The sequence below is a fragment of the Schistocerca cancellata genome, chromosome 6 (genome assembly GCF_023864275.1).
Source record: "Schistocerca cancellata isolate TAMUIC-IGC-003103 chromosome 6, iqSchCanc2.1, whole genome shotgun sequence".
Taxonomy (NCBI): Eukaryota; Metazoa; Arthropoda; class Insecta; order Orthoptera; family Acrididae; genus Schistocerca; species Schistocerca cancellata.
In genome coordinates this window covers 83,068,699-83,140,787 of record NC_064631.1, presented here as the reverse complement: position 1 = coordinate 83,140,787, position 72,089 = coordinate 83,068,699, and positions in this window count along the sequence as shown.

The following is a 72,089-nucleotide window of genomic DNA, read 5'->3' as shown; positions in this document are numbered from 1 at the left end:
GGTGTTGGCCCTGTGTGCCTCGGTCGTATGCAGTCCTGATTGTGGCGCTCACCTGCACGGCGCCAAACACGCATACGACCATCATTGGCACCAAGGCAGAAGCGACTCTCATCGCTGAAGACGACACGTCTCCATTCGTCCCTCCATTCACGCCTGTCGCGACACCACTGGAGGCGGGCTGCACGATGTTGGGGCGTGAGCGGAAGACGGCCTAACGGTGTGCGGGACCGTAGCCCAGCTTCATGGAGACGGTTGCGAATGGTCTTCGCCGATACCCCAGGAGCAACAGTGTCCCTAATTTGCTGGGAAGTGGCGGTGCGGTCCCCTACGGCACTGCGTAGGATCCTACATCTTGGCGTGCATCCGTGCGTCGCTGCGCCTGGTCCCAGGTCGACGGGCACGTGCACCTTCCGCCGACCACTGGCGACAACATCGATGTACTGTGGAGACCTCACGCCCCACGTGTTGAGCAATTCGGCGGTATGTCCACCCGGCCTCCCGCATGCCCACTATACGCCCTCGCTCAAAGTGCGTCAACTGCACATACGGTTCACGTCCACGCTGTCGCGGCATGCTACCAGTGTTAAGGACTGCGATGGAGCTCCGTATGCCACGGCAAACTGGCTGACACTGACGGCGGCGGTGCACAAATGCTGCGCAGCTAGCGCCATTCGACGGCCAACACCGCGGTTCCTGGTGTGTCCGCTGTGCCGTGCGTGTGATCATTGCTTGTACAGCCCTCTCGCAGTGTCCGGAGCAAGTATGGTGGGTCTGACACACCGGTGTCAATGTGTTCTTTTTTCCATTTCCAGGAGTGTATATATCGTAACGGGAAAGTGAATATGTCACCTGATTTACTTCAGCAGATTTAACCATAAAAGTATGTACACTGTGCAATGCATAGGGATGACACTCAATCGACGATATTAACATACCGAATCTATATACTACGTGTTAATGAGTGGTAAAACAAGCGGCTGGTGAGAACAGTGTGTTTGGAAGCAAGTGCAATGGGCGTGCCACAGGTGCCAACGGAAAGCTTTTAAAGGCATCCCGCGGTGAGAATCAACGAATGGGCCAGGTTACTCAGCCAGGAGGGAAAGTAGTGGGCCACCGTAGTGGTACAGAGAGAAGGCTTAGAAATCTGTGTTGCGGACTCCCAAACGGATAAGAATAAACCAGTGATGCAGTTGATCACGTGAACAGCACGTGGTATGCTCACGTTGGACGCATGCAACTTTTAGGCATCTGGAGTGGCCACAAAATGTCCGATTGGCGGAAACGAACTAGAAATGTGTAAAGTGCTGGTATTTCGATTCAGTTTAATGGTAGGACTTTTGCGATTGGCAGAGAGAGAGTTTCGACAAAATAGGAGGTATGCTGCTATTGGTCGGAAAAAGCTGTGATGTGGAGCATGAAAAGACCAAGGAAGGGGACAGTTTCGCTAAGAGAAAGACAAGACAGAATATTTCGGGGACTCTCCCCTGAACTGGCGTCAAGTGCAGAAGGGGACACATAATGCTCTGCGCGACTCAGAGGGGTGTGAACACTGCATTCACTGCAGCTGACATTTAGCTAGATATTAGCTGCAGCGTCGTTGAGCTCCAACAGCTGAGAAACGAACCAGCCACTTGGTTAATTTTTCTTGCGAGAACTGAAAGGGCATTGTAATGTGCACGCTGCCCCAGCCATGCACGTGCATGTCGCCATATTTCAAGACTAGGGATGAGAGTGCATGTTTCCTCGCCTAATGAGAAACATCAAAGGTTTTGATTAGCTTTTACAGGAATTTCAGAGTATTAGAGCAGCCATGCAGACGACAGCTCGCCGCAGCTAAGGTAAATACCGCGAGCAGAGGTGTAAACTTGTTGGTTCACCAGCTTCCGTCCACTGTGAACTCGAGCAACCTTGAGTAATCGTTTGCTCAGCTTGTCACAAAAAATAACCATCCTCTGTAGACTTGTTTGCTATCCTATGTAGTACCGAAATTAGAACCGCAATCGGATGATTTGTCTTAGTATTGTGTAAAAGTATAGTATAAAAGGAGTACATGAAGAGTTGTCTCAGATGAAGAAAGAAAGAAAATATCTGAAAGAATGAAGAAATATTGGGCAGACAGAAGAGCAAAACACCTTTCATATAAGAATAGCCTCTAATAATTATATTACCTAAATATATTAAGTTATTTTCGAACCAAATTGTATCCATTTGTAACAACTTGTTTAGAACTTTGTATTTCTGACTACAGTGGTCCAATGAAGGCCATAAAATAAATAATGAAATTGGCCAACTTCATGACGTAGTAGTAAGAAGAATTTTGTAAAGAAACTTCTAGTTAATACTTGATGTTGTTGTGTGTAGAGCTATTTCGATAACCCTGGATGAGATGTGTTATCCTGACAACTGTCCTAAGATTGTCACATCACAAACTGTTTAATTCGTGTATATCTTTTAAAAAAATCAGCATTAAAACCGATTTGTTTACAGATTAACCACCATTATGCTCTGTTGTAGGATAATGATCCACTCCTTACCCCATTCATTTATTCTATAGGCGCTAACGCACTCAAAGAGTGTTTCTACTGAAAGAGAAAACGAGTGAAGTGTAAGAGCGCTGTTACTTTCTTACCGACAGCTGCATCATCTACGAATAGCCTAAAGAACTTCTGAGCCCTCTACTGTGTTAGATTTTCAGCAACTCCACTTAGTAAGGAACATGCAAACAGGGAAGGAGAAAGGGAATACAAACGTTTAAAAATTGATATTGACAGGAAGTGCATCATTTCTAAAAAGGAATGGATAGAAGAAAAATTTAAGAATTTAGAAGCAAATTTCCCTTGGGGAACACACATACCACGTACATGAATATTAAATGGGCCTTTAGGAACAGAGGAACCGGATGTATGAGTATCACGAGCTCAGATGGTAAACCAGTCTAACCAAAGATGGGAAAGCTGGAAAGGTGAAAGAAGTATAAGGAGTGCCTATACAAGTGAGATGAAAGCAATTATATAGAAAGGGAAGAGGATATAGATGAAGATGTGACTGGAGATACGATACTGTGAGAAGAAATTGACAAAGCTCTGTAAGTTCTGTGAGGCAACAAGCCCCTGGGAATAGACAATATTTCGTCAGAACTACTAACAGATTTGGCAGAACGAGCCATAACAAAACTTTTCCAACTGGTGTGCAAGATGGATGAGGTGGGCGAAATACCCTCAGACTTCAAGAAGGATGTAGTGATTCCAATTCCAAACAAAGCAGTTGTACACAGATGTGAAAATTACATATCAGTTTAATAAGTCATAGTTGCAAAATATTATCACGATTTTTTTAGAGCAGAATGAAAAGAACTGCTAGAAGCTGACCTCGGGGGAGGTCAGTTCGGATTTCGAAGAAATGTCTTAGAAGACGTATTAAGGAAAGGCAGTATTACATTTATTGGAATTGTAGACTCAGAGATAAGTTTTGACAATGTTGACTGGAATATTTTCTTTGAAATTCTGAAGGGTGCAAGGGTAAAATAAAGGGTCGTACAGAAACGAGGGCAGAGCGGTTCTACGCATTTCAGTCCGGAACAGCACTGCTGCTATGGTCGCAGGTTCGAATCCTGCCTAAGGCATGGATGTATGTGATGTCCTTAGGTTAAAGTAGTTCTAAGTATAGGGGACTGATGACGTCAGATGTTAAGTCCCATAGTGCTTAGAGCCATTGGAACCATTTGAACAGAAACCACATGGGAGTTAGTAGAGTTAAGGTGCATGAAAGTGAGGCGCGGTTGAAAAGGGAGTGAGACAGGGTTGTAGTTTATGCCGATTCAATTCGGAATGAACATTGAACAAGCAGTAAAGGGAAACTAATGAAAAATTTGGAATATGAATTTGAAGTTCAGGGAGAAGAAAGAAAAACTTTGGGGTGAACCAATGACACTGTAATTCCATCAGAGATAGCAGGGGCTTGAAAGAGCAGTTGCACCGAATGGGCAATGTCATGTAAGGTGGATATAAGATGAACATAAAAGAAAGCAAATCAGGCGAAGATGAGGGAATCAGATTAGGAAACGAGACACTTAAAGCAGTAGAGGCGTTTTGCTATCTGGGCAGTAAAATAACTGATTGCAATAGCAATGGCAAGAAAAGCATTTCTGAAGAAGAGAAATTCAATAAAATTGAATATACATTTAGGTGTTAGGAAGTCTTTTCTGAAAGTGTTTGTCTGGAGTGTAGTCATATATGGAAGTGAAACATGGACGATAAACAGTTTAGATAAAAAGAGAATAGAAACTTTCAAAATGAGGGATAAGAGAATAATGCTGAAGATAAGATGTGTCGATCACGTAACTAACGATATAGTGCTGAATAGAATTGGGAAGACCAAAAGTTCGTGTCACAACTTGAACAAGAGAAGGGATCGGTACAAAGAACACGTTCTGAGACCTCAAGGGATCACCGGTTTGGTATTGGAGGGAAGTGTGTCGAGTAAAAATCGTAGAGGGAGACCAAGAGATGAAGATTAAGAAAGCTGCAGGTTGCAGTTGTTATTCTAAGATGAAGAGGCTCGCAGAGGATAGAGTAACATGGACAGCTGAATCTAACCAGTCTTTGCACTAAAGGTCACAACAAAAACACAGATATATGTTTGGTGGAAGGCGTTATAAGTCATGACAGTACCCTTCACCTTGATGAGACACTGAACCAGACCATTACTTCAATTTCTTCAAGAAGTAATAACCTTACGCTTTAATGTCACGTACATCGACAAATTTTATCGCTCTCACTACTGTATGTTAATCCGCTGGCCCGCAATTTGTCAGAAGGCGTGCTCACAGTAACACCGTGTGTATCCATCTATGCACCACAGGTGCAGCAATATCGACAGTGGTCATTACACTATTCGCGTGCTGTGGGGAAACGCACTGTGTCATCTCTGATGGGAGCGACGTCCCAAAATATTGTCATCCGAATAAGTGATCACCCGACTGATTAATTTGGTGGACAGATGAGGTGCCGTAATTCATTCATAGGTTGTTGTGTAAATTAATTATAACGTAATATGTATTGACTTAGTCGTATTAAAGACATTAGGTGACATTAAAGCATTTCACTGTACGTTGTGTGTGCTCATCATTTTCAGACGGAAAGACCACAGCAGCAAAAATTTGTGTTTGCTACAGAGAAATGTATTTTGATAATAGTGATTTGTTCTCAGGTTGGAATACGGTACAGCTTGCGCTGTCTTACGTGTGATTTCTACGGTATCACCCGGAATCTATAGCCTGGAAAGCAATTTATTTCAGTTGCCTGTACAAACCAGTTAGAAACAAATCATAAGTAATTAATTCCTAGTAACCATAAACAGACAAAACCTCGTCTAAAACAGGGAAGAAATACCACTAAGCAAATGGTTTTTCTCTTGATCGGGGCAAATGTAAAGAGTCGTAACCCGACCGTTGTTAATGCAAAGCCAAATGCTGATTGCAGGAGAAAGATTTTGGAATCCTGTGCTTTGTCGGGCAGCAACCTCGTTTAAAATGCACAGTGTAGTTTTCATGAGTCGTTTACAAAGGACTGATGCATTTGGAAACCGAAATAATACACTGTCATTGAGGAAGGACTTATACCGGAAATATATCCATATCAAAAGTTGTACAGTAGTTTAAAAGAATTCATTATGGCACAGTTTGGCAACAACACTAAACGATTTCGTTTCCTGAAGGTGTAGTCCAGTCAAATGGTGCACCAAAATACCAAAAAACAGAAAGTTTTGTAGAAGTATCTTTACAGACTTTACATGACATCCACGTCTTGTTAAAAAAAACGAAAAGGTATATCTCCCTTCCCTCCCGTCAAAGCATGTAATGTTCTCAGAATCGGTTTTACTCTTATTGTAATTCGTTTTGGCGTTCTCGAAATTTTATCAAGATTTATTTTTTGCTCTCCATAGAGATTCTCAGACATTCAGAGTTCTTTACCCGGTAGGTTGCGATGTATTGCGCATTTCGCTAGTTTTTTGACTTACACTAAGCTGTACACCGAGCCCTTTCAGCAGATGGAACTCGGCATTACACTAAAAGTCAGAATGTCTTCGTAACTCCCCTAAAGAACACGGGCGGAAATGCTGGTATTGCTAAAATCATTTTCCCATAGCTGACACGATTTTAGAACACTGTTGAACCTATAGTATAAACTGAACTTTGCTGAGTCCCGATACAGCTGGCTTTGTTTCGAAAGAACCTTACGACTGGAAACAATTCAGGCGTTAAAACACTTCGATGCATTTGGAACGCTTTTAACCTTGCGATATTATTGGATTTCAGACATTTTGCATATGAGAAAAGACAGCCATCGAGCTGCAGTTTGTAATGATACTAAGCATGACAACGCGAGTGTAAAGAAACAAAATCTGTTTATAACGTGCGCCTATACCAAGACGCGCGGCCAGCGTTTAAAAGGTACTTTTAAACACTATGACTCACTGGGCGCAGATATTTAAAATCATTGCCGCAGCGCTTGATAACAAGAAGCTGCGAAACAGAAGAAAGAACAATTTATCATTTGTTAGGAAAGTTCTAGAGTCTTTATAGTTAGTTGTACTTCTGGTCGCCGATATGTTAACATGTACTTCATTACCTTTGATGTTTGGCTGCCGACTTGTTAAAACGTGTTGTGTAGCACCGCTACAAGTTATATTTCATTTAGTGTGGAAAACCACGTTATCATCAAGAAAGAAAACGCTTTTGTAAACCTAGTGACGATAAAAAATACTTACGCGCACGCCAGAACATTTAATTTTTACAAAATATCACACATACAAAAGCAGCGATTGTTGGACTGCTCCATGTATGAGAAAAACATAAAAATGTAAGTTTTGTATTCATTGTAAATTTGTTAATGTTTATAGTTTAACGCCTTTCTTCTTTGAGAATATATTGATGCTTCACTGTACAGAAAATCTATGCTTATTCTTTTCTTTAAATTATCCACAAATAATGTTTATGTTTAAATGAACTTTGTTACAGGTTCGCTCTTTATCGCGGTGTCTCGATTGTATTTGGGAGACCATTAACGTGTTCAATTTCCGATCTGACAACCTTTTTTACAAAATTTCACTGTTTTGCATTCATTTCCTATTTTTTTTTTATTATTCAAATAGGTCCCTTAGGTAATTTCATTGAAGAGTCTGATTGCGTGAAAGCAATCCGGGTTAAGAGGTCATTTGAGAAACTATTTTCACGCAATCAATCCGTACGTCTCCTAAACACAATCGAGAACCGACGCATCGTCGATCATTCATTAATTTTTCCCTCTTTCCAAGTCGTACCAAGAAACGGCCAAGGAGAACTGCCGTGAGTACGCAATCTAGTGTTAAAAGGTTGCATTCTTTATCTTGTCGGCAAACATTGCCATGAATTATCATCATCAATGTTATATTTGGTTAAGTGTGAAAAGCCAAAAAAAAACCTTTTAACGCTAGATGTGGCGCCCGAACAGGGACTCGACTAAAAAACTAATTTGTTCTTTTTATTTTCATGCTACCATCTGGAGAAAATTGGAAGCCAAAACCAGTGATAAAAGAAGGACGCATATGCAGAAAATCGCAGCAAGAATCCACAACAGCAATAAATAGCAGCGCGCAAGACAACTAATGTGAGTACGATTTTTCATTACGTTTGAAGCTTTGCGTACCGAGCATTCAGTCGGCTCGTGACATTCACTCTCTACGCTTTTTTCCTTTTCCTCAAGCAATTTAATTTCCAAATTTATGTTTCCTTTTGCTATTAGATCCGCCTCTATCACATCATTTCGCTTACAATAGTTAGAAATAGTTAGCAAGAATTTCCATTGTTGTGCATTTTAGTAAATCACAATGGCCACCAGTTTCAGTGCTCTATAAGTATTTTTCATTTATTTTATCTCTCTCGTTGCCATATTGGCATTTTCGTGTGTCAGAGTTTCAATTGTTTACAACGCGCAAGCAATATCTGAGAAATCAAGACGCAAAATCCTTGGCGCACCTGACAAGTGAAAATCATAATTAAAAAAAAAAAGTTTCTTTTCTAGCTCGTGCAGTGTAACTACTTTAAATTTACGATGGCCGATGAGCAACCAAGGCAACTTGACCGCGCGCGGGTGTAAACAAACCTGAATCTCGTAGTGAGGGAACAACACAGGACGAAGCGACACGTGAGCTGTCGGCGCCACAGACCGCGTCGCAGTCACGTGAATGCTCGCTGTCAGATATACTAAAATTGTTTGCTGATGTGAAAACCAGTTTTGAAGCAAACATGGGTAATCTTGGAACGCAAATCAGTCAGCCAACAAACCAAAGTGACAATCTTGGAACGCAAATCAGTCAGTTAACAAACCAAAGTGACAATCTTGGAACGCAAATCAGTCAGTTAGCAAATCAAAGTGACAGCAGGTTCAGCAGTTTAGAATCAAGGACAGAGGACATCCAAGCACAAATCAAAAATTCGAATGACACCATGGAGGAAAATATTAAAGCCATTACCACTGCTTACGCAAGCGAGCTAAACGCAAGCGTACACGAAAAAAATTGATAGTGTTCTTTCGATGGTGGAATCCGCCGAGACCAATATTGGTAGCAAGTTCATAGATATGCAGGCCCAAATAGATGTGTGTAAATCAACTGCGAGTGACTCTTTGAAACATTACAGTGATGTTTCAAAGAGAGTAAGCCAATTGACAGAAAGTGTCAACCACGCTGGCGAACGGGTCGAAGACCTTGCTCAGCAAATATCCGATGTCAATATTGACAAAAAGATCGCAGATGTCAACACCGGTATAAGCAATACACTTAATAGGGAATTTGAAGAGTGGATGGAATCCAAAGAACAGTACATTGTCAACAAGGTACACGCTGAACTAAAGGGTACGGTTAAATCTGCTACAGCAGAAATCTTAACTGCTCCCGGTACTTCTGGTGACACTTTAACCAGTGAATTAGGTGAAATCAGACGAGCATTTAGCCACGATCTTCCGGGATGGAAACGTCAGCTAAGCAATGATATAGATCAACTAAAACGACAAGTTACGGAATTGCAAGGTGACAATCAAAGTGAGTATTCGCTACCGCCAGAACACGATAATCGGCAATATCCTACTCGTTGAACTAATGCGAGACGAGAGTGTGCTAAAACACAGAGCTTTTCAGCCTTTTATACCTGAAAAACGAAACATAGATCCAATGGTGTTTCTAAAATCATTCACAGGCGCTTTTCCAGAATCATGGAACGACAGGCAGCGGATACAGTTCATCTTAGACTATGTACACGGTGAAGGATCAATTTGGGGTACAGAAATAATAAACAAATGTCACACCTATGCAGATTTTGAAAAGCATTTTTTGAATAAATTCTGGAGTTCAGGTATACAACAAAGACTCCGAAAAGAGGTTTACAACGCCGAACCTTTCAACACCAAAGGAGGAGGTTTGACACGTTATTTTGAAAAATATCTACGTAAAATTCAGTATTGGGACACGTCCATTTCAACCAAAGATGTAATCATGATCTTAAAGTCAAAACTTCCTGTGTCAATAAGAGAAAAACTAGTTAATGTGAGTGAAGAAGACCTAGAAGCCTTTCTTTCTGTTCTTGACAATTGGGATATGATCTATGAGGATGTGCGTGCGAGCGCGCGGAATAATTGTAATAATGGACCGCCCGATCCGCAGCAGCACATAACAAATTGCGTCAATGGAATGTCGCAGCAACATAACACGGGACAACCAAACGCTCAGCCTTACGGCAATCATAACAGTTTCAACCGCCGTAATGGAAAACAGTATAACAAACATCCACACCAGAATAGATACAATCCGATTTATCAAAACACACAGCAACAATACGGTAATTCACCGATAAATCACAACGGTAATTACCAGTACCAGAACAACAAGACGAATAATGGAAATCGTCACAAGGGAAAGAAATAGAACAATTACAACAGACCACAACAGTACAGTCAGCCGAGTCACTTCACTCCCTCTCAGCAAATAAATTTTTCACAGCCGAAAAATGCGACATTTTCTCACCAACCCAACCAACAGTTCAGGAACAATAGTCAGGACAATTCGTCGGATGCTTTTCCTGACACCGCCGGTTATAATAGCCAAGGAAATCCGACTATTTTTTACACACAGGCGAACCAAGCACCAAACGCGATGTCAAATAACACGCAATCAACAGATGCACAAGTCGTATGGGATACGAACGCAAATTTTCGACCTGGTAGGTCGCAAAATACTAGTCAAGTAAAAAATAACTGACATTTCAGCTCCACCCCAGTCGGAAAACCATTAGCAGCTTCTTTGGGCCTCCACGGGGAAGCTGCGGAACCAATAAGCTCTCATATCTTTAACCACTCATGCCAACCTTAGAAAAAAGGCGCATGACAAACACATTAGCAAAGTCTTATCGTATCGTATAAATGAACGAGTGCTATTAAAGACCCACTTCAAACCATCTTCGATTCATCATAAGAATCGCAAGTGGCAGCACTTGTATGAAGGACCATATATTATCTTAAGAAAGCCGCACATTGGTTGCTATGTATTAGCCGACCCTGTATCTGGACGAATAAAAGAATTGTTTCATCACGCAGACTTGAAGAAATACCGAGTCAACCATTGAAAATATCTGTTAAGTTAAGCTGCTAAAATAAAATATACACACCCTATAAGTTGTCATACTATGTGTGAAGTACCAACGTATGTAAGAGTAGTGCACAGGACTAACACCCTGTCGACCTGCCACAACAAGATAAGTAATTTATATGAGCACCTTAAGTAAAACACATTTATTGTAGGAGAGCAAGATTTGCCTTAGATGTAAGTTAGTTTTAAGTTAATTGAGCCATGAACGGCCACAGCCGAAAGAGCTGACAAATATTATAGTAGGGACGTGCTAAATGCCACCTGCTACCACTAGTTTTAAGTATAGCAAAGCTCTCTCCTCTTGAATGAAATAAATTAAAATGATCGTTCAGACCAGAATGATTGCTCGTAGGTAAAAAAAAATAAAAAAATAAAAAAAAATTATCAAGGTCGCTTACTCTAATGAGGTAAATGTTATGTTATGCATAAGGAGTGTGTGACAACAAATTTTATGACACCACCTATGAAACGCAGCAGGCAAAAAGCAGCAGCTTAGCATATAAGAATCAAGTAAGTCAATAACGATCCAGGTAGCAGGAAAGAAGTGCGCAACTCAATTATTTTATTATAATACGGAGAAAACCGTATACGCTCATAACAATTTTACGGCACAGTGCAGCTGAAATACTTACAAAGATCATTTATAAGTAAACTAATTTAGTACTAGAAATATCTATTTCAGGTCCTCGAGATACGACGATTTTTTTTTTAGAAAACAATTTTACGACACATGGAACAGAAGATAGTTAACAGACACAGTTCACTGCTAATGCATGGTTTAAGTAATTTTAGACATGCATAGAAAATTGTTTAGAGAGCTGGATCAGACGACACTGAAACTACTGTATCGATTTAATTATACTATTTGTCATGAAAAACTAAGGTGATAATAATTTATGTTAAGTTCATCATATCATACGTCATTAACACTGTGTCTTCAAATCTCTTCACTCCATAAAAGTCTTTTGTGTTTTCCTCTAACGAGTATCCTTACCATCCTGCCTTATCCAGTAGAGAAGTGAATTTTACGAGCTGGTTGCATGATTGATACATACAGGCTATACGAATGGATAGTCGTGACACATTGGTTGTCGACGGGCTATGCTTATTCTCCGCAAATTGCGAGTTCAATTAAGATTTGTTATGTGCAATTGCACGACAGGGAACACCAAGCTTCCCAATTTCCCAATGGTAGTTTGAACACGAACTGTTCATCACGTAAACGAAGCCACGTTGGCTATGTCTTCAAACTAACGACGTAATAGAGAGAAAATAAAAGAGCTGAACTTGAGAAAAGAGTAACTATTGTAAAGAGAAAAGAATAACAAGATTTCGAACAAAGTGTAAACCTAAAGGGCCTTGGAAGCACAAACTACGAACAAGAGACACGCTTTCCGTCAGGCCTTGTAGTCACAAAGACTAAATATTTCTTTGTAAATAATTTTTAGACATGATATGTATACTAAATGTTAACTGTACTTTGTAGTAATAATGCAGTCAGTAATAAATGGTCACGTATATGCTGCTGCGTGTGAACCGACTATAGACAAGTAATTAATGGACACGTATAAAAGTGATGCGTGTGAACCTTAACATGACGACCAAATAAATGTGAACACGAATTAATAATAACGTGTGAACTGAAAAGGTGATAACTCCAAGGACAGGTGTGAAATACCGCGTGTGAAGTAATGTTATAAGTACTTGTACCACGATGTAGAAAGCCGAAGAGTGAAAGTGAATAAGTGTTGTACTTACCACAAACGGTACTGTACACCTTTCCACGGTCACATTCTTCCAAACAGCTGCGGGAGTCGCCGCATCTGGCTGCTTCCGTAATCCATAGTCGATGAAAAACTGTGTAAAAACTCACACCACAGCTAGTAGACACCAAACGCTCTGCTTCTTGCAGAATACTGCTGCTAGCGTTGTGGAACTGTCAAGTTATTATCACGTGGTTGTGACCAACGGACGTAACACTGTGCACGCCGAGCGCTCAACAATCAATTTTTCTTTGCACAACGAGCGGGGATGCCAAATGTGTTTGAAATGCATTCAAAATAAAATATGATAAAGCAATGAATTAATCACTCATGTACCTTGTGAAATTATAAAGACACTAATCGGAAGAGTCTTAAGCTCGATTTTGACAATTGCTGCCGAATTTACTGACCAGGCCGAGTAATGACGAAAACGTGTCGAATCAAATAAAACCAGAAAAATAGATAAATATGAGAACTAAGCATTCCTAAGAGAATGAGACCATGTGTACATAAACAATTGTTATCCTTACCTAATCCAATTTTCTTTTAGACTAAGTTATTAGTAAGTAAGCACATTCTAATACAGATTTTTTTTCTGTATTTTTCATGTACGAAAACATAAATGGAAGCACGGACCCGTGTCAAGTGAAATGGAGACCGCCACCATACGGCTCAACATGTTGCAGAACCAATCTTCCAGTTCCTGACCCACGACGTATTTCCAACGCAACATCACACCCCGACAACTACTCCAACTTCCACAGTGAAAGTGATGCCCTACTTTTCCTCCACTGTGAAAGTGTAATCAATTTCCCCACTCAAGTGCAGTGCTATCATTTATACCCGAAGTTCTACCACTCCAAGTGTAGTGAAACATTTTTTTTTTTTTTTTTGCAGGTCATGAAAGCCACAAATACGTAAAGTGCTGCGTATTTACTGCAAGAAATCTTCGACGAAACAACGACAAAAATATTCTTGTAATATGTCATTGTAAAACAAGAATGTCAATTTTTTGTAACATATTTTTTTCCACAAGTGCACACAGCACCCAGACTTCCTACGAAGTAAAGTAATTTATTTCTTTGTTATTTTTTAATATTTATTATGCCATGTATAATGTATCTATGTATGAGTATCTTTATCTTAATTTCATCATCTTTTACTGAGAAATGAACATTTGTTATCCCTGTACAATACATTAGAAAGAGCACAGTTCAATTGTCATGTAGTTACCGTATGGACAAATTACAATCAATTTCAGTCGTACGAATATACTTACCTGATACTCTGTATGTTAACCACTTTGCCGAATGTAGTGTGTAAAATCTATTGTAAAGAATTTTTGCAAGTAAAACTAACTTGTTTCACGAAAGCAATAATATCACGACTACGCGTGAGTCGCGATGATCCTGACGGAGTCATCGCTCCTCACGCGGGAAGCAATGCGATATTATTGGATTTCAGACATTTTGCATATGAGAAAAGACAGCCATCGAGCTGCAGTTTGTAATGATACTAAGCATGACAACGCGAGTGTAAAGAAACGAAATCTGTTTATAACGTGCGCCTATACCAAGACGCGCGGCCAGCGTTTAAAAGGTACTTTTAAACACTATGACTCACTGGGCGCAGATATTTAAAATCATTGCCGCAGCGCTTGATAGCAAGAAGCTGCGAAACAGAAGAAAGAACAATTTATCATTTGTTAGGAAAATTCTAGAGTCTTTATAGTTAGTTGTACTTCTGGTCGCCGATATGTTAACATGTACTTCATTACCTTTGATGTTTGGCTGCCGACTTGTTAAGACGTGTTGTGTAGCACCGCTACAAGTTATATTTCATTTAGTGTGAAAAACCACGTTATCATCAAGAAAGAAAACGCTTTTGTAAACCTAGTGACGATAAAAAATACTTACGCGCACGCCAGGACATTTAATTTTTACAAAATATCACACATACAAAAGCAGCGATTGTTGGACTGCTCCATGTATGAGAAAAACATAAAAATGTAAGTTTTGTATTCATTGTAAATTTGTTAATGTTTATAGTTTAACGCCTTTCTTCTTTGAGAATATATTGATGCTTCACTGTACAGAAAATCTATGCTTATTCTTTTCTTTAAATTAACCACAAATAATGTTTATGTTTAAATGAACTTTGTTACAGGTTCGCTCTTTATCGCGGTGTCTCGATTGTATTTGGGAGACCATTAACGTGTTCAATTTCCGATCTGACAACCTTTTTTACAAAATTTCAATGTTTTGCTTTCATTTCCAATTTTTTTTTTATTATTCAAATAGGTCCCTTAGGTAATTTCATTGAAGAGTCTGATTGCGTGAAAGCAATCCGGGTTAAGAGGTCATTTGAGAAACTATTTTCACGCAATCAATCCGTACGTCTCCTAAACACAATCGAGAACCGACGCATCGTCGATCATTCATTAATTTTTCCCTCTTTCCAAGTCGTACCAAGAAACGGCCAAGGAGAACTGCCGTGAGTACGCAATCTAGTGTTATAAGGTTGCATTCTTTATCTTGTCGGCAAACATTGCCATGAATTATCATCATCAATGTTATATTTGGTTAAGTGTGAAAAGCCAAAAAAAAACCTTTTAACGCTAGAACCTATGAAGACGTGTGTCTATCTCGTGGGTCGCTGGTCATAGGATCCCATAGCACTTTACGTGCGTTTACACGATAGCATAGGATAAGTGCTTTGGGAAGCTGAGAAAGATATTCTTGCAGAGTAACTTGATCTGACTCTTTGGTTAGGATCGGATACATGGAAATTATAGGTGTCGTATATGGTTTGTAGACCCTGATGGTGAGTGCTTGTGAGATCGTCTGCAATCAAAGAGGAAAGAGGTGATGTCACTCTTTCACATACTTCTATGGCCACTTCTTCCTTACCTCTATGCTAATTTAAGTCAGTCCTTCTATGGACAAGTTTTCACGTTATGTTGAAATACTGATTCACTATACAGGTAAGTAGAAATTCAAACGACCTATTGTTAAGTTGAATCGATCTCATAAATTAATTATTGCTGCCCACTTAGATTTCTGTCATGTTGAGCATATTGTGGTGTAAGGGGACTATGCGAGAGGTTTCCTTTTTCACTCAGACATTGCCTATCTCATAATTAATCATGCTGTCTTCAGATTGTCGACGCACTGTAACAAATTTTTAGACTTAAATACATTTTTCATTGTTTCATTTACCAAGCGCTTCTCAAGAAGACGACAAAGTGTGGACGAGACTATTTGTGATAGTTTATTTAGCTGTTCCACGCGGGAACTAGTGGATTAAAGAGTTTGCTCCTCTATTACAGCTGCGAAAGGAATCGAAGATAGGAATATTTTACTCCATGCCTATCAATGGAACAAAAATGCGTGGGATTTGCAATAAACAGTGCACCACATTCTTTCCCGGCCAATATCGGTTGGAAACATGGAGACTTGTGGAACATCGTTAAATATTCCGGCGTCAGCTCCAACAGCTTCAAAAGTTCCGATAGGTGTCGGCACTAGCGTAACCTTCAAAATGGCGTCTGTAACAAAGGTGAGTTTGGCTGGCTTCTGGAGGAAAACCATAGAATCACTGTTATTTATAGGACCTTGCAGACTGTCTACGGAGACCTGCTAATGATCAAAAGCACAGCGAGTGGTTGTGCAAGGGATCTGTCATCATCACAAAAAGGTTGTGCAAATCAGTTCGTTCCGTTGTAACGTGCGGCACCCTCATTGGGGATGACCGACGTTTCACAATCAAAATCCTCGCTGCTCAAGTGGACGTCTCTGTTGGTAGCGCTGACGCACTCGTCGTCCAGTTGGGCTACTCAGGGCTAAGTGCCCGCCTGAAAGACACGTGGTCTAGGGGTAGCGTCTTTGATTTTTATCAGTCTGCTTTCGGCAGGGCAACAGAGCGGACGCGTACGTGTTGACTTCGTGCGGCGCGCGAGCTCGCCTTGTTTACTTTCTGACGGCCGTTGCTTAAGTGCCGGCTTACTTTGTACGATCCATGGCGAACCGTTACCGTAAATCAACACTCCGATTTACTTTCTGCAACGATTATGCCCGACCCAAAGCGCTCGAGGTGGAGCGTTTTCTGCGAGAGGAAGTGAAGATCCCGGCGACCGATATTATCGGCATACATTTGTCCATCGTGAGCAGCACGGTCTATGTGAAAATCATTAACGACGCGGCGTGCGAACGCATACTACGTGAGACCAAACAGGGGCTCCGCTTCTGTCACGCTGATGGGAATGTGGGGGAGGTAACCGTCGACCACGCAGGCTTAGGTATGCGAACGATACGCATTTTCGAATTGCCATTCGAACTGCCAGCTGAGGAAGTCGTCGCGGCACTACGCCCATACGGCACAGTCCACGGCCACACTGCGGAGAAGTGGACACAGTTTCGGACGTATCCTGTCCTAAATGGGGTCCGACAGGTCACCATAGATCTCCGAAGCCACGTCCCGTCCTACTTACAGATCGGCGGATGCCGTGCCATAATTATATACGATGGCCAGCCTCGGACCTGTTCCGGGTGCGGCAAAGAAGGCCACCTTAGATCCGAATGCCTACAACGGCGTATTACGCAACTTCCAGCTGCCGAACAACCACCCATGTCGCAACCTACAGTGCTACCGGTGACCTATGCCGCTGCTCTGGCTTCTCCTACCACTTTGCAACGTCACCCGGTCACCACAAACGACGCCACCAACGAGCCCGACCAGACACCGACGGAGAGCGCCTCGGACGACCCGCCGCCTCCGCCGGCCATTGACGCCGCTCCGAAGATGCCGGCGCAACCAGCCGCTGACCCTGATCTCGGAAACACGATGGAGATCGACTCGCTCATCGTTCCTACAGCAGCCTTTCTGCCAGAACGACGCGACTCCCTTCCGTCGTCGGACACGGAGGGTCGCACAAGGAAACAACGTTCCCCGAAACGTCGCAAGCGAAGACGTCGCACCGTTTCCGGCCAAGAGGAGATGTTACAAGTCGAGGAGGACGTAACCGTCGACCAGCCCGAGGCCTCCGAACCCGCTACTGCTGCCGAAGACGTAATGAGCGCGGAGACATCTATCGGTGAGCCTGCGCCCCGTTCTGACGCTGAACTAAATCATGGACGTCCCACAGGCGACACTACACCACGCACAATTACAACATCTTCTGCAGACAAAATGGACGATACACCAGCTTCCGCTTCCACGGCGTGGCACGAGGAGGAGGTCACGGAGCAGGAGCCGTTACGGGACCCTGCGCCGTCACGGCCGCACCACTAATCATACTCTCCCCAGACTCCCCTGCGGGCCAGCAGGATAACGTTCCGCTGCGACGCCCACACCCTTGCGCGGACGGCGGAGTGGACCAGCCTCCAGCAATCCGACACCAGGCCTACCGGATAGCAACCATCAACACCAACAACATCCGTTCCAGGGTGAAAATCCGCCTTATGCAGGAGATGTTCTGGGCTTCGGATATTGATTTCGCCCTTCTGCAGGAAGTTCACTTGGCTAATCTCCCGGATATCAATGGCTATACCGCCCACGCCTCCGCGGGTGATCCTATGGGCCGCGGGGTGGCCATCTACGTCCGCCACGGGATTTCTGTGACCGATGTCGCCTTCCTTCCATCAGCTCGGGGGATGGCACTCACTGCCATGGGGACACGCATCATTAATGTCTACGCTCCCTCAGGCACCGACCGACGGCATGAAAGAGCCCAGTTTTATTCCGAGGAAATCGCTCCCCTGTTTTTAGGGCGTTATGACCATTGCCTACTAGGAGGTGACTTTAACTGCGTTCTGCATCCCAAAGATCAGATCCCCCACTATACTACATGCCAGGAGCTACGTATCGTGGTGCGAGACCTCCTGCTTCACGATACCTGGGAAGTACAACACGGCGACCTTTCTGGCCATACCTTTCTTACAAGTCATTCCGCAAGCCGACTAGATAGGATATATGTCTCGCACACTCTTAGATCTGCGATACGGGGCGCCGAACGCTGGCCGCTGGCCTTTTCCGACCATTGCGGTTACATCTGTACGGTCCTCCTTCCGCCGCAATCAGTATGGCGCAGCCGTGCGCCATGGAAACTCAATACCTCACACTTGCATGACCTGGCGTGTCGTCAACAAGTCACTGAAACGTGGACAGCCTGCGAACGACGCCTTCCCCACTACCACTCGACATTGACATGGTGGTTGGACTGCGCCAAACCAGCGATCCGGAGGACACTGATGAGATACGGGAAGGACATGGCCGACTGGCATCGCACCACTGTTGACTTCTATTACGCGATTCTCCGAGATCTGGATGCTCAACCGCCAACCCCGGACAACCAGTTGGAACGGCAAAGAACTAAGGCGAAGATCATTGCGCTGGCACGCCGGAAACTGCAAGGGGTCGTGATCCGGACGCGGCGCCACGATCGCGCGGATTTAGAAATTCCATCCATGCATGACATAGTGTCCGACAAACGAAGGCGTCGTCGGCAGATCATCAGCACTCTGACCACGCCTCATGGAACGCAGGTGACCACTCAGAATGACATCGTCCGCACATTCGTCGAGCACTACCGTCGTACTTATAGTGATGACGACGCTGAAACTGCAGCAGACGACTCCATTTTGAATTACGTCACGCGCACCCTCCCCCACACGGAGGCGGATGCTTTGACAGTGGCGGTCACGCTAGACGAAGTCAACAACGCAATCGCCAAGGGGGCAGTCAACAGATCGCCCGGCATTGACGGCTTACCGATTGAGTTTTACCGTACCTTTCGGGACCTCATGGCCCCACGGTGGACGACGATGTATCAAGAACTGATAACATCTGACCAAGCAATCCCACCCGCCTTTGCTGAGGGCATCATTATACCAGTCCACAAACCAGCCCGTGGTTCGATGGTCACGAGTTACAGACCGCTCACCCTCCTCAATGCCGATTACAAGATTTTCGCGCGCTTACTGGCAATGCGGCTCCGAACTACACTCCCTCATATCCTCTCGCCAGAGCAAACGACGCCTGGCGGACAGATTAACATACAGACTGCCACAGGGGAATGCCGCGACTTAATTGCGATAGCGGCGGCCTGCAGGCTCCGGGCAGCGGTCGTCGCTATAGACTTCGACAGCGCCTTCGATAAAGTGCGTCATCGTTTCCTGTTTTCGGTGGCAGCCCGAATGGGCATCCCCCCTCCGTTTCTCGACGTCATCCGGCGTCTTTACAACAGTGCCAGTTCACGTGTCCAAGTCAATGGACGTATAGCAGGGCCGGTACCTATCTGCCGTTCGATACGGCAGGGGTGCCCCCTCTCTACCCTCCTGTATGCTATTGCCCTTGAGCCCCTTATTGGAGGCTTGACGACCAAGCTCTCTGGCCTCACCCTACGCCAACACACTTTTCGCTGTCGGGCATATGCTGATGACCTCCTCCTCCTCATTCGCTCCGGCTCTGAGATTCGGGATGTCCTCGAATTGATTACCCGTTATGGGGCTGCCGCTGGCAGTGCCATGAATATCGCCAAATCTTCTGCAATGCACATTGGACGAGGCCTCCAGGAGGGTGAAGTTGCACCACTGCCGCTTGTGATGACTTTCCGGTACCTGGGCATTACCTTTACCCCCACGGTCACACGCATGGCGGCAACGAATTTCCGTCGCCTGTTACACGTCATCCGCAACGACGTCCGCCAGAACCTCTTGCGCCGCCAGGACACACTTCAACGGGTTGCGTTTATTAATCTTTATGTGGCATCAAAATTGGTTCACATCGCGCAAGTTCTCCCTCTGCCAACTGCAATTGGGCGCAACCTTCAGGCGGCTTTTGGCTATTATCTCACGGCTGGTTCACTGTTCAAAGTCCGTTATGAGACACTTACCCTGCCCTCACGGTATGGTGGCGTCGGGGTCGTCAATGTCCGTATGCGAGCTGCAGCCTTGTACATGAGTACCATGAGAAAACAGTGGATAGGCCAGGGTACATCTCTAACACGCAGCTTGCTTGAGGTCCTCCTACCTGCTTCCACCTCACCACCGGTGTCTGTCGGCCATATCGTGCCTCATTTTTCCCATATTTCGACCTTTTTCGTCGACTACAGTTACATACATACCAGTCTCCCAGGTACACGCCCACCTCGGACTAAGGATTTTTACAGCCTGTTGCTGCGCTGTGTTCCCCGGAATGTGATGGAGACCAAACACCCCTCCATCCAGTGGCCCATAGTGTGGACTACCGTCCACCAGCCCTTCCTCCCTACGAACGTCCGGGCACTGTGGTATCACATAGTAAACAGGAAATTTGCCACGAAGCAGCGCCTGCACAACATTGGCTTGTCAGAATCCCCTCTTTGTCTCCTTTGCCAGCAACTGGACACTGATGAACACCGTCTGACATGCGCCTCATCGCGAGATGTATGGCGCTTCGTGCAGCAAATCATTGCCTGCTATCTCCGGGTGCCACCAGACACAGTCGAGCCTCGAATGTTTCTATACCCAGAGGATCGACATTTTCCCGCCGCCAAATGTCATGCTATTACGTGGGTCAAAGGGTGGGCGGTCGCTTATCTCTTTCATGAGGGACCTAAATCCCGCCTCGACTTCTGGACCTATTTACGAACGGCCCATGCAGCTCTCGAAAACACGCCACGTTACCGAACATTATTTGCTAACTATCTTCGAGCGGTCTTTGTTAGACCTCCACTGAGTTGGGGGGTGCCTGGCACAGAGGGCACCCACCCCTCCTCCCCCGGCGGTGTCTGAGTTTCAACCGCCGACGATCTATTCTACTTCTGACCTCCGCGGATGGGAGAGCGCGTCGCAGATTGCGCGGATTTTATTTCTTTTTGCTTTTCCTTTTTTTCTTTCTTTTTCTTTACCCAGAATTTATATTTCATTTTCTCTTTCGCATATGTGTTCCCATAATTTCATGCCCCCCGAGCCCCCACCGGTCCATCAAAAAAAAAAAAAAAAAAAAAAAAAAAAAAAAAAAAAAAAAAAAAAAAAAAAAAAAAAAAAGGGGTAGCGTCTTTGATTTTTAATCAAAGCGTCTTCAGTCCCAGGTTCGATCCCCGCCACTGCTTACATTTTGATAAATAATCAGCATTGGCGGCCGAAGACTTCCGGCATAAGAAGTCAGCCTCGTTCTGCCAACGCCTTGTCAGAGAGGGCGGAGGAGTGGATAGATGTTTAGGGTCCTCTCTTGTCCTAGGGGAGGGAAATTGCCCATAAAGGCGGAAGAATCAGCATTGATCAACGACATGAGGATGCAGAAGGCAATAGAAACCACTGCATTAAAGACACGTAACGTGTATCCACAGGACATGTGGCCTGTAATTGAAGAAGTGTCATGATTATATCTCCATTAGAGAAATAATCCGGAATAGTCCCCCATTTGGATCTCCGGGATGGGACTGCCAAGGGGGAGGTTACCATGAGAAAAAGATTCAATAATCAACGAAAGGATAACGTTCTACGAGTCGGGGTGTGGAATGTCAGAAGCTTGAACGTGGTAGGGAAACTGGAAAATCTGAAAAGGGAAATGCAAAGGCTCAATCTAGATATAGTAGCGGTCAGTGAAGTGAAGTGGAAGAAAGACAGGGATTTCTGGTCAGATGAGTATCGGGTAATATCAACAGCAGCAATGAATAATCAACGAAAGGATAACGTTCTACGAGTCGGGGTGTGGAATGTCAGAAGCTTGAACGTGGTAGGGAAACTAGAAAATCTGAAAAGGGAAATGCAAAGGCTCAATCTAGATATAGTAGGGGTCAGTGGAGTGAAGTGGAATGAAGAAAAGGATTTATGGTCAGATGAGTATCGGGTAATATCAACAGCAGCAGAAAATGGTATAACAGGTGTAGGATTCGTTATGAATAGGAAGGTAGGGCAGAGGGAGTGTTACTGTGAACTGTTCAATGACCGGGTTGTTCTAATCAGAATCGACAGCAGACCAACACCGACAACGATACTTCAGGTATACATGCCGACGCCGCAAGCTGAAGATGAACAGATAGAGAAAGTGTATGAGGATATTGAAAGGGGAATGCAGTATGTAAAGGGGGACGAAAATCTAATAGTCATGGGCGAGTGGAATGCAGTTGTAGGGGAAGGAGTAGAACCAAAGGTTACAGGAGAATGTGGGCTTGGGACAATGCATGAAAGAGGAGAAAGTCTAATTGAGTTCTGTAACAAGATTCAGCTAATAATATCGAATACCCTGTTCAAGAATCTCAAGAGGAGGAGGTATACTGGGAGAAGGCCGGGAGATACGGGAAGATTTCAATTCGATTACATCATGGTCAGACAGAGATTCCGAAATCAGATACTGGATTGTAAGGCGTACCCAGGAGCAGATATAGACTCAGATCACAATATAATAGTAATGAAGAGTAGGCTGAAGTTCAAGACATTAGTCAGGAAGAATCAATACGCAATGAAGTGGGATGCGGAAGTACTAAGGAATTACGAGATCCGTTTGAAGTTCTCTAACGCTATAGATACAGCAATAAGGAATAGCGCAGTAGGCAGTACAGTTGAAGAGGAATGGACATCTCTAAAAAGGGCCATCACAGAAGTTGGGAAGGAAAACATAGGTTCAAAGAAGGTAGCTCCGAAGTAGCCATGGGTAACAGAAGAAATACTTCAGTTGATTGATGAAAGGAGGAAGTACCAACACGTTCTGGGAAAATCATGAATACAGAAATACAAGTCGCTGAGGAATGAAATAAATAGGAAGTGCAGGGAAGCTAAGACGAAATGGCTGCAGGAAAAATGTGAAGACATCGAAAAAGATGTGATTGTCGGAAGGACAGACTCAGCATACAGGAAAGTCAAAACAACCTTTGGTGACATTAAAAGCAACGGTGGTAACATTAAGAGTGCTACGGGAATTCCACTGTTAAATGCAGAGGAAAGAGCAGATAGGTGGAAAGAATACTTTGAAAACCTCTATGAGGGTGAAGATTTGTCTGATGTGATAGAAGAAGAAACAGGAGTCGATTTAGAAGAGATAGGGGATCCAGTATTAGAATTGGAATTTAAAAGAGCTTTGGAGGACTTACGGTCAAATGAGGCAGAGGGGATAGATAACATTACATCAGAATTTCTAAAATCATTAGGGGAAGTGGCAACAAAACGACTATTCACGTTGATGTGTAGATTACATGAGTCTGGCGATGTACCATCTGTCTTTCGGAGAAGCATCACCCACACAATTCCGAAGACGGCAAGAGCTGACGAGTGCGAGAATTATCGCACAATCAGCTTAACAGCTCATGCATCGAAGCTGCTTACTGTAGTGTTGGTAGAAGAGCTAACACCGTGTTGCTAGAGGAGGCCGAAATGCACGCTATAAGCTCACGCAGGATGGCGTGAGGTCTGGAACAGTTAAAGGAGATGAGTCTACTGATTAAAGTACGTAGTTGATGTAATACTTAACTTTAATCCATAATGGGTGTACATCGGTCTGATGGTTCATGCTTCATTAGATACATAGCAAAGGATAAATGGCGCCTTGCTAGGTCGTAGCAAATGACGTAGCTGAAGGCTATGCTAACTATCGTCTCGGCAAATGAGAGCGTATTTGTCAGTGTAGCTTCGCTAGCAATGTCGTCCGTACAACTGGGGTGAGTGCTAGGACGTCTCACTACACCTGCCGTGTGGCGCCGCTCGGTCTGCAATCACTGACAGTGGCGACACGCGGGTCCGACGTATACTAGCGGACCGCGGCCGATTTAAAAGCTACCACCTAGCAAGTGTTGTGTCTGGCGGTGACACCATACTTACAAGAATAATATAAGGAAGAATGGAAAAGAAAATTGAGAATGCACTAGGTGACGATCAGTTTGGCTTTAGGAAAAGTAAAGGGACGAGAGAGGCAATTCTGACGTTACGGGTAATAATGGAAGCAAGGCTAAAGAAAACTCAAGACACTTTCATAGGATTTGTCGACCTGGAAAAAGCGTTCGACAATATAAAATGGTGCAAGCTGTTCCAGATTCTGAAAAAAGTAAGAGTAAGCTATAGGGAGAGACGGGTCATATACAATATGTACAATAACCAAGAGGGAATAATAAGAGTGGACGATCAAGAACGAAGTGCTCGTAATAAGAATGGTGTACGAAAAGGCTGTAGCCTTTCGCCCCTAGTCTTCAATCTGTACATCGAGGAAGCAATGAAGGAAATAAAAGTAAGGTTCAGGAGTGGAATTAAAATACAAGGTGAAAGTTTATCAATGATACGATTCGCTGATGACATTGCTATCCTGAGTGAAAGTGAAGAAGAATTAAATGATCTGCTGAACGGAATGAACAGTCTAATGAGCACACAGTATGGTTTGAGAGTAAATCGGAGAAAGACGAAGGTAATGAGAAGTAGTAGAAATGAGAACAGCGAGAAACTTAGCATCAGGATTGATGGTCACGAAGTCAATGAAGTTAAGGAATTCCGGTACCTAGGCAGTAAGATAACTAATGACGGACGGAGCAAGGAGGACATCAAAAGCAGACCCGCTATGGAGAAAAAGACATTTCTGGCCGAGAGAAGTCTACTAATATCAAATACCGGACTTAATTTGAGGAAGAAATTTATGAGGATTTACGTCAGGAGTACAGCATTGTATGGTAGTGAAACATGGACTATGGGAAAACCGGAACAGAAGAGAATCGAAGCATTTGAGATGTGGTGCTATAGACGAATGTTGAAAATTAGGTGGACCGATAGGGTAAGGATTGAGGAGGTTCTACGCAGAATCGGAGAGGAAAGGAATATGTGGAATACACTGATAAGGAGAAGGGACAGGATGATAGGGCATCTGCTTAGACATGAGGGAATGACTTCCATGGTACTAGAGTGAGCTGTAGAGGACAAAAACTGTAGAGGAAGACGGAGATTGGAATACATCAAGCAAATAATTGAGGACGTAGGTTGCAAGTGCTACTCTGAGATGAAGAGGTTAGCACAGGAAAGGAATTCGTGGCGGGCCGCATCAAACCAGTCAGTAGACTGATGACCAAAATAAAAACAGACAACCACAAAGAACAACGAAGGACCATGTGTGTGGAACGGCTTGCACGTTACGATCCTGATCGTGACGAAAGGCCTCACACAAGTCTGCATAACCGAAAGGATCACGCGAAAGTTCATTCTCCTCATCCACCCTACAACCTGGGTTTCATACCTTCCGACTTCCATCTGTTTGGCACTCTGCGAGAAGTACAACGTGGATGTAGGGAAATTATTGATGCAGCAAAACGTAGGCTCCGACGTCGACCAGCAGAGTGGTACCACTTGGGCATAAAGGCCCTTAAGTAGAGTGGCGTAAGGCGGCTCCAGTGAACGGAGATAATGTTGAAAAATAGGGTTTTGTTGCCAAAAGAGTGGGCAACAACGTGATGTATTGCAGTTCTTAATAAAACTTATTTTCACGATACAAATATGTTGCAGTACTTATTGAATGACGCTCGTAGAATAACAACGATAAACGCCCTTCGTAGTACAGGGAGGGGCAAATGAAAGTGGCTCAAAGGAGTGGTTTCGATTGGACGTGAATGCATACTTACAACCACTCCCAGCGACGCCAGCAGCAACTGTACACCCGCCAAGTGAACCAAGCCGATTCAGAGCATAGTGCGGCGTGTGTCAGCGGTACCTATTGTTTTCACAGTGGAGCAGCAGGTGATCGTTAAGGAAAGTTACATGATAACAAAGTTCTGGAGAGAGTGTTGTCAGTTGTTTGCTGAGACGTTCAATGGTGTCAAAGTGCCAGCAAGGAGAGCCATGCAATGCTTAGTCCGAAAATGGCGCACAGAGGATTTCTTTCGAGCAAGACATTCTAAATCACGCCCGCACCCCAGAAAATGTGGCTGCATTTCATCAGGCAATGCTTCAGGATTCTACCAAATCAATCTGACGCATACCGAAAGAGACTGCCATATCACGACGATAATGTAGACGAATACTCCATCTGGACCTGCACATACATCACATCTGATTGTCGGTTGTTATGGATTAAAACCAGCCAATGCTCGTAAGTGCCTCCAGTCTTACGAGTGGCCATTCGCTGCGATAACAATGAATTGCTTCGACACGGATCTATTCCTTATGTCTGATGAAGCCTGGTTTAACCTGTGTCGCTACGTAAGTAGTAGGGAAAAGTTCATTCTACAATATTTTTTATGCAGTTGGATACATTAAGGGGAAGCATGCTTTCAGGTAAAATTACTGCTCTCCCCCTTCCCTGACCCTATTGTTCTGCTCCGTGTCACCATTGAACCTATTGTTCTTCTACACCACTATCGATTTTTTAATTCACCACCCTTCTGGGAAATACCCCAGCCTTTAAGTGTGCTATTAAATTGATTGACTAATTAATTAAATCGATATACCTCTTTTTGTGTTTTTGTGACTGAGACAGTTTTTTTTTCGTTTCCTTGTGTCATGCTGGGGCACCGGGGTCAAAATCTGTACTGCTTCGATACCATGACACAACGTTTGGCCTCCACCCTCTTCTAGGTAAAAAAATATTGATTACTGCGTATAATATCTCACTGACTATTTTGCGAAATATTTAAACATAGGGGAGGGCTTTTGATCTCAGATAGGGCGCTCCAAAAATTTAATCCATGTAGTCTGATTTCGTCACTGGTAACATTAGACTGCTCGGCTGCAAATGTAGGTGAAAAATCCTTCTGAAGCAACTGACTGACCAAAATTCGACCCAGAAATATTGCTAAAGTCAATAAATTTCTGTAGTGTTCATCACTATTCTGAAACGCTGAGTGGGCTTAGTTTATCTGCTTCTTGAGTGAGGGATGTTAAGGCATTTATTTTTTTATTTTCCCAACTTCTTGAAGCGTAGTTCTACAACGGGAAACCCACACTTGTTTCTAAGCACAGGCCGAAAAATCAGAACCATTACATGTCGGGATTCGTGACATATTTCTAAACCCGCAACAGATGTCTAAAATATTCTCCTAGATTTTGTAGCACTGTCCCGCAGACAAGAGAAATTGCTGTAATTTTCAAAAATGATTCAAATGGCTCTGAGAACTATTGGACTTAACATCTGAGGTCATCAGTCCCCTAGAACATAGAACTACCTGAACCTAACTAACCTAAGGACATCAGACACATCCATGCCTGAGGCAGGATTCAAACCTGGGACCGTAGCGGTCACGTGGTTCCACACCGGCCGGCCGCTCGAATTTTCGATGAATTTCCGATCTTCTATAGCTGCTGGTCTGGAGATGCTCTGAAGCCACAATGGTGGGTGGGGAAGAAGATTCAAACGATCCAAACCAAAGGTGGCTGGTCTGCCTGGACTTGCCTCTGAGCACTAAAACTACAAAGACATCACGTGACTCTCTAACGATACGGAACACTCCCCAGATGCCTTGTTGTGCCCCTGTTTTGCTCGAAGGTGTCCGTACAGACTCCTATTCCAACCACAAAGGTAGGCTTGTGAGTCTCTGACGTTATGGAACTTCTTGTATATGGAGCGTCCTGGTTGGTTCTGACTGACTTACCCGCAAATTGGTGCTGTTCGTGTGAGTGCACTGTCTGCCACTTTCTACAGATGGTGAAAAGCGAGAATTTTAGTGGAAAACTACCATTTTACAGATCGAAAAAAGACATACAATAGTCATATTGCACTGATAGGTAAACCCTACAAAAGTGGTTTACACATAATTAAATGTGGAAACAATTGTTGAAAACACTTCGCCCATTAGACTCCTCAACAGCTGTCAAGGAAAGTTTGAATTTTTCGGCGAGAAACTGCGTACAGTTATCGACTGCGCGGCTCTTCGACACATTCTGTGAAGGCACACATACACCCCTGGAAATGGAAAAAAGAACACATTGACACCGGTGTGTCAGATCCACCATAATTGCTCCGGACACTGCGGGAGGGCTGTACAAGCAATGATCACACGCACGGCACAGCGGACACACCAGGAACCGCGGTGTTGGCCGTCGAATGGCGCTAGCTGCGCAGCATTTGTGCACCGCCGCCGTCAGTGTCAGCCAGTTTGCCGTGGCATACGGAGCTCCATCGCAGTCTTTAACACTGGTAGCATGCCGCGACAGCGTGGACGTGAACCATATGTGCAGTTGACGGACTTTGAGCGAGGGCGTATAGTGGGCATGCGGGAGGCTGGGTGGACGTACCGCCGAATTGCTCAACACGTGGGGCGTGAGGTCTCCACAGTACATCGATGTTGTCGCCAGTGGTCGGCGGAAGGTGCACGTGCCCGTCGACCTGGGACCGGACCGCAGCGACGCACGGATGCACGCCAAGACCGTCGGATCCTACGCAGTGCCGTAGGGGACCGCACCGCCACTTCCCAGCAAATTAGGGACACTGTTGCTCCTGGGGTATCGGCGAAGACCATTCGCAACCGTCTCCATGAAGCTGGACTACGGTCCCGCACACCGTTAGGCCGTCTTCCGCTCACGCCCCAACATCGTGCAGCCCGCCTCCAGTGGTGTCGCGACAGGCGTGAATGGAGGGACGAATGGAGACGTGTCGTCTTCAGCGATGAGAGTCGCTTCTGCCTTGGTGCCAATGGTGGTCGTATGCGTGTTTGGCGCCGTGCAGGTGAGCGCCACAATCAGGACTGCATACGACCGAGGCACACAGGGCCAACACCCGGCATCATGGTGTGGGGAGCGATCTCCTACACTGGCCGTACACCACTGGTGATCGACGAGGGGACACTGAATAGTGCACGGTACATCCAAACCGTCATCGAACCCATCGTTCTACCATTCCTAGACCGGCAAGGGAACTTGCTGTTCCAACAGGACAATGCACGTCCGCATGTATCCCGTGCCACCCAACGTGCTCTAGAAGGTGTAAGTCAACTACCCTGGCCAGCAAGATCTCCGGATCTGTCCCCCATTGAGCATGTTTGGGGCTGGATGAAGCGTCGTCTCACGCGGTCTGCACGTCCAGCACGAACGCTGGTCCAACTGAGGCGCCAGGTGGAAATGGCATGGCAAGCCGTTCCACAGGACTACATCCAGCATCTCTATGATCGTCTCCATGGGAGAATAGCAGCCTGCATTGCTGCGAAAGGTGGATATACACTGTACTAGTGCCGACATTGTGCATGCTGTGTTGCCTGTGTCTATGTGCCTGTGGTTCTGTCAGTGTGATCATGTGATGTATCTGACCCCAGGAATGTGTCAATAAAGTTTCCCCTTCCTGGGACAATGAATTCACGGTGTTCTTATTTCAATTTCCAGGAGTGTACCTCAGACACAGATGCATGTGCCCAGTATATAGCCATAACTGGGGTATTAGATATCCCCATTAAGGTCGGTCAGTCATCCACAGAGGTCAATGGTCACAACTGCCCCCCCCCCTCCACCCAATATGAACTGGCCTGGTGCGTGATCGGGATTCCATCTGCGGACAGCGGTCACTCGGTGTACATAGGTTGGGCTGGTTCCTCGGGCAAGAAGGCGTCTGCTAACGTTATTTCTTATGGCCGGCCCCGCTTGCTGAGGTCATTTCTGCGGCGAGTTGTGACGATCCACAGTCTCTGGGAATAGAAGAATATCTATGTTCTGAGCTCTGCCGGTTTGAATTGCTTTGACAATCGCGCATTAATTTAACGATATCAGCTGCAGTATCCGAATTTACACGCCAAATAGGCCGACATGTGCGACACTTTTATGCTGAAATCATCGAGCAACGTATGAAAATTTCCATAATTTCATGTATTTCCACATTGTTTGTCGAAATATCATACCATTTGCGCGACTGGTCACGATATCACCTGCATAGCAGTATGGTACCGATCGCCGGCTGCACAGCATAATTCTGGAGATGAACAATGGAATTTATAATTGTAGAACAGTGAAACGTGGGGCGTGCTGTAAACCATTGAGTAACTAGAAACCTATCTCGTCTGTGAAGGAGAAAACTTGAAACTGGTAGCACGACAGATTGTAGATCATCCTTGTACTTTACAAAGTCAGTTAAGTCAACACATAATCATATGTGTTTCTCTTGTCTAGAAAACCACCAAGAATCTCTTCTACCGTTGTTTCACTATCTCGACGCAAACAACACATCATAGTCGATGTTCCCTGAACCAAATTAAGACGGGAAATCTGTAGAATGGAAGTATATTTCATAGTCGAACAAGAGTCTCCTGGAAGTCTCTTACCTGCCGGATGGAGATCGAGAGAGAGACTTGTCTCACTACAGCCTCGACAAAGAAGTGTAACGTCACTGATTAGTCCGCGTCACAGTCGACAGTCTGTTTCCTGTCTGCAGAAAGCAGTTATAGATGAACAAAAAGCTCAGTAACTGGAAGATTCTTGCAAGCCGTTAAACCGATTTCTCAGAAAGACTGCCCTCCTCCCTACTAGCAATAGCGAAATGTCTGACTATTCGTCGCAGACGAAAACCTGGTTCATAGCGGTGTGCTTTCAAACGTTCAGGAAGTGCCGGTACCGTCTGAAAGTGGTGCTCGGCTGAGTAAAATCAGGCTCATGTAAGAAAAACATTAGGCATTTCAAAACAATTTTTTGATGCTTCTCGCTGCTGAGATATATCCCCCTATGCAAACTGCCATTCATCAGCTTCAGTATTATGTGTTACTCGAGTGTTACGTGTACTTAATTATGTTAAGGTTTCTCTGCAGCTCTTCAGGTAAGGTGTTAGACTGGTCATAGCTACTCTTTGATGCTTCTCACTGCTGATACCTTCATATCTTTACCCACCGGAAACTTTTATGATGCGTCGTTCGTTGGATTTAGTATCACGTTAGCGATTTTCACAGTACCACGGTCGAAAAAATCGACTTTTACCCTGCATTGCTGTATAAACTAGTCCACACAAATTATACGACAGACTTCATTCAAATAATCTTCTTAAACCGGCTTACAGATCGTAAACAAAGACTGTACAGTGATGGCCCCCAGTCCGCTGCTATGACTGGAGAGCGTGGTCTCAGCTTCTGGGTGAGACAGCACGTTGAGCCCTGTTATAATACCGCAAAACTGACGAGGTCCATTCTGTGGGATCCGAAAACAAATATCCACTCGGTCTCATGTGTATAGATAACCGAAAGCAAACAGAGGCCATCGCCAGTCGAGAACGAAAAAACATATGTTCGTGTGTGTGTGTGTGTGTGTGTGTGTGTGTGTGTGTGTGTGTGTGTGTGTATGTGTTTGTGTGTCTGTGTCTGTGTGATATGCACCCACAGGTCTTCTTCATTCGTAAATATCAGATCCTTCGATTATTTACACACACCATGTGAGATGAAGCTCTCTGACCTCTCCGTTGTCAAAACATCCATGAGCAGCCTCCAATAATACATTTGTTTTGAAGTCATTCTGCCGTAATGCTAAAAGCTCTCTCAGCGGAGCCGGCCGTTGTGGTCGAGCGGTTCTAGGCGCTTCAGTCCGGAACTGCGCTGCTACTACGGTCGCAGGTTCGAATCTTGCCTCGCTCTTGGATGTGTGTGATGTCCTTAGGTTAGTTAGGTTTAAGTAGTTCTACGTTTAGGAGACTGATGATCGCAGATGTTAAGTCCCACAGTTCTTAGAGCCATTTGAACCATGTCTCAGCGGAGAAAGAGAGAGAGAGAGAGAGAGAGAGAGAGAGAGAGAGAGAGAGATAGTATCTGTCGAAGCCAAACAGTTTCAGTCTAGAACATCTTACGAGCTAATAAACGTTCTGGCTTCAAAGACGTTCTTGAATGTCGAGGGAAATGCGTTCTGAAAAGAGACGAATGTCGGCATTGCTAACAAAAGCAGACTACTTGTCTGCTGACCACCCCTTCCTGCTGTAAACGTTAATGCATTGTGTCGCACCGGTGCCGGATGTAAGTTTGTGGGATGGTGTTCCATGCCTGTTGCACTTGTTCAGTCAGTACAGGGTCGATTGATGCTGTTTGTGGATGACGCTGGAGTTGTCAGATGATGCCCCATATGACCTCGATTGGAGACAGATCTGGTGATCGACCAGGCCAAGGCAACAAAAAATGATTCAAATGGCTACAAGCACTATGGAACTTAACATCTGAGGTTATCAGTCCCGTAGACGTAGAACTACTTAAACCTAACCTAATGACGTCACACACATCCATGCCCGGGGAAGGATGAGAACCTGCGACCGTAGCAGCACCACGGTTCTGGACTGAAGCGCCTAGAACCGCTCAGCCCCAAGGCAACATGTCGACACTGTACAGGCGTATTGGATTACAACAAACGTATATGGACAAGCGTTATCCTGTTGGAAAATACACCGTGGACTGTTATTACGAAGCTCAACGGTCAAATCACCAGACTGAAGTACAAATTTGTAGTTAAGGTGCGTCATACGAAATCACACCCCAGACCGTACCTCCAGATGTTGGTCCAGTGTGTCTAGCATACAGAGAGATCATGTGCAGGTCCTCAACTGGTCTACTTCTTATCAACACACCGCCATCACTGGCACCAAGGCAGAACCGACTTTCATCAGAAAACATTAGACCTCCAATCCGCCGTCCAATGAACTCTCGAGTGACACCATTGAAATAGCAAAACGGCGATGTTTTGGGGAACTGGAATGCACGCTAGAAGGCGTGTGGCTTCGCGCCGTCCTTGAAGTAACCGATCTGTAACAGTTCACTGTGGTACAGCGGTGCCAACTGCTGCGCTGATTGATGCTGCAGATGCAGTACGATACGCTGATGGTCTTACCTCTCGGTAGTGTCACATGGGGCCGTGCGCAGCCAAATCTTCTTGCCACTGTACCTTCGAGTGACCAAGGTTACTAGCAGTCATGTACAGTGGCTACATTCCTGCCAAATGTTTCTGAAATATCCTAGAAGGAATCTCCAGCTTCTCGTAGTCCTATTACACGATCTCGTTCAAAATCGACGAGGTGGCTTCTTCGTCGTCTTGAGGGCATTCTTGACTAACAAACTCCCTACGTCCAATCAGAGAGGTAACTAAAGCTCACGACAATTACAGCGCGTATTTAAAGTAAACCGGGTTTGCGTCATCACAATGGTGCTACCAGCGCCACTCTCTTGTGACCGATGTCGGCATTGCTAACAAAAGCAGACTACTTGTCTGCTGACCACCCCTTCCTAAACGTGTATCCTGCCCAATACTCGTAGCAACAGTGGAAAGACATGTTTTCGCTTCGCTAACGTATCGCGAAGATCCCGTAAAACCTTATGCCACTTCTACGTCTAATCAAAATATTGTCTCACCCAGTAAAGAAATCAGCTTTTTCCTGCTACGTCCCGCAACTAAAAATGCGTGATTACCACTGAAACTCACGAATCATATCCGTAGCTGCTGCTATCACCCGTCACGAAACAGGAAGTTTACACTGCATAGTACGAAATCTCACGTCCTTATTTAAACAATTACCTTGCAGGGGAAAAGCTCCCTATTCCTCGTTCGTCAGGTTCACTATCACCAAACAGGTAGAGAAGTCCGCCACATATTTGACTCGGAAATTTTCCAATTTGCGTGGAAAACTGATTATTTTCTGATTTCAAATTTTTAGATATGTTCCGATATAAACAGAAGTGCGTATGACTATAACTTCTTTACGTGGAAATTCCACATTATTCGTCGATTTTACCGTGAGAAGTCAGTGACTTGCGGCATGTTTACCACGTGATGCCATTTAGAAATTACATGGAGTGCTCTGATGTTAAGTATGCCCCATCAATCACGGATGGATTCTACATTTTAATTGATAAATTCGAAATATATCAATGCTATATGCAACATTGGCTTCTTGTGCAACACAGAATCGACGCTGTTATGTGTACCGATACGCTATTCGACAGCCGTTCCTATTATTCAACATTGACAGTAAATCTAATATGTTTTCTAACTTCTGTAGAAAGGATACCGCTTGTCAGTCGTAGATCGACGATTGACTTAGATATCCCGCGAAAACATCTGATGTCTTAATATTGCACAAATCCTTATGCAGCGCATACGGAATATGTCACATACCGCTGTCGTCACTACCACTCAGTCGGCCGCATTCCGCACGGAACCATGTCACGCTGCATGATTCACGTAACAGTACTGCGTATTAACAGCAGCACAGGACTTTCTTCGTACTGAGAGAGCAGACAGGAGGGCAGCCATCTCGAGCGAACTGTTTGTGGCAGGCCTACTGCTCCTGTCAGGCGAGGATGTTTGCAACTATTCTTGTAGGTGAATGTGGCTGACACTATCAGTGAATGGCGCGCGTTTCATCATTGGGCCACGTGCCTCAAAAGACAATGTAATTCGTGGCACAGTCCTATAGACGGCAAAAGAAAATAAAGTCGTCACTAACCCCCTTAAAAATCCGTGCAAATGGATACACTGCAACCGGCTGTACAGTGCATGGTGGGAGGTACATCAAATTACTGCTATTTATTACCCATCTGTCCCAATCTCCATCGGTGGTCGAGAATGAAATGGCCATTATACATCCATACGTACGTGCCTTACTCCACCCTGTATTCCCAAGTGAAGCACGACGTCTTTCTCAGAATTTTTATTCCTGTCACATATTCGGGAGAAGCTGTGTGACACAATCTGTCTCAGAATTCCCGCCTTCAACAGCAGGAGCGTTACAGTAGCAATTACTCACTCGCTGTGCTTGGTGTTGCTACATTAAGATTAAGGGCTCGAGAGACTCGCAGAGCCGGCCGGAGTGGCCGAGCGGTTCTAGGCGCTGCAGCGTGGAACCGAGCGACCGCTACGGTCGCAATTTCGAATCCTACCTCGGGCATGGATGCGTGTGATGTCCTTAGGTTAGTTAGGTTTAATTAGTTCTAAGTTCTAGGCGGCTGATGACCTCAGAAGTTAAGTCGCATGGTGCTCAGAGCCAGACTCGCAGAATGTATTTCTGAAGGAACAATGTACCGTGAGCAAACATACTCTGCATCTGTGATATGTGCTGCAGTGGAGTGAGAGTGTATCTTGTGGTATTCTTTTGCTTCTGATAGTGGGGGCATTGAGATGAAGAAGCGCTGTTCGTGATTTCGGTAACTCAGTCGCTCTATGACCAACGAAAGTTCAGTGCAAAATGGTGTACATACTTCAACAGGTGTCGCATGCAATAAATGCGGAACTCAAAGTATACAAAAATGTTATTAGAAAAATACTTCCGGATAGTTTCCAAACATCAGTCAGTCCTATTTAAGTACAGGGATGCCATGTGTGGTTTTCCTCAAAGCATTAACAAATGTTCCATTAAAACTAGTGTCTTCCATGCCATAGAAATTCATACAGACTTCATCCTGATTTTGAAATGTAAAATGCTTACGATGGAAATACAGCCCATCTAGCGAAGCAATGGAACTACATGTCTGTAACAAAGTTACCAAATATCTGTCAATGCTATTTAGTAAAGTGCTGCTATGTTTGGTACTCCCTTTCACCATTAATAAAAGTGTCATTAAAACTACAATCTTCCATGCCATATACGTGCATACGAGATAAAAATAGCCTAGGAAGATTATATATATATATCCACTACCCATAAGTGCAATGGAATGAGATGAGTGTAGCTTAATTTTGTAGTATATGCGAGGACTATTTAAGTACAGTGATGCTGTGTGGTACTCCCTCCCGCCGTTAATAAATATTCCATTAAAACTAGATTGTTCTATGTCATATACTTGCATATACATGTATACATGTATCGTTCATCCTAATTTCGAAATGTGATTTATCTACGAAGAAAAAAGTTAATATCCAGTAATCCTACGCTGCATTGGTATCACTTGCCAATAACATAGATTCCAAACGACTGTCAGGGCTATTTAAGTACAGTGACACTGCCTTAGGTACTCCTTTCCTCAATTAAGAAATATTCCATTAAATCTGCAGTCATCTGCACCATATACACCCCATACTGATTTTTGAAATGTACTTCCGTGTTGCTAGTATTGAGGCAGGATCAAAGTCGAAGAGTCCATTTTCATAGTGTCAAATCAGGGATTAAATACAAGATTCTTTTTAATTGAGGCATCTTCCTTTCATACTCCTAAAGAAGCGGGAGGGGTCTGTAACAGATCCACTGTCACGAAGGCAGATGTACGATGAGGTGGTAACCGGATGTTTGATATCTAAGAAAATAAACATAAGCTACGAGAAACAGAATTGTGAGAATGGGCACTTACTGCAATATTCCAGACAAGTGAATCATCAGAATAGCAATTTTAACGTCAGCCATTGGCAACCTATGTGGTTTGATCACAGGCCTTTAGATGCTTTCCTGCTACCATTTTGTCAAGAGGTGGGATTTAACAAGTGTTACCCTGGAAGACAAAGTTGTCACTATTTCTAGCTTGCTATACACATGCGACATGCCAACTACTTAGACAAACCATGCTGTTTGTGTCATACGTCCACACCCATACCGCTACCCCTGAAATTTCTAAGAGTGATATTTTTCGCTACAGATTTTCACAGTTTCTTCCAACATATGACAATTATTAAGGATCTTCCTATCACGATCCTACAGAAGTGGGGAGAGTCTGTGACACAGTCGCTGCCTGGAGTGCGGATATCCAATGAGATGGTAAATAGATGTTTCAAGTTCTAAGAACATAAGAATAAGCTATAGTAAAAAGAATTGTTCAAACTGACAGCTACTGCGATATTCCAGACAGCTGCTCCACCACAACAGCAATTTTTAACGTCAGCCATTTCCAACTTTTATGGTTCAATTTTAAGTCTGTAGATCCTTTCTTACTGTTGTCATCTAGTATACCTAATTCTCTGCAAACAAAGCTTCAGGTAGTGGTATCTCTTTCGAAATTTAATACCAGACACACCTCGAGCCTCTCTCTCCGCCCTCTCCCCTCTCCTCTCTCTCTCTCACTATTTCTCTTCTCTCTCTCCCTCTCTCTTCCTCTCAAGTGATTACTCACTGTTTGTGTGAACTACCGTATGCAGACACACACAGAACAAAATGTCCTCCCCACACCTTCCATATTCCATACCCCTACCCCGTCCCCAGCGAACCCATCACAGTTCATATAAACCCGGAGCTTGTAGTCGCTATATCCCTTTGCTCTCACACCTCCACTGCTATGCAAACATATAACGGATGTAACCAAGACATTCGGCAAGAAGTAAGTGGTGTCTGCCGTGTGCCACAATTAGCCCTCCATTGTCCTCAACGAAGTAGTGGATATCAGGTAAACTGCACGTGTAGACTTCTGGGAAATACTCCCTCATTCTATCAGACTGTTTGACTAGTTCATTAAATAGATAACCTTTGTGGGCAGCCAGTTTTTCCTTCCAACCTATTGGTGGGTGCAAGGAGTGGAATATTTGGTGGGATTTGATCCAGCAATTCGACAGTTCCCAAAGCTTTCCTGAATTTTTTTTCTCTTGTCTCCTACTGGAGGATACTGGCACAGTTAAGTCATTTAGCCGGCCGCGGTGGCCGTGCGGTTCTAGGCGCTCCAGCCTGGAGCCGCGCTGCTGCTACGGTCGCAGGTTCGAATCCTGCCTCGGGCATGGATGTGTGTGATGTCATTAGGTTAGTTAGTTTTAAGTAGTTCTAAGTTCTAGGGGACTGATGACCATAGCAGTTGAGTCCCATAGAGCTCAGAGCCATTTGAACCATTTTGAGTTAAGTCATTTGGTAGGAAGTCCATTAAGCTGGAACTTGCTGAAAATTTCAAATTTTAGCTCAGTTGTATGCTGTGCCCTTAGAGAATCTGCGGGTGTTGGATTCGTGTGTGTGCTCGCAATACCACTATTGAAAACAAAAAATTAATAAGTCGGGAATTTGATGTTGCTGTTGGGTGTACGAACCACTATATAACCGCCCATTTGCTTCTCTCAGCTACACCAGGACGAAGAAGAAGGAGGAGGAAGGGTCTACCATTTGAAGGATAGTAACAACAATGAATACCACTCCCACCTTTCCACGACAAGACAGAGCCCACATGTTCTTTGCTGTTGTAGTTGATTTCGAGGGACCAAAATAGATAACAGTAAGTATTTCTTCCACTAATAATTCCATAGTTGCATTGAAAACATATCGTCTTATTGAAACTTTCTGGCAGATTAAAACTGTGTGCCGGACCGAGACTCGAACTCGGGACCTTTGCCTTTCGCGGGCAAGTGCTCTACCAACTGAGCTACCCAAGCATGACTCACGCCCCGTCCTCACAGCTTTACCTTTGCCAGTACCTCCTCTCCTACCTTCTAAACTTAACAGAAGCTCTCCTGCGAACCTAGCAGAACTAGCACTCCTGAAAGAAAAGATATTGCGGAGACATGGCTTAGCCACAGCCTGGGGGATGTTTACAGAATGAGATTTTCACTCTGCAGCGGAGTGTGCGCTGATATGAAACTCTCTGGCAGATTAAAACTGTGTGCCGAATCGAGACTCGAACTCGGGACCTTTGCCTATCGCGGGCAGGTGCTCTACCAACTGAGCTACCCAAGTACGACTCACGCCCCGTCCTCACAGCTTTACTTCTGCCAGTACCTCGTCTCCTACTTTGCAAACTTAACAGAAGCCCTCCTGCGAACCAGGAGAGCTTCTGTTAAGTTTGGAGAGTAGGAGACGAGGTAATGGCGGAAGTAAAGTTGTGAGGACGGGGCGTGAGTCGTGCTTGGGTAGCTCAGTTGGTAGAGCACTTGCCCGTGATAGGCAAAGGTCCCGAGATCGAGTCTCGGTCGGGCACACAGTTCTAATCTGCCAGGAAGTTTCATATCAGCGCACACTCCGCTGCAGAGTGAAAATCTCATCTGTGATATCGTCTTATTGTTACAGAATTTGTCAAACGGACGTTGAAAGCCAGCAACAGCAGCAGCTTCAGCATTGTAAGTAGTACATATATTTTTCTTCTTTGTTGTAACATGCAAAACATTACACACACACACACACACACACACACACACACACACTCACACATTCTTCCTCTTCGCACTATAAGTAATTTTACAAAAAATTCCAGTATTTGTAATGTGTTGCATATTACAGCAAAGAAGAAATATATATATACTCCTCACAATGCTGAAGCTGCTGCCATTGATGGCTTTCAGCATCCAGCTGGTTAACTATTCGGTTGACAAATACTGTAACAATATATACCAACACTTTAGTCATCAGCGATTTGGTGGATCCATGCTGAAATAACCAGACGACAAGAAGTCAATACTGTGAAATTCATAGTGAAAGAAAAGTTGTAGTTTACGATTTGAATCTCGACTTACCTGGTAATTCTCAATCCTCCTCTAACAGTCTCTGCCGCTTGCCACCACTAGCAATGCCGCTGTTTGATGCGGCTGAACGCATCATGTTAGATAAAGGACGAACCAAACTAACAGTTAACGCATACAAATGAGAACAGATCAACCGATCTTACACAACGGTAACGGATGAAGGCAGAATGTGGCTGTAAGTGGAGGGGGTACAGTTTATATACCTTCTCTGATTCAGCGTCAGCCAACAGGAATAGTATTCTGGACCACTTAGCCAATAGGAGCGCAAGTATTCGGGGATATCTTGGTCGATAGGTTTCGACAAATTGGTTCAAGGTCGCACAAACAGGAACTAGACACTAAAGATGGTAAAGGACGGCGCCGTGAACAAAGCGAAGCGTGGCTGTGGGATGACATGGCTACCGGACGGTCACAAATAATATAGCTTGCGTCCGCTGTCGTGGGTTGCAGAACTCTGTGGGCGTGGTGTAATTTCAGTATTGATCGATGTCATCGTATTCTCGCACATGTAACTTTTAACAAACGAAATCTTTGTATGACACTCTAACAGGTTCTTCTCGTTTCCTAACAAACTCATTTTTGCCAGCTGCATTAGATCCATCTCGGGGTGTTCCTCCTTCAAAGTGTTAAACAGGTACGCTGCTTAGCAACTGGAACTTACAATGTGCTTAAGTTCGATACATAACAGTTTTGCGATAACATTATGGTATGCAAACGTTTCTGTCCCCGTTTGCTTGGCCCTTGAAAATTAACGCCGAATAGACATACTCTGGTATGTTGCACTAACAATGATAACGTAGTGGAGAAATTTGTGTGACTTGACCAGTAGGGCAACGATAGTTATGCATTTAAACATGGTATAAGGCTCAAATGTAGTATCAAAAACTCCAACTTGGCGGTCCGAATATATAAGAGGCCACTGTGTTGGCTCGATTTACAAGTATCAAAAATACGAAAAGGGTTCGTGGAAGTCGAAGATATAAAAAAGGCGCGATGGCTTTTTTAGGTGTAACTACACCCTTTACTCCTCGACAAATATGTGGTAACGATGGTGTGGCTTTGCGATTTTACTACTGGGCGGTGCGAAACGACACACAGGAGGTGTGAGTGTGGACATATCACAATTTTTTCTGACACTATGTACCTATAAATTATAGTGAAGAATGTTAAGCTACTTGAACGTGAAGTTAGGGTGGTTTATGTTCAAACATATCACTACACGTGGGAAATGATCAGACTACTATTCACGTAAAAAAAATATTATGTATATCTACACTCCTGGAAATTGAAATAAGAACACCGTGAATTCATTGTCCCAGGAAGGGGAAACTTTATTGACACATTCCTGGGGTCAGATACATCACATGATCACACTGACAGAACCACAGGCACATAGACACAGGCAACAGAGCATGCACAATGTCGGCACTAGTACAGTGTATATCCACCTTTCGCAGCAATGCAGGCTGCTATTCTCCCATGGAGACGATCGTAGAGATGCTGGATGTAGTCCTGTGGAACGGCTTGCCATGCCATTTCCACCTGGCGCCTCAGTTGGACCAGCGTTCGTGCTGGACGTGCAGACCGCGTGAGACGACGCTTCATCCAGACCCAAACATGCTCAATGGGGGACAGATCCGGAGATCTTGCTGGCCAGGGTAGTTGACTTACACCTTCTAGAGCACGTTGGGTGGCACGGGATACATGCGGACGTCCATTGTCCTGTTGGAACAGCAAGTTCCCTTGCCGGTCTAGGAATGGTAGAACGATGGGTTCGATGACGGTTTGGATGTACCGTGCACTATTCAGTGTCCCCTCGACGATCACCAGTGGTGTACGGCCAGTGTAGGAGATCGCTCCCCACACCATGATGCCGGGTGTTGGCCCTGTGTGCCTCGGTCGTATGCAGTCCTGATTGTGGCGCTCACCTGCACGGCGCCAAACACGCATACGACCATCATTGGCACCAAGGCAGGCGCGACTCTCATCGCTGAAGACGACACGTCTCCATTCGTCCCTCCATTCACGCCTGTCGCGACACCACTGGAGGCGGGCTGCACGATGTTGGGGCGTGAGCGGAAGACGGCCTAACGGTGTGCGGGACCGTAGCCCAGCTTCATGGAGACGGTTGCAAATGGTTCTCGCCGATAACCCAGGAGCAACAGTGTCCCTAATTTGCTGGGAAATGGCGTTGCGGTCCCCTACGGCACTGCGTAGGATCCTACGGTCTTGGCGTGCATCCGTGCGTCGCTGCGGTCCGGTCCCAGGTCGACGGGCACGTGCACCTTCCGCCGACCACTGGCGACAACATCGATGTACTGTGGAGACCTCACGCCCCACGTGTTGAGCAATTCGGCGGTACGTCCACCCGGCCTCCCGCATGCCCACTATACGCCCTCGCTCAAAGTCCGTCAACTGCACATACGGTTCACGTCCACGCTGTCGCGACATGCTACCAGTGTTAAAGACTGCGATGGAGCTCCGTATGCCACGGCAAACTGGCTGACACTGACGGCGGCGGTGCACAAATGCCGTGCAGCTAGCGCCATTTGACGGCCAACACCGCGGTTCCTGGTGTGTCCGCTGTGCCGTGCGTGTGATCATTGCTTGTACAGCCCTCTCGCAGTGTCCGGAGCAAGTATGGTGGGTCTGACACACCGGTGTCAATGTGTTCTTTTTTCCATTTCCAGGAGTGTACTTGTAAGGGGAGGATAGGTTTGACGTGGTTAATTGTGACTTCAACGCATTGGGGAGTACTTCTAACTGTAAGGGATTGATAAATTCATTTCGTAAACAGCTGCACTATATAGCAAGCAGGAGTTCCACTGGATCTGCTATAGCGTACAATCAGGGCAGGCAATACGGCTGTAACAAAATGGATACACAGAGCGCCCTCTCGTCGGCTCCCCTAAGCAGATCCCCACATTTTCTTTTTTTCACTATTAACTGCGATGTTTAATACAGTACATCAAACAATATCGGTGACATCTTTCCAACACTTTCGTCCACGGGAGCACTGTTGTTTACCACAAAGTGTCGGGCGCCTGTGCTTTACAACAGCTGTTAGGGAGAGTTTTGGCGGGATGCAGCGCCTTCCGGAAGCACTGACTTGAGTCTGACTGGCTGGAAGACTTAAATGTCAAATAAATCCTAGAACTGACGAGAATCGAGACAAGTAAACGGTGTGTGTGTGTGTGTGTGTGTGTGGACATAAAACATTTTCGGATGATATGCACGTGTAAACGATAATCGGAAATACGTGTGTGTGTTAGAGTGTAAAGTTGTTGTGGTCAGTGTTCCAGCATATGCAAAGAAAATCATTATATCCGGTCGTAGCCGGCCGCTGTGGCCGTGCGGTTCTAGATGCTTTAGTCTGGAACGGCGTGACCGCTACGCTCGCAGGTTGGAGTACCGCCTCGGGCATGGATTTGTGTGATGTTCTTAGGTTAGTTAGGTTTAAGTAGTTCTAAGTTCTAGGGAACTAATGACCTCAGATGTTAAGTCCCATAGTGCTCAGAGTCATTTGAACCATTCTTTTTATCCTGTCGAAAGGTATGGATCTGACGTGGAAAACAGCTGTTTCAACACATCGATAGCTGTAAGGGGGATGAGAGACTTTACGTGAAAAATTACGTCCATTCGTAATAATGGTACAGATATTGATATGTCCAGAGCGACAGTCGTCAGGAGGAGGTACTTCCTATACTCTGCTCACTGTCAAATGTCACTAGATTGGTACTGTTGAAACGTCCACTTAGAAAAATTTCTGATCATCACTAAATGACACATAATACTGTTAGCGCTACGCAATCTGACTTTCAATAATCCCTACAAAAGACTGGCCCTGCCTGACAGTAACCTATACCTTCCATGAATCACTCACCTCAGTATAAATGCGTAGAAACGAAATCTCATGAATAGCAGTGTTGTGATACATTCACGCATGGACACACAAGTCATAACTCATAAAGTACGATTCTTGGTTTCCAACATCCTTTTTCACAAACCAGAGTCCCTAACTTCTATTCATTATTCATATACATATAAACACATAATCACATTCCTCATATAAGGTAGCGTCATCTTATTGACCATAAACATACCTCAACAGCATAATACACATCGTAATCGTAATAATAACATCATAAAACCTCAGCCTAATCTCAAAAACGTCGTAGCTTTCTGCAATAATTTCAAAACCTAAAAAAAATTCTCTGCTCATTTCAGTAGTGTCATCTACCTCAAACGTACTTTAAAAATCATGATCTCATACCAAATACATCATTCAAAGCTCTCATAGTGTCACAATGGTTCCGAAACAATATGAACAGTTCACAAAGTACAGACAAAATACAATTTCATAAGTGTGAAGTTATCCAACTGTGTATTTGCGTAAACATGTGTCACTGACGTAGTAAAAAAACGTTTGTCTCTCTCAGTGAAATGGCAGATAGCTTTGTAATTATGTGTTAGAGAAATATGGTACCGATGTGTAAAGTTGTATAAGCAAATACCATATTAGCAAGGTCTCCTTGTGCTTGCTACACACATCGAACACAAAGTAGGCGTGTAGCCCCTGAGGATTAATGTAATTATACTGTCAGGTGTTACCGATTACAGCAATGGAATGAAATGTATCACGGAAAAACTTTGTATCTTTGTATTTAAAAAATTTTGAAAAGTAAATATTTTAAGTACAAAATTAATCACTCAAATACGTGTTCTGTAGAGCTAAACTGGGCGTCTTGTTGTAAGATAATCTCTGTCATAACTTACGGGTAAAAATGTGCCAAGTGTCGTAATTATTGTCGTCCATAAGCAAAGTCCTGTAGAAGTCAATGTACTTACCTAGTAATAAACAAAGTGAAATGCTATGCGTATAGATATCGCAGTTATTACGCTTACTGCCATGATGAAGTATGTACTGTACTGTAACATATTGTTGTGCTACAGAAAAGGCTGTCTCATTGTAGCTATTTCACAAAAGTTACTACTAAAACATGTTTTACTTTTCAGCAGAATTCAGAAAAACTGTGCAGATATAAAACAGATACAGCGCAAAAGCAATAATATAAATTGTGTCACTCATTAGTAGCGTCGTGATATAATTGTGTAGCTGTCAAAGAAACCAAATGCTAACTCATCTTTAATCTCACAGAATGTACTTCAAATAAAGAATGTCTGTTAAAGTAAAACAAAATGTTGCATTAAAGCTCATTAGTAGTACTGGTATATGTTCTAAGTCTTTAAGCCTTATAGTCGTTACATAATCTTGCAACCAACAAGCAAGAATGTACAAACAACAACACTGTGTCTTCTGTTCACTATAACAATGCATTCGCAATTACTGTTTAATTAAGTTCTCTTGGTTTTTCACTGGATAGTTAATTTTAAATATTGTTGCATGTTAACAGTTTCTAAGTGTGACAAAGCGCACTAGTAACGTGAAATGAAAAATTTTATAGCAGAAACTAAGTTGAAAAGGAGATTATCTCTCAATAAACGGTTTTACATGTGAAATATGGTGTAAAACTGTACTCTTCTTAGTACGCAGAGTTTCAACTTCAACGCAATTATCATGTGGTATACGTCGGTAAGGAATACTGGAATTTTTCTCAAGGTTAGCTTATGTTATTTATCTCAAGCCCAGCCGGCGCACATGGCTGCCTGCGGTGCGAGTCTTTGTCTGTTTCTTTGTTGGCGTGTGTCGTTATTTTCATTAGGAGTCCTAACTTCTACAAATTCACCTTGCCGAGAGGGTCCTGCCCTGTTTGAATCCCGCCAGTTCTGATGAAATTCAGTTCTGTCGTAACGTCGGTAGTTTCTTGTTTGCCGGTCATGTGGTGGAGAATTTCTCCTGGAATAGTAACTGTGCGGTGGACCGTTGCGTCTGAAGTTATTCTGTCTCCCTTGATAATAATTATTTTGGTTCCCATATTGTTTGTTTCTCTGATTGCCTCTGCAATAGTCATTGCCGGGGAGAGGTGATATTTCCCTGTAATTATTACTACTCAGCCAACGGATGTCATACGGGTGGTGTTCCCATATTGTCTATTTCTCTGATTGCCTCTGCAATAGTCATTACCGGGGAGAGGTGATATTTCCCTGTAATTATTACTACTCTGCCAACGGATGTCATACGGGTGGTGTCTGTTTTGGTCACGATTTGCGTTATAGGAATAGCCTTGTCGTGTCCAGTTATTATTTCTTTCAACGCAGAATTGTGACAGATGTGACCTGTAATTGTTGTGTTCCTGTTTTCGCGTCCCGCGATTGTCAGTGTCAATTTCCAATTCTTGTAACAGTTCCTGAAACGCTTCAATGTCGTCCTTGCAGCGTCCTGCCAAAATAATATGTCGTAAATGTTCAGGCAATTTGATTAAGCAAATGCGGATGAGTTCTGAGGGGCTGTATGGGTTTGACAGGTACTGATTCTTATGCAATATGTCTTCAAAATATTTAACAGGACTGGTAAATTCAGATTGTTCGAAATGTTTCATCATTAAGATGCTGTGTTTTACTCAGTCTCGAGTAGCTTGAGACCAATATGCTGAGAGGAAGGCATGATAAAATTCTCCTTCACTGTGACAATCGTGAATGACCGATCGCATTCTTACAGCTGGTTCATTCTCTAAGTAGCCACACATAAATTCTAATCTGTGCTCCAATGACCAGTTGGGAGGAAAACAATGAGAGAATTGATGAAGCCACGTTTGTGAATGAATATCGTTGCCGATATTCTTAAATCTTTTGAATTTACATGTAGTAATAAACAGCTTATAGTCAAAATCATCATGTCGGCGAGTCGCATATTCGTCATTGTTACTTCGTTTCGATGGTTCCATCTCAAAATTCGGTGTACCTTGCCAATGTCATTTATAATTTCCGAAGTGCCCTGTGTTACTATTTTGTGGCTGTTCCGTATTTCTATGTCCCTCTTCCCGTATTGGAGGGCGAGTGTCCTCTAAAACATGTAATTCTTGCATTACTTGGGTCAACTGATCTTGTACTTCCCGGATTTCTCTTTTGTACTGTGTATTGATTTTGATTTTGTTTTAATTTTCTAATTAGTTCATACTCTTCTGTGTCAGTGAAGGCTACGGGTCTTGTGTCATTCAGATCATCTGCCTTTGTAGATAAATTAGTGAACTGATCCGAAAGTTCGGCTACTTTCTCCGATAGTGAAATGATTTCTTCAGTGTGGTTTTCTGAACCAAGTTTCAGAGTGTCCATTTGTGGTGAAATCGTATCTACTGTGTCCTTTAAGTTTTCCTGATTTTTTACAAGTTGTGTAACCGAATTGGTAGATGCAACTGAGTCAATTTTAGCTTGCAAGGTGTCGTGATTTTCATGAACATTAGTTTGCAGTTCTTTTATGACTGTTTCGTGATTCTGTAATGCATTTTCATGGCGCGAAAAAATAGGTTGAAAATGCTCACAAATTGATGGTTATACGTCATTACAGACTTTTTGACATTTCAATTCGATTTTAAGTAACTCAGCAGTTAAACCTCTACGTTTATGTTCAAGCGTTTGTTCCATTGAGTCTAACTATTGAAGCTGTTGCTGCATTTGTCTGATTTTGTTCCATTGTGTCTAACTGTTGCTGTGTTTGTCTCTGATTTAGTTTCATTTGTTGCATTAATTGCAATAATAATGTATTAGTGTCTGGAATCTGTTCCTCTACGCTTTTCGGCACTGCATTTGCACCGGCAACATTCACATTTAGACAAGCAGAAAATGTGTCTTGACTTATTTGAGAGAACGGTGACGATCCAAAACCTGAATCTACAGTATTTGCAAGATTGTGTCCTATCATTTCGGATTCCTGAGGCGAGCTACCAGTAATGCTTCCCTGTTCACAGATTGTTTCACTGTCTACACCATTATTTATTGCCTGCTCCATTTCCCTATGCACAGTTACCAAATTACTATTCTGAATATTTTTTAATTCATTACATGGTGGCGCTAACACACTACTCTCGTCTTCATTGTCATTTTTCAACTTACTTTGCAGCCTAGTGTCACGTTCTTCACACGCCATAATTGTCACAATATTTCACACGATAACACAGAAAAGCACAATTTGAAGAGCAAAAAGAGAAAACGCATTAATATAGCACTGAAAATAATATCCAATTAATTGGAAGCGCGGCTGCGAAATACTTGGTGCAAACCTACATGCATACCACAACTGTTTTACACTACAACAATGAAAAACTACAACTACAAAGAAAATTCTCTCTATAATTACGCGCTAGCAAGAAACAATAATTGCACTAATTACTCAAACTACAAGAAAAAAATCAGAAGATACCAGTAAGGTATCCTCAGGTAAGGGTCGACACATGAAACGTCCCCTTAGAAAAATTTATGAGTTACAGTGCTGATAAAACTCTTACGTCATTTGATTTTCAAACAGCTGAGCGAAACTGAACGTACTCAGACATTTATCTCTTTACTTATTCTGATCATCACTAAACTGACACACAATATTTTTAGCGCAACACAATCTGACTTTCAAAAATCCCTACAAAAGAATGGCCCTGACTGACAATAAGCTATACCTTTCATGAATCACTTACCTCACAAAAATCTTCGTTACTCGAACTACTCCAATACAGCGAGCGCTCATACTGGCAGCTAAATAAATGATTCAAGGCACTAACTACTTATAGACATAGTTATCAAATGAGATTGAGATATAAAAGAAACAATGGATTTACCTAAATAATATTCACAAGTCATCATATATATATATATATATATATATATATATATATATATATATATATATACTCCTGGAAATTGAAATAAGAACACCGTGAATTCATTGTCCCAGGAAGGGGAAACTTTATTGACACATTCCTGGGCTCAGATACATCACATGATCACACTGACAGAACCACAGGCACATAGACACAGGCAACAGAGCATGCACAATGTCGGCACTAGTACAGTGTATATCCACCTTTCGCAGCAATGCAGGCTGCTATTCTCCCATGGAGACGATCGTAGAGATGCTGGAAGTAGTCCTGTGGAACGGCTTGTCATGCCATTTCCACCTGCCGCCTCAGTTGGACCAGCGTTCGTGCTGGACGTGCAGACCGCGTGAGACGACGCTTCATCCAGTCCCAAACATGCTCAATGGGGGACAGATCCGGAGATCTTGCTGGCCAGGGTAGTTGACTTACACCTTCTAGAGCACGTTGGGTGGCACGGGATACATGCGGACGTCCATTGTCCTGTTGGAACAGCAAGTTCCCTTGCCGGTCTAGGAATGGTAGAACGATGGGTTCGATGACGGTTTGGATGTACCGTGCACTATTCATTGTCCCCTCGACGATCACCAGTGGTGTATGGCCAGTGTAGGAGATCGCTCCCCACACCATGATGCCGGGTGTTGGCCCTGTGTGCCTCGGTCGTATGCAGTCCTGATTGTGGCGCTCAGCTGCACGGCGCCAAACACGCATACGACCATCATTGGCACCAAGGCAGAAGCGACTCTCATCGCTGAAGACGACACGTCTCCATTCGTCCCTCCATTCACGCCTGTCGCGACACCACTGGAGGCGGGCTGCACGATGTTGGGGCGTGAGCGGAAGACGGCCTAACGGTGTGCGGGACTGTAGCCCAGCTTCATGGAGACGGTTGCGAATGGTCCTCGCCGATACCCCAGGAGCAACAGTGTCCCTAATTTGCTGGGAAGTGGCGGTGCGGTCCCCTACGGCACTGCGTAGGATCCTACGGTCTTGGCGTGCAACCGTGCGTCGCTGCGGTCCAGTCCCAGGTCGACGGGCACGTGCACCTTCCACCGACCATTGGCGACAACATCGATGTACTGTGGAGACCTCACGCCCCACGTGTTGAGCAATTCGGCGGTACGTCCACCCGGCCTCCCGCATGCCCACTATACGCCCTCGCTCAAAGTCCGTCAACTGCACATACGGTTCACGCCCACGCTGTCGCGGCATGCTACCAGTGTTAAAGACTGCGATGGAGCTCCGTATGCCACGGAAAACTGGCTGACACTGACGGCGGCGGTGCACAAATGCTGCGCAGCTAGCGCCATTCGACGGCCAACACCGCGGTTCCTGGTGTGTCCGCTGTGCCGTGCGTGTGATCATTGCTTGTACAGCCCTCTCGCAGTGTCCGGAGCAAGTATGGTGGGTCTGACACACCGGTGTCAATGTGTTCTTTTTTCCATTTCCAGGAGTATATATATATATATATATATATATATATATATATATATATATATCAGTTCGTGAGATAGAGTATTTCAAATTTACTCTTTCTCACCTACAACTGCGCAACACTGCGCGCTGTTCACATCCAACTGCCCAGCACTACAATAGCGACTATTCCAACAATGCCAACCAGCCTCAGACTTCACACAGCACAGTCAGTGATTTTCATATAGAGCGCTACGTGGCGTTACCAACATAAAAACCTAAACAGCCTACTTACACCGTGGCATTAATATTTATCTGCATTTACACTAATAAATATGTCACTGGTTTCCTAGGACGACTCTGCCTACCTTCCATGTGCGTGGCAGAGGCAGTGTCACCCTCTAGATTCGTGACTAACGAATTAATACTCAGTCTGTGTTGGGCAGCATTTGCGATCGTCTGTGTTGTCAGTATTCTCTGACTTTTTATGTGGATATTTGTGAATATTGAAAACCGATCACTGACAAGTGTTGGCACTGGAGGTATTGATAACATCCGAATTCATACCACTCCAATGATCCCCGAACGTCCTCCATGGCAGGGCGGTCCTCTCGGGTGGGCCGAGTCCAGCTGCCGACTTGGAGCGATCGCTGAGACTCGGGTACACGGCGGCAGCTAGCGCTGCACGACTCTCTGTCCTGGAGTACAGCGTGTGGACATCAGAACGGAGATGTACAATTGTTTCAGAGATCCCCAACATCTAAGTGTAACAACAACAACTACTACTACTTCTACTACTATGTCGTGGAATATGGTTTAGGTGTGTGTTGTTTACTGGTTCTCAGTACAGTCCAGTTGTACTCCGTCTTGCAGTGGAAAGTTGGGAGTGGTATTCGTTGTTACTATTCTATCACATGCAGACCCTTCCTCTTCCTTCCTTATCCTGATGTAGCTGGGAGAAGCAACTTAGGGATTATACAGTGGTTTAAAAAGCCAATGACAGCATCAAATTCCCAGTTGATTTGTTTCTAATACTGGTCCTGCGAGCACACACACCAATATGACCCCTCCTTAGATTGTTTAAGGACGCAGCATGCAACTGAGCTGGAGGGAAGGGGGGAAAATCCGGAAGGGTTTGGAAACCAGACAGTTGTGGGACCAAACCCCAGCAAATATACCAGTCCTAATATCCCACTAACAGGATGCAAGGAAAAACTGGCTGCACACAAGGTTGTCAATTTAATTAATTAGTCCATAAATATGTCCAAGTCAGGGAATATAACATGTTTCAAAGGGATGCCGTCACCTGACACTTTGTTTGCGGAGGATTAACGCGGCCTCACAGCTGCAGCGGTCCCTGACCTTTGGCGTTCATTGTGGTGTGTGATCAGTCCAGCAAACGGCAGGCAGCAAACTGAACGTGAGTTGTTTCTCGCCAGATATGTTTACCGATATCTGTGACAGTGGAATTATCGGTGATGTGTGTTACATGACAGCATTCACTGCGCGATCGGAATAAAAAAGCATCTCAGCCGTTTAAACATCCGTGCTACCTTGCTACCCGCAAATCCTCTTTGTCAAAATATTTGCACGAATTCCCTTCGTTCTCTGTCACCTGCCTAAGGCTGTAACTTGATTTTATAATACTTCTGACTTGATAGCCTGTTCTTAAATTGTTCAGTAGCATCTGGGGTATACGCCTCCCATGGCTACAACCTAGCAGCAAAATTCTTTTCTTTCTACTCTCTTTTGGAACAGACCTACATAGAATTTCTTTGCTAGAAGTCTGCTGCACCCTACTGTGACCTAGAGCTGGTTGAGGCTCATCCCCTCTTTCGTAAGATAACAAGTCAGATATATTTTATACTGCAAGCTCAAATGTAGATGAAGAAATGGAAAAGCTGCTCCACTTCCGCCCATCCCTTATTACATTTATCCAGTTCCCACAATCATTTCCCGCCTTCAGACTATCTAGTCTGAATTTCGTGTGATCTAATTCAGCCTGAGGGACACAAACCTTTGCCACCTTCCCAGCGATGTTCTTCACTTTTTGTACAGAGTCTGCAGTTCCAAGACAGAGATTCACTGAGTTCCCCGTTCACTTCCCCACTACATTGACCGCTGTAAAATTATAACCCACAGTCTACACATACCGCTCCCTGTCTGACTACCATACGGCAACATCGACACTTATCACGTATTCCATTGCAGATTAAAAGCTTAAAAAATAGATTTAAATCACCTAACACAGTTTACGCTAAGCGAATTGTCTTCATTTACGAGCTACAAACATTATGCGTACAGTTTTTCACGTCACGTGTGTGGTAAAGCGTAAAAAGTTAATTATTTTCGCTTAAAAGGAGACTCAGCACCCACCCAACTGCAGTACCTGTTAATGAACTTATTTACAAGAATATGAAAAGTTTAATGTAACTTCAATGTACGCAGGTTGTAGGTAAGAAAAACTACTAGTGCAAAAGTTCATAGTCAAACAACTTTAAGATTTACCTAAATTTGCGGAAACAGGAACTTAATAACCAATGCAGGAAAAATAAACGGAACAATCAAGTGGGATTCCCTAAGTTTACTGGACCAAAATGCGAACAAAATTACGACTATGTCTGATTTTGAGATCTTTTCTCGGTTTTTGGCCTAATACGTAAAGAAAAGTGAAACTTCTGACAGCTAGCTTACACAGTAATACACACTAACACACGTGTTTAATGCGTAATTAGAACTACTTACGATTTAAATAACTTACGTTTACGAAAGTGCCAGAACTCGGACTCTCACTTGTCACCGGAATGTTTACTCTGTCCAGAAGATGAGCCGCGCGGTGTGGCAGCGCGGTCCAGGGCGTCTTGTCACGGTCCGCGCTGCTGTCCCCCGTCGGAGGTTCGAATCCTCCCTCGGGAATGGGTGTGTGTGTGTGTGTGTTGTCCATAGCGTAAGTTAGTTTAAGTTAGATTAAGTAGTGTGTAAGCTTAGCGACCGATGATCTCAGCAGTCTGGTCCCATAAGACCTTACCCCAAATTTCCAAATTTTCCAAAAGAAGAGGAAGTAAACGTTTATAGAATTCAGGACCGAAAGGCGTCCTGTGATGTGTAAAAATAGATTGAGACTTGTCACATTGAGGTAAGGCATAGATTCATCACGCATTTGGACTAAGAACACAAATAATCATTAATGTGTACGATAACAGTACTGGAATCCCCAACATTAGAATCATATCGTCTCTAATGCGTGCGATGATGATACTGGAAGATCCAGGATTACAATGCATACGTAGCCTTGACGATCGTCGGCACAGGAGATATGTCACAAGGAAGCCGGTGATGATTAGTGAATACAATGTCGAAACTATTACTTACGTCCTGTGACACAACTGGCAAAATTCGCATGCAAGACAACTTTTCATATGACAGACTACAAGTTGCGTTCTTCTACAGATGTACTCTTCACACTCTGTTACGCGGCTAATTACTGCCTGACCTCTGAAGTGGCACAATTGAAGGGGAAAGAGGAAACGAAATGTAAGCTCTCAGACTGATACGGTACGTGATGTTATTTCAGCGATCATATCTTTGCAGTATGGCCATCCTGATCAGCACGACACTGTATCCCATATGGCCTTGACGCATGGACTGATTCAGTTGGAAAGGTTGTCGTATGACCGTTGTATACTCATCTGAGGCAAGCTGGATCGCAACTCTTGTAACTGGTTCTTGTTATGCAGGAGAGTTTCACCGTAACAGAGATGACATCCGAGATGGTACAACATACGTTCTGTTGGGGACAGATCTGGATATCTTACCGGCCAAGGGAGTACCCTAACATCACTTTGAGAGTTCTTGGAGACACACGCTATGTGTCGATGAGTATTGTCCTGTTGAAAAGTGCGCCACAGTAGTGTAGCGTGAGAAGCGACGTAGCAACGGGTCGACTGATTTCCCTCAATCACTTCCAGCGACGAACTGAAGCCTGATGGCTCCTCATACCATGACGCCAAGACTAGAAGCACTGTGCCTCTCCAAACATTGGAATAATGGCACCTTTGCCCTGTTCGCCGCCATACAGACGACGATAATCAAATGGTTCAAATGGTTCAAATGGCTCTGAGCACTATGCGACTCAACATCTTAGGTCATAAGTCCCCTAGAACTTAGAACTACTTAAATCTAACTGACCTAAGGACATCACACACACCCATGCCCGAGGCAGGATTCGAACCTGCGACCGTAGCAGTCCCGCGGTTCCGGACTGCAGCGCCCGAACCACACGGCCACCGCGGCCGGCCGACGATAATCGTCCGAGGTACTGCAGAACAGGAGTTCATTGCTGAACACAATCCATAACCATTAATTAGGAGCGTATGCTCCTTGTAACAGCACATACGGTAGATTCCAAACTCTGAGCTACTGCAAATATCCTTAGGATGTGTACTCAATTCACAGTGGAGGTAGAATCACAAATTCGCTACGTCGACACTTGAATATTGCTCCCCAGATTCAGATGATTATCACGTTGGACTTGTAGAAGAAATAGAGAACATGTAAGGAAGCGTATCACCTTACAGGACGGTTGCTTGTCTGTGTGTGTGTGTTGTGTGTGTGTGTGTGTGTGTGTGTGTGTGTGTGTGTGTGTTTGTGAGTGAGTGTGTGTGTCAGCCGACTTCAGTGGCAGACGGTATAAGAGAAGCGTTGTGCACAGCGGTGTGGTTTACAACAAAAATTCCGTGAGCGTACGTTTCCGTACGAGTTAACAGCATACTGCTTCCTCCTGCGTACATCTCCAGAAAAGGCCATGAAGATGAAGTTACAGAGATCTGAGCTCACATCGGTGCATACGAATAGTCCGTAACTCGCTCGCCCCTTCACAACCGAAACAGGAAAGAGCGGAAGTGAAACATCAACGCGAAGTTCCTCTACCACACACTGCATACCGACCCATGAAGCACACTAACGAGTGTACAGGGTGGTCCATTGATCGTGACCGGGCCAAATATCTCACGAAATAAGCGTCAAACGAAAAAACTACAAAGAACGAAACATGTCTAGCTTGATGACGGAAAGCAGATGGCGCTATGGTTGGCCCGCTAGGTGGCATTGCCGTAGGTCAAACGGAAATCGACTGCGTTCTTTTTTTTTAAATAGGAACCCCCATTTTTTATTACATATTCGTGTATTAAGTAAGGAAATATGAATGTTTTAGTTGGACCACTTTTTTCGCTTTGTGATAGATGGCGCTGCAATAGTCACAAGCATATGTCTCAAAATTTCAGACGAACAGTTGGTAACAGGTTGGTTTTCTTTAAATTAAAATACAGAATGTAGGTACGTTTGAACATTTTATTTCGGTTGTTCCAATGTGATACATGTACCTTTGTGAACTTATCATTCCTGAGAACGCGTGCTGTTACAGCGTGATTGCCTGTAAATACCACATTAAAGCAATAAATGCTCAGAATGATGTCCGTCAACCTCAATGCATTTGGCAATACCTGTAATGACATTCCACTCAACAGCGAGTAGTTCGCCTTCCGTAATGTTGGCACATGCATTGACAACGCGCTGACGCATGTAGTCAGGCGTTGTCCTTCAACTTTCCCCGCATACAGATATACGGGGACGTCAGATCCGGTGAAAAAGCGTGCCATGGTATGGTGCTTCGACGACCAATCCACTCGTCATGAAATATGCTGTTCAATGCCGCTTCAACCGCACGCGAGCTATGTGCCGGACATCCATCATATCGGAAGTACATTGCCATTCTGTCTTGTAGTGACATCGTTAGAACATTACATAAAAAATCAGCATACATGGCACCATTTAGATTGCCATCGATAAAATCCTTCCTCCCATAATGCCGCACCATACATTAACCCGCCAAGGTCGTTGATGTTCCACTTGTCGGAGCCATTGTGGATTTTCCGTTGCCCAATAGTGCATATTATACTGGTTTACGTTACCGCTGTTGGTGAATGACACTTTGTCGCTAAACAGTACGCGTGCAAAAAATCTGACATTGTCCCGTAATTTCTCTTGTGCCCAGTGGCAGAACTGTACACGACTTTCAAAGTCGTCGCCATGCAATTCCTGGTGCATAGAAATATGGTACGGGTGTAATCGATGATGATATAGCATTCTCAACATAGATGTTTTTGAAATTCCCGCTTCCAGCGCAATTTGTCTGCTACTGATGTACGGATTAACCGCGACAGCAGCTAAAACACCTACTTGGCTATCATCATTTGTTGCAGGTCGTGGTTGACGTTTCACATGTGGCTGAACACTTCCTGTTTCCTCAAATAACGTAACTATCCAGCGAAGAGTCCGGACACTGGGATGATGTCGTCCAGGATACCGAGCAGCATTCATACCACACGCCCGTTGGGCAGTTTGATCACATAAGCCAGACATCAACACGATATCGACCTTTTCCGTAATTGGTAAACGGTCCATTTTAACACGGGTAATGTATGACGAAGCAAATACCATCCGCACTGGCGGAATGTTACGTGATACCACGTACTTATACGTTTGTGACTATTACAGCGGTCCGCAGCTCGTGGTCGTGCGGTAGCGTTCTCGCTTCCCGCGCCCGGGTTCCCGGGTTCGATTCCCGGCGAGGTCAGGGATTTTCTCTGCCTTGTGATGACTGGGTGTTGTGTGATGCCCATAGGTTAGTTAGGTTTAAGTAGCTCAAAGTTCTAGGGGACTGATTACCATAGGTAAGTCCCATAGTGCTCAGAGCCATTTCAACTATTACAGTGTCATCTATCGCAAATCGAAAAAAGTGGTCCAACTAAAACATTCATATTTCTTTACGTACTACACGAATATGTATTAAAAATTGGGGCTCCTATTTTGAAAAACGCATTTGGTATCCGGTTGACCTATGGCAGCGCCATCTAGCGGGGCAATCATATCGCCATCTGGTTTCTCCCTTCAAGCTAGACGAGTTTCGTTCTTTGAAGTTTTTTCGTTTTATGCTTATTTCGCGAGATATTTGGCTCGGTCACTATCAATGGACCACCCTGTATAAAGTGAGTGTAATTGGAGTTCTGGTCTCAAAGCTCTGTAAAAACGAAGTTTCGCTGCTCGCAATGACGTAAAATATGAAAGGTATGTTATCGAAGAAGTGGGAGACGTTATGGAATCAAGAAAAAAGAACATACTGTCGAAATCTTTCCCACTAAATGAGGTTGTAGTCGTCACAGCGTCAAATTAGCCTATCATTGCTTTCAACATGGTTAATTTTGTGCGGATAGCAATGCATAATGTTTCGTAGAATTTTGTGCACCTGCTCACATGAACGTCGAAACTTCGGCAGTTCCCTGTGCACTGCCACCACCATTCAACCCCTCCTGCAGGGCTGTGGCCACATCTTCTAGTAACGTCGGATCAGCTGTTTTTCTCCCTCTGTCACAATGCACCAGCAAAACCTGTTTTTTTTTTTTAATTTCGTAATAATTTTCTCCAGACACTTATCAGAGCAACGTTTTTTTCGTAGTTTTGGGAGTTCGCGACTGGCACACATTCACCTTTTTTGTAACAGAGCTTCAACAGCAGCTCGCGATCCGGCATTGAGACAGTCCCACGCAGCATCTCAGACGAAAACTGAGCAAGATCAGTGTACCTCAAGTCTTGTATTTTGCATATTCTGACGTTTACAGCGCCATGTAGTAGTAAAATGTTCGTTAAAACTTTTTTAGTGTCCATAAGGTTTGGCCTTTATTCGATAACATTACTTTCTAATTTGATATCATTTTGGGCAGTGGTTCATTTTTTACACCGCTTTGAAACTGGAACTTTAATTATAACCATCCTGAAGATTTAGATGCGACTGTTGGCGACACCGGCAGCGTTCTTAAACATAACGAAGTCACTATTGTGGTCGCGTGGTTTTCCGTCTCAGTGCATGATGTTTTAAGGACATAAAAAGATATGTGTTCCGAATATCTTCTGGTACTACGGCAAAGAAAGAACAGCAGGAGGTCTAGGCGGAGCCTTGCAGGTCCCTGGACGAATTTCCGCTCCCTGTCTTTCCGTATGTGAGGCGATACATCAAAGGATAGCCACTCCAGCAAAGGGGGTGAGATCATACAGCTGCGGTGCAATATCGGCAGCCCCCGGGGTATTGCTGGTGGCTCTGGTGGGATTACAAGGCACCGAAAGACGCTGGAAAAAGGGGCAGGCTATAACATTGCTGAAGACGCGGAAGATGCCGTGTGGTCAACACAATGACGGCATATCTCGAGATGAATCATTTTCGTTTCTGACGTCGTGGAGGAAGACAGAACAGAACGCGTGGCTCCTTAATAAAACTTTGTGTGCCGCAGCGTTCTGAATTTGCGTTAAAGGACTTCATATATGCTACTATTATATACATCCATGGTATTTCGTTAAAAAATGCGAATTTTTTAAAAAAATTTAATTTTTTAAATTCTTTTTCTTTTTTTTACCATTCGACTTCAAGGCTACTCTCCGAAAAGCCATGACATCTTACTGCCCTTACGGGAACAACCATCAAAACAGTCCGATGACGCCACAGAAATCTCCTCTCGCTTAATACCAAGGGGAAAACTGAACTCAGTGACCAGCTCCTATGATCACTGAAGGCTTGTGCCATTACCATGGGACTGACCTGCGCAAACTAACATTCCTGGGCTGGAGCACTTGCCTGTTAGCATCCTCCAGGTTTTAATACGTTCAATGAAATCATAATACAACTCAAACCCAGCCCACATCACAAGAGCTTTGAAGGTGGTCTAGGGGTTGATCATTAATTGTACTGTTGAATACTTGAAATGTATGTTTTAGTAAAATACAATAAAAATGTAAAAAAAAGAAAAAGGGGTAGCGTCTTTGATTCATAATCAAAATGTTTTCGGTCCCGGGTTCGATCCCCGCCACAGCCTTAATTTTGATAAATAATCAGCATTGGCGGCCGAAGACTTCCGGCATAAGAAGTAAGCCTCAGTCTGCCAACGGCCTTGTCAAAGAGGGCGGAGGAGGGATAGAGGTTCAGCGCACTCTCTTGTCTTAGGGGTGGGAAATTGCCCCTGAAGGCAGAAGAATCAGCAATGATCAACGACATGGGGATGCAGAAGGCAATGGAAACCACTGCATTAAAGACACGTAACGTGTATCCACAGGACAAGTGGCCTGTAATTGAAGAAGTGTCATGATTATCTCTCCATTGGCAAAAGATTCCGGAATAGTCCCCCATTCGGGTCTCTGGGAGGGGACTGCCAAAAGGGAGGTTACCATGAGAAAAAGATTGAATAATCTGTTGTGTCTAGACAAGACAGCCTAGACACAATGAGAGGAAGCCGAAAGGCACGCGCTTAAACTCACGCAGGCTGGCGTGAGGTCTGAAACAGGATACGTAATGAATGCTATAAAGATAAGTACGTAGCTTCTGGAATACTTAACTTTAATCCCCATTTGTAGAACATCGCTCTTGATGATACATTAAAAGAATCTCAATATCAATTGAATACGGCGCCTTCCTAGGTCGTAGCAAATGTAGCTGAAGGCTATGCTAACTATCGTCTCGGCAAATGAGAGCGTAGTTGTCAATGTAGCATCGCTAGCTATGTCTGCTGTACAACTGGGGCGAGTGCTAGTACGTCTCTCTAGACCTGCCGTGTGGTGGCGCTCGGTCTGCAATTACTGACAGTGGCGACACGCGGGTCCGACGTATACTAATGGACCGCGGCCGATTTAAAGGCTACCACCTAGCAAGTGTGGTGTCTGGCGGTGACACCACATAATCTACGAAAGGATAACGTTCTACGGGTCGGGGTGTGGAATGTCAGAAGCTTGAACGTGGTAGGGAAACTAGAAAATCTGAAAAGGGAAATGCAAAGGCTCAATCTAGATATAGTAGGGGTCAGTGAAGTGAAGGAAGACAAGGATTTCTGGTCAGATGAGTATCGGGTAATATCAACAGCAGCAGAAAATGGTATAACAGGTGTAGAATTCGTTATGAATAGGAATGTAGGGCAGAGGGTGTGTTACTGTGAACAGTTCAGTGACCGGGTTGTTCTAATCAGAATCGACAGCAGACCAACACCGACAACGATAGTTCAGGTATACATGCCGACGTCGCAAGCTGAAGATGAACAGATAGAGAAAGTGTATGAGGATATTGAAAGGGTAATGCAGTATGTAAAGGGGGACGAAAATCTAATAGTCGTGGGCGACTGGAATGCCGTTGTAGGGGAAGGAGTAAAAGAAAAGGTTACAGGAGAATATGGGCTTGGGACAAGGAATGAAAGAGGAGAAAGACTAATTGAGTTCTGTAACAAGTTTCAGCTAGTAATAGCGAATGCCCTGTTCAAGAATCACAAGAGGAGGAGGTACACTTGGAAAAGGCCGGGAGATACGGGAAGATTTCAATTAGATTATATCATGGTCAGACAGAGATTCCGAAATCAGATACTGGATTGTAAGGCGTACCCAGGAGCAGATATAGACTCAGATCAAAATATAGTAGTGATGAAGAGTAGGCTGAAGTTCAAATCATAAGTCAGGAAGAATCAATACGCAAAGAAGTGGGATACGGAAGTACTAAGGAATGACGAGATACGTTTGAAGTTCTCTAACGCTATAGATACAGCAATAAGGAATATCGCAGTAGGCAGTACAGTTGAAAAGGAATGGACATCTCTAAAAAGGTCCATCACAGAAGTTGGGAAGGAAAACATAGGTACAAAGAAGGTAGCTGCGAAGAAACCATGGGTAACAGAAGAAATACTTCAGTTGATTGATGAAAGAAGGAAGTACAAACATGTTCCGGGAAAATCAGGAATACAGAGATACAAGTCGCTGAGGAATGAAATAAACACAAAGTGCAGGGAAGCTAAGACGAAATGGCTGCAGGTAAAATGTGAAGACATCGAAAAAGATATGATTGTCGGAAGGACAGACTTATTATACAGGGAAGTCTAAACAACCTTTGGTGACCTTAAAAGCAACGGTGGTAACATTAAGAGTGCAACGGGAATTCCACTGTTAAATGCAGAGGAGAGAGCAGACAGGTGGAAAGAATACATTGAAAGCCTCTATGAGGGTGAAGATTTGTCTGATGTGATAGAAGAAGAAACAGGAGTCGATTTAGAAGAGATAGGGGATCCAGTATTAGAATCGGAATTTAAAAGAGCTTTGGAGGACTTACGGTCAAATAAGGCAGAAGGGATAGATAACATTCCATCAGAATTTCTAAAATCATTGGGGGAAGTGGTAACAAAACGACTATTCACGTTGGTGTGTAGAATATATGAGTCTGGCGATATACCATCGGACTTTCGGAAAAGCATCATCCACACAATTCCGAAGACGGAAGAGCTGACAAGTGCGAGAATTATCGCACAATCAGCTTAACAGATCATGCATCGAATCTGCTTACAAGAATAATATACAGAAGAATGGAAAAGAAAATTGAGAATGCGCTAGGTGACGATCAGTTTGGCTTTAGGAAAAGTAAAGGGACGAGAGAGGCAATTCTGACGTTACGGCTAATAATGGAAGCAAGGTTAAAGAAAAATCAAGACACTTTCATAGGATTTGTCGACCTGGAAAAGGCGTTCGACAATATAAAATGGTGCAAGCTGTTCCAGATTCTGAAAAAAGTAGGGGTAAGCTATAGGGAGCGACGGGTCATATATAAAAAATGGTTCAAATGGCTCTGAGCACTATGGGACTGAACTTCTAAGGTCATCAGTCCCCTAGAACTTAGAACTGCTTAAACCTAACTAACCTAAGGACATCACACACATCCATGCCCGAGGCAGGATTCGAACCTGCGACCGTAGCGGCCGCGCGGTTCCAGACTGTAGCGCCTTTAACCGCTTGGCCACATCGGCCGGCGGGTTATATATAATATGTACAACAACCAAGAGGGAATAAAAAGAGTGGACAATAAAGAACGAAGTGCTCGTATTAAGAAAGGTGTAAGACAAGGCTGTAGCCTTTCGCCCCTACTCTTCAATCTGTACATAGAGGATAAAAGAAAGGTTCAGGAGTGGAATTAAATTACAAGGTGAAAGGATATCAATGATACGATTCGCTGATGACATTGCTATCCTGAGTGAAAGTGAAGAAGAATTAAATGATCTGCTGAACGGAATGAACAGTCTAATGAGTACACAGTATTGTTTGAGAGTAAATCGGAGAAAGACGAAGGTAATGAGAAGTAGTAGAAATGAGAACAGCGAGAAACTTAACATCAGGATTGATGGTCACGAAGTCAATGAAGTTAAGGATTCTGCTACCTAGGTAGTAAAATAACCAATGACGGACGGAGCAAGGAGGATATCAGAAGCAGACTCGCTATGGCAAAAAAGGCATTTCTGGCCAAGAGAAGTCTACTAATATCAAATACCGGCCTTAATTTGAGGAAGAAATTTCTGAGGATGTACGTCTGGAGTACAGCATTGTATGGTAGTGAAACATGTACTGTGGGGAGACCGGAACAGAAGGGAATCGAAGCATTTGAGATGTCGTGCTATAGACGAATGTTGAAAATTAGGTGGACTGATAAGGTAAGGAATGAGGAGGTTCTACGCAGAATCGGAGAGGAAAGGAATATGTGGAAAACACTGATAAGGAGAAGGGACAGGATGATAGGACATCTGCTAAGACATGAGGGAATGACTTCCATCGTACTAGAGGGAGCTTTAGAGGGCAAAAACTGTAGAGGAAGACAGAGATTGGAATACGTGAAGCAAATAATTGAGGACGTAGGTTGCAAGTGCTACTCTGAGATGAAGAGGTTAGCACAGGAAAGGAATTCGTGGCGGGCCGCATCAAAGCAGTCAGTAGACTGATGACCAAAAAAATAACGGTATACACCCTTAATATTTTGATATAAGGGTCTCTTGCTATGCAGTGGTCGTAACAGAGCAATAATGTAATTACGATTTGTTCCGTTTCTTATCGTAGTTAGGTATATTTCTGTGAAAACATATTAACAAAAGTGATGAAGCCTGTAACGAGGAATCACCCAACCGTTCGACACATACAACAGAGTTATTTTTTGGAAATTTGTGGTAAGTTCCAATGGGAAAAACTGCTGAGGTCATCGATCCCTAGGCTTACACACTACTTAATCTAACTTAAACTAACTTACGCTAAGGACAACAGAAACACCCATGCCGAAGGAAAGGCTCGAACCTTCGGCAGGGGGAGCCGTGCGAACCGTGACAAGACGCTTCAGACCGCACTGCCACCCCGTGTTGCCACAGAGTAATACTGACCTTCAGATGCGGATGTTACTATTTACATGATTTAGGAGACAACCTGAACATTCATTCGGATTTTTTTCCAGATTATGCTGTCGTTTACCATATAGTAAAGTCATCAGAACTGCAAAGTTATATAGGCAAGGTATGTGTATGGTGCGAAAAGTTGCAATGGGCCTTACATAAGGAAAAGTGGAAAGACTGCAGGGCACTCTCGCATCTAACACGTTGTTATGCTGTGTAATGTTCTTAGGGAAGTTGATCTTTGTTACTTGGTTGCTATAACTGGATACGATCTGCCTTCATACATCACGATGGAATGGTGGACAGTAGTTAACACTCTTGCTTGTGTGCTCTAGTGAAGGAATAGTAGTAAGCTTTACCTGGGTTCAAAGGAATTGGGCGCCGATTTAATGGACTGCAGTAAAAGTATACACCGGCTGAGGGCCGAGGGCAGCGTTTTTTCTGCGGACCCTGGGAAAAAACTGTTGCAGACCGCCGAGTTCCGCGGTCTGATTGTGCAGACACGTTGGATGGCGCCGGTCGGTCGGCGGCGGCGTCCAGGTAGACTGACTAGCACCAAAGAGTCTCCGCTGCAATGGGCAGAGCATTGAAAAATGGGAATAAAGAAGGAAACCAGTGAGACAACTATGAGCTTTCCGTGGGACAGGTCACTGTCACCCAGACGTCCAGATACTGTTGGAGACATATTTGTGAAAGCACGAGGGTTTTAGCGAGCTCATGGCCGTTCTTTGGAATGGTCGGAATGGACGCAACAGGGGCGATAAAGATCTTTTTATGGAGGGTTATGGTTCCATCCCGGTCATGTTGTTACCTAAAGACACGGAGTAATCGCGTGGGAAAGAGGCCGCGAATCTGAATCTTTTTTTCCTTTTCTCCCAATTATCTTTAAAGTCTGTGACTGGTCAAATCTGTGTATGCAGACCAAGGGGCAGTATCCCATCTTCGAATGCGGCATTCCAGCTCGTGATTGGCTTATGCTAAATTGGGAGTAGTCTAAGATGTAAATGTGCTTTGCTACCAGGCTGGCGAGGAAAGCAGAAAGAAAGAGAGGAGGACTCTCTTGTACTGGCGCTTCGCAAGTAAAGAACTGTAGGTCTGTACCTAAATGGTGCGTCTTGTGTCCTTTGCTAGTGTGCACTTAGAGCCTGTGCCAGTCACCATCTGAACCATCAGAGGTACTTCTTCGAACATCACGCACACAACGAGTGATGTGTTGGTGTACTTACTTGTTTTGAGTCGGCCATCCAAACATTTCACATATTCTGTCATCCATAGTCGAGGCACGGAGTCAAACTGGTTTGGCAGAGCAGCAAACGGGGTTTCAGAGGCTCTTAGGGAAATACAAGCGTTCCGAATCAGCCAAACGCGACACCGCGTACTTGCATTTTTCGGGCACACGCCATTAATAACAGATAGCTACCGTCCATGACTTTAGTCGCCAAACGCATCGTGGTGTGCGCCCTGACCACCAGGAGGATAAAGTATTCGTTGCTATGGCGTAGAGCTCCAATGTATACTTCTCAGCACCTTGTTCTTTCCATCTATATTTTGCTTTATGGCATATTGGAGTATAGATGCTTGATTGTGGCGTAGTTTTTGTGCCATAACCCGGATTCATATGTATGAAGTCAGATAAAGCGATTAGTGTTCGAGTTAGTGTCGTGTGTCGATACTCAGCTGATCACTTTCTCCACCATAGACCCCATATTAGTGAAAAAGTTGGCTAAACGAAAATGTTTGTATGACGTTTCTTTAACCATTTTATTTGCCTTGTGATGTTAATAATGAATAAATCTATCGTTATTTAGATCACAACTCCTCCCTGCGTTCTGATTAACTTCACATTGCCATTTTTATTAAAGTCTTGATTACAAAAAAAGTAGGAAGCTTGCAATGTGTGAGATCATCCTCATGACTACTAAAAGTAATCCGTTAAATTTCGCCTACACGACAAATCACACAAATTTAAAGGGTGTCTGTTCAACTACATACCTAGGAATTTCCATTACAAACAACTGATACTGGAACTTTCACATATTGTTGTGGGAAAGGCAACCAAAGAACGTGTTTTATTGGCAGAACAGTCAGGAGTCGCAACAGGTCTGCTAAAGAGACTGCCTACACTACGCTTGACCGTCCTTTGCTAGAATATTGTGGTTGAGTCTAGGTATGACTGAAGGACATAAAAAAAAGTTTAAAATAGGGCAGCTCGTTTTGTGTTATTGCGAGACACCGGAGAGAGTGTCAGGGATATGATACGTGATGTGGGGTTGGTATTCATTAAAACAAAGGAACTTTCCCTAGCAGCATGATCTTTTCACGAAATTTCAATTTGCTACGAATATATTGTCGACAATCAGCTACAGTTGGGAATATGATCACTGTAATAAAATAAGAGAAATCTGAGTTCTCACGCAACGATTTAGTTGTTGGTTTGCCCCGCGCACTTTTCAAGACTGGAATGGTAGAGAAATAAAGTGAAACTGGCTCGATGAACTCTCTGCCAGGCTTTTAAATGTGAATTACAGAGAACTCACGTAGATGAAGTAGATGCATATTTGGCTGCCGTTTTACTGGAAACCGATCAGCGTAGCGTCATTGTGAGGTATCCATGGTGCACCCATAGGTGAGGTGTACTTTAGCGAACTCTTTCATCATCAGCAAACATGGCCGCACTGCTGCACAACTAACACTGCCGGAGTAACAAATGTCGGCCAGAAGCGAGCAGTACTGATCACTGGTTTGGGGCTGAGGGGTAAATCAGTTTGAGTTACTATTGTCAGCATCACTTACTGTCAATGAGTGGAATAAGTTTATTTACAAACAAAATTCACAGTGCATTCCTTTCACAGTTCCACTGTTGAAGAGGTGTTTTCAGTGCACTACCGATCCAAAAATAAGTGCGGTTAAGAAATCGAAGTATAATTAAACTGTAACGAACCACCGCGGTTCCCTTATAACAAAATACTGTGAAAATTTCGTTGAAAAACTTCTGAATTTGTTGCTGCGGGAATCTGGTAAAGCCGGCCGCGGTGGTCTAGCGGTTCAGGCGCTCAGTCCGGAACCGCGCGACTGCTACGGTCGCAGGTTCGAATCCTGCCTCGGGCATGGATGTGTGTGATGTCCTTAGGTTAGTTAGGTTTAAGTAGTTCTAAGATCTAGGGGACTGATGACCACAGATGTTAAGTCCCATAGTGCTCAGAACCATTTTTTGAATCTGGTAAGACAAGTATAACACAGGTAACACAACAGCGTTACGCTAACTTAATGATATGGACCCAGATTTCACCCCCTGTAACGATTCTCTCAAGGAAGTATTCACCACCTGCTTCGCAGGTTCTTCAAAACCGTCAACACATCGTTCTTTCCTTTCTGGCGCCGACCTTACAATCGCTTTCCGAACGCTGTGTGCGTACTGAACAGTGTGATGTGCTGAGCTATGAGTAAAGTCACACGATGGTTTTCAATCACAGTGGCTGTAGCAGTAGAGACTGGTATCATATTGTTGGACGAACTGACTCAGGAGTCACGATCTTCGTGAACGTCCTACTCCACTCGTAAACTTGTCCAGTGGTAAAACTGTCTCAGGCTACTGCACTTCCATTCCCCAATAGATTTCAGTCGGTTTCGTAAAATCGGTGCTCAAAAAAGCTGTGCCATAAGGCTATTCTTCGGTAGCACACGTGGCAAGCCTTTATATGAGGGATGAACATAAATAGTGGCAACTATTTATTCACAACCGATACAAAGGAGTTACATGTTTGCACCTGTTACTGGCTTTCAAAGTAGTGTTGCGGCCACATGTAGTAAGCATTGCTTCACGCAGTTGAGAATAGCAAAACGGAGGCTCGCTGGCGACCGAGGCGTTGCAAAGTAGGCAGGCACAGATAGCATTGCTGACAGCAGCAGTCTACCACCAGGCTGAGACAAGGATGCACACACACCGAGGGCCGAGCGAAGCCTGGAGAGTGTTGAGTAAGGGGAAGTGAGGCCAGCACGCTAAGGTACGCTGTAATATACTGCGGGAGTAATAACAGGAAGATACCACCGATGGTAAAAAACGTCCTCCTGCCGGATATAGTGGAGGACAGGCAGCAACAGACAGAATCCATAAGGAAGCAGTTAAGATCTAAGGACGGATGTGGTCTGTGTCCGAATGTTCAATCTTCGTAGGTGACGATTCCGGAAGTCTGTTCCAGCTCGCAGGAGTCATCTGTTCGCCGCCAGATGTCAACTGAAGCTCTGGAGGGCGGCAGGAGTGCAGTCGGCAGCATGGCTGACTAATTACAGCGAGAACTTCCAGCAGGACCGGCGGCAGCGCGGTCTTGGCCACAGGCGACGCCCGGACTTCACGGCAACCCTGCCCCACGGCGCGTGGTCCGTCCATGACGGGACCTCGCGGACATCGCGACTGACGGTTTCCCAGCGGCCGGTGCAGCAGGCGTTGGCAGCTGACCTCGCGGTGACGTGGCTGCGTGGGCATGCTGTACACGGGGCGCCGAGTTCATCTCAACCGCAGGGCATCCTGGCTTCAGCGGAGCATTGGTGGCCTGAGGCTCCCGAGTGCGATCAGCGGCGCGCGTTGCGCGCATTGTCGGAGGATCTACACAGCAGCAGCCAGGCGGAGGGATCCGCATGACTGGGCAGCGACGACGAGGGAGAAATTGTGAAGGAAGTTCAACAAATAATTGTAGAACTCCACGCCGTCTCAGTCTTTGGCGCAGCCACTGTGTCTGCTGCTAACAAGTGGTGCAGAAGCCGTAATAGTAGTAACCAGCGTTGTATAGAACCCGCTGCCAGCAATGTGGAAGGCGTAGTCTACCGTTAGCAGAGCCTGTTCTATTGATGGTGCGAATGGAGCGGTCTACCGACTGTGGACTCTGTGGAACAGTTCTTCAGAATCTAAGTCACAAGGACTTAAGTCCGGACAGTACGGTGGATGGTACAGTACTTCCCAGCCACGGCTTGCGCTGCATGCGCCCATGCATTGTCGTGCAAAATGATGGATCGGTTGCGTAGAAAGTGTCACCGCTTCTTTCGCAAAGCTTTTTTTTTGGAGCATCACATGCGATCAGCTTTGCTGTAAGGCGTACTTCAAAGTACTGGGAACTGTTCAGATAACTTAGAGAAGCAAGACATGTGAAATGGAATCGTTGTTATATTTAAGACTTCTTTTAGACACCTGGTCGTACAGACTGGTTTCATCAGATATGGACAGCAACACAATAAAATTGTTTTCTATTGTGCTGTAATCGACAGGGCAGTAGCACTGGTGGGAGCAGACTTCACTAGGTGTAACAAATACAAGCTCTCTCTAGTAGCGTAAACGTACAAGAAAATATAAGGTAGTCCTCATAATAGTGAGCATCCTATTACAAAAGAGATTACGACCGTCTGGAGCACGTCACATATCGAATGTACTTAGCAGTAATATACACTCCAAGATAAAAAAAATTCCACGAAAGAGTTATTGGAATGGAAATCAGTGGATGTAATTTACATGTACATACAGGCAAATGATTACAATTTCAGTAGGTCTGGATAATTTGTTCATGAGAAAGAGCTCCACAAATTCAGCAAGTCAGTAACATTTTGATCCACCTTTAGCTCTTATGAATGAAGTTATTTGGCCTGGCAGTGATTGAAAGAGTAGTTTGGTGCTCTCCTGATGGATATGAGGCGAAATTTAGTCTAATTGGTACTTTAGATTGACAACATCTCACTCTGGATGGAGGGTACTGGCCACAAAGCTCCAAACGTTTTCATTTGAGGATAGATCCAGCGACATTACTGACCAAGGTAGGGTTTGGCAAGTACGGAACGAACCAGTAAAAACTTTCGGCATGTGTAGGCCGCCATTATCTTGGTGAAATGTAAGCCCAGGACGGTTTGGCGTGAGATGCAACAAAACAGGGTGTGGAATATCGTCGACGTACCTCTGCATTTTAAAGATGCCGCGGATGGCAAGCAAAGGGGACCTTTGCTATGGAAAGAAACGGCTCGGAAGACCGTTACCCCTGGCTGTCCAGCTGTATGGCCGGTGACAGCCAGGTTGTTATTCCACCATTCTCTGGGAAGTTTTCAGACACGTCGTCATTTGTCACTGGAGCGCAGTTGAAAGCAGGACTCACCACTGAAGGCAGTTCTACTCCAGTCAAAGAGACTCCAGGACGGAGACATGTCGCGATACGCCCTGGACAGCGGCGGGACACCAACATGAATGTCGCCCACCACATGGCCCAACAACCAGGAGTAATTATCTGGTTTGCAATTTCTTTTCAAAGAAGAAGTGTTACGTTTCCGTCACGGTACCCTACACTACAGCGGTATGTCGCCGATACTCTACGTCCTTTTTTGTTTCCCTTCATGGCAAGCAATCTTGGGCTTACATTTGGGCAAGATAATGCCCGCATGCAAATGGCGAGAGTTTCAACACTTTGCTTCGTACTTCCCAAATTGAACCTTGACCAGCGAAGTTGCCGCATCTATCCTCAGTTGAGAACGTGTGGTGTATAATTGGCAGGGCCCTCCAACCAGCTCGGAACTTTGATGATGTGACTGGCCAATTGGACCTGGCGCGATATCCATCAGTAGGACATCCAACAACTCTGTCAATCAGTGCCAAGACAAATAACGGCTTGAATTGTTGTAGAATTTTAGAACATGTTGTTTGCTCGAGTATTATGTCGTTTTTGGAAACCCAGAATCTACTATGTAGGAATCAACATGGATTCCGGAAACAGCGATCGTGTGAGACCCAACTCGCTTTATTTGTTCATGAGACCCAGAAAATGTTAGATACAGGCTCCCAGGTAGATGCTATTTTTCTTGACTTCCGGAAGGCGTTCGATACAGTTCCGCACTGTCGCCTGATAAACAAAGTAAGAGCCTACGGAATATCAGACCAGCTGTGTGGCTGGATTGAAGAGTTTTTATCAAACAGAACACAGCCTGTTGTTATCAATGGAGAGACGTCTACAGACGTTAAAGTAACCTCTGGCGTGCCACAGGGGAGTGTTATGGGACCATTGCTTTTCACAATATATATAAATGACCTAGTAGATAGTGTCGGAAGTTCCATGCTGCTTTTCACGGATGATGCTGTAATATACAGAGAAGTTGCAGCATTACAACATTGTAGCGAAATGCAGGAAGATCAGCAGCGGATAGGCACTTGGTGCAGGGAGTGGCAACTGACCCTTCACATAGACAAATGTAATGTATTGCGAATACATAGAAAGAAGGATCCTTTATTGTATGATTATATGATAGCGGAACAAACACTGGTAGCACTTACTTCTGTAAAATATCTGGGAGTATGCGTGCGGAATGATTTGAAGTGGAATGATCATATAAAATTAATTGTTGGTAAGGCGGGTACACGGTTGAGATTCATTGGGAGAGTCCTTAGGAAATGTAGTCCATCAACAAAGGAGGTGGCTTACAAAACACTCGTTCGACCTATACTTGAGTATTGCTCATCAGTGTGGGATCCGTACCAGATCGAGTTGACGGAGGAGATAGAGAAGATCCAAAGAAGAGCGGCGCGTTTCGTCACAGGGTTATTTGGTAACCGTGATAGCGTTACGGAGATGTTTAACAAACTCAAGTGGCAGACTCTGCAAGAGAGGCGCTCTGCATCGCGGTGTAGCTTGCTCGCCAGGTTTCGAGAGGGTGCGTTTCTGGATGAGGTATCGAATATATTGCTTCCCCCTACTTATAACTTCAGAGGAGATCACGAATGTAAAATCAGAGAGATTAGAGCGCGCACGGAGGCTTTCAGACAGTCGTTTTTCCCGTGAACCATACGCGAATGGAACAGGAAAGGGAGGTAATGACAGTGGCACGTAAAGTGCCCTCCGCCACACACCGTTGGGTGGCTTGCGGAGTATAAATGTAGATGTAGATGTAGAATAACAGCTGGAGATCGATCCAAGCGTAATTGAGTTGGTCAGTTTGCGGAACCCTTTCTCTTGAGTAAATCATCCAGTTCAGTTGATTCAAATGGCTCTAAGCACTATGGGACTTAACATCTGACGTCATCAGCCACTCGACTTACAACTACTTAAACCTGACTAGCCTACGGACATCACACACATCCATGCCCGAGGCAGGTTTCGAAGCTGCGACTGTAGCAGCAGAACGGTTCCGGACAAGTGCCTAGAACCGCTCGGCCACAATGGCCGGCAAATCATCCAGTTCTTCTGAATTTGCGGTCATTTGTTCGTCTCTACATGTATGCCACATCTACCGATTTCCATTTCATTCACAACATTTCCTCATGGTGAATTGCTTTTTGGTCTTAGAGTGTAAAATGCGACGGCTGCATAAAATCAGTAGAGGACACAATGAATGGGAGGCACATCACGGAACACTGCTTCAGTGTCCTCAGCCTCCGCTATTGGGTGGAGAGTTCTAGCATTGCCTTTAATAGGTCAGGCTTGCACTACAGGTAGGAAGTGACTACTAATGTATCGGAGTACTTGTGGCATGAAGATATGCAGATGGTGGAATTTTAGGTTTTTACGTTATAGGAAGTCTCCCCCCCCCCCCCCCCCTTTGTGTTCAGAGGCGAAGATACATCAGTCACATTGTTCTCAGGAAATGCACGTCCTCACAGGTCGTATATAGAAAACTGTTGGGGCACCCAAGGAAAGGTCCCTGAATTAGTGCCGCTTATTGAACGCTATAAAGCTCAGGTAGTGGTAGGAACAGAATGTTGGTTTAATCTGGAAGTGAACAGTAACGATACCATAAATTTAGATTAAAATATTTATTGTAATGATAAGAAAGACGTCAAAGACGAAAGCGTAAATAATTCGATAATGTCTATGAAGTATATCATAGATTCTGAATATAAATGAATGTAAATGTAGTTAAGCATCAAAATGGTAATCGCATGCTTTTATAGGTAGCCTCAGTGAGGAGCTGTTGTAGCGGAGCGATACTCTCCTGAGACCCTGAGTG